This window comes from Dipteris shenzhenensis, chromosome 32 (genome assembly GCF_047967505.1).
Source record: "Dipteris shenzhenensis isolate YYH24624 ecotype China chromosome 32, Dip_SZ_1.0, whole genome shotgun sequence".
NCBI lineage: Eukaryota > Viridiplantae > Streptophyta > Polypodiopsida > Gleicheniales > Dipteridaceae > Dipteris > Dipteris shenzhenensis.
This window is the reverse complement of record NC_141627.1, coordinates 30,536,067-30,600,317: the sequence shown is the minus strand read 5'-3', so window position 1 is coordinate 30,600,317 and position 64,251 is coordinate 30,536,067. Positions and strand designations below refer to the sequence as shown.

Below are 64,251 nucleotides of genomic sequence, written 5' to 3'. Positions count from 1 at the left end.
CTAAGTAAATATGTGTGTGTTGACTTTTCAAAAACAGACACACTTGCATTCACTTCTTCAAACAAAGACTATACTCAAAAGTATATTACAAAATAAACATGACTCAGCATATATACACACAAAGGCAAGGATAACTCAATTTGATAAGCTTGTGACAAGTTGCAAGTGAAATTGAAGGAGCTCCACTCACCTACATCCATCCACACAAAGATATGTTAGAACAAGAAGCTTTTGATTGTGGGACTACAGGCTTCAATGCAGAGCTCCACTTGTTATCAATGTCATAATATAAAATGCATTTACAAATCAAGTCAAATCTAGAAGCCTTAGCATGAGGTATTTAATGAGGCAACTCAGTGTTTGAGCCACCAACATCTCAGTGTTCCATAAGTGTTTCCAAACAAAGACAGTATTCAAATATTTTAAAAAAGAAAAACAAAGTTGAATGACCATCTGCACATAGGTGGTTGTATTAATACCAAGGAGATACCATGTGTATGTGAATGAGCTAATATAAGGGAAGTCTACAACAACAAGAATAATATTTGAACCATCTCCAATTGTCGATGAGATTTATGTGCATAAATTGAAATTTTGGTAATTTTGTAAAAAGGAAAATAGATTTCTTCCATTCATTTATTAATCAATGACCACATGGAAAGTAAAAAGAAACCATAGTCCTCTATTAGGTCCATTTCCACTTACATGTTATCGCAATGAAACAACCATAGTCCTCTATTAGGTCCATTTCCACTTACATGCTTTTCACTCCATCTGGCTTCCTCAAGAGATAATCTAAAAGCAAAGGGGTTGAAGGAAATAGTAGGTAATCATGACTAAGTAGGCTATGAAAGTGCAATCCCTTCATGGAAGGAGCGTATCAAAATGGATTTGCAAGGGAGAAAGAAAAGATCTTAAAACATTAAAGCTTGAGGACTAAGTTATACATCACATACAAAGAGATGCAACTTATTTCAAAACAATGGGTAGAATCAACTGTATCAAAAGCTCCTCAAAAAAATTGGGTAGAATTAAATTGATGGGTAGAAAATATTTTAGAACATTAATGCTTGAGAACCAAGTTATACATCACATACAAAGAAATACAACATCATTTCAAACAATGGATAGAATCAATTTTATCAAAAAAATATTGTGTCAAAACTGTGGATAAAATGACTTTCTCTATCAAATCAATCAAGAGCTTTAACTACATGGTTGAAACTACGGTCCAACTTGAAGTAAGTTATTATGAACATACATAAAGAGATGAAACGTTTCTATGGAAATAACAGAATATCGTGTTAAAATATTGAAGGGAATTGAGTTTGGTCTTTCAAATCATTCAAGAGCTCTAAAAACATCGTTAAAAGGCACGCTCAAAATTGAAGTCGGCACACATGATGACTTGCAATACATCTACACATAGCAAGTGCAAAACGTTGGTAGAAGATAAACCAACTAAGATGATCACACAAGCTACATCCAATCGAGTTTTTTCATAAGTTTGTTGAAGCACCAAGTTTTAATTGCCACAAAAGTCTAGGTTCATGAAATTTATCATGGTTCAAAAAATGTTTGTTTGGAAATATATAAAGGATTAAAAAATATTGCTCCTTGATTCCTCTTCACACATAGATGAAGAAGAACCACATTACCTTCTTTTTTTGGGTCCTGTTTCCCATTTCTTCAATGTGGTAAGATATTGAAAGTTAGTGTGTTGACAATGCGTCCTTGTTTGTACATTGTGTCTGGATAACATGTACCATATAATGAATAGACAACTTCTTCCAATGCATTCGCAAATGTTTGTATCCTTGCATAACAATTTATGATTTGTATTAATGAACATTAATACAAGACAGTTTCATTTATATATATTGCTGTTATAAAAGGCTTATAATTGGTACATAATATTTTGAAGTGTAGGTAAGTCATTATAATTCATGTCGCTAATATCGATTTAAAGTACTTGTTCAACATAAGCTATTTTGTACTCATAATTATGGATAATGCTAGCTAAAAATACACTAAGTGGACTTGATTACAACTATCTAGGTTCACATCAAGATATAGGTTGAACAAGAATATATTATCAACTATTTGTACTTGTTAGACATTAGCTATTTTGTACTCATAATGCTAACTAAAAATACAATAATTGGACCTGATTACAACTACTCAGCGTTCATATCAAGATAGAGATTGAACAAGAATATAATATCTACAACAACATGGTAGGATTTTATGCTTGAATTAGAGTATAATAATAGTATGCATATATGCCAAAATAAACTATTGAGCAATGTTAATAGTGAACACCCTATCATGCAATATCTTATATTGATACTCATCATCTCTCTATTTATGTTGACATTGCTTCACAAGTTTTAAGAGGATTAGAGAAAAAGGCTAGCTTACTTCAAATTTCTCCGACATAATGGGAAAATGTTGAATGAATGCAATATAAGAACTTATGTTCATATGCTTTTTCTTATCATACATTTCTATATATGAGTTGTAGGTGTGGATTTGACACAACTATCATTTCCTTGAAAAATATTCATAATAAATTTAAACACAAAAAATGTGGTTCCCTGCACGCTTCTAAAGGCACATGCATGGCCGAAGTGCCACTTTTGTCTATGGCACTCATGGACTTAAAGAGTGTGCATCACATGATCCATATGAAGGTGCAAGTATTAGCACCCTAAAATTTGTATTATACTTGTTATTTAATGTACATGTTTATTATGTTGTAGTATCTTTCAATCGATCAACCCACACCCTTTATATGCACAGTAATACAAGGTAAAAGTGCATGAGTGTTTTGATCATAAAAAAGGGAAGCACATGCCTATCTCCATGGATAGTTGTTCCATTTATTTTTGTTACTCTGTCATTTTTTCTTTCGCTTTTTCACATATGAGTCACCCACATAACATTCACATTCTTCCATCAATTCATTCAAAAGAGTAGGCCTAGACTCAAGGTTTAATTATATAGCTTACCCCCACACACAAGTGCGTGTGCATGCACACGCACATGCATGCACACACATGCCATGCTTCCTCTATCTATTGACTCTTTACTCGCAAGCATGCTCATAGATATGCAAATGGTTGTGTGTGTGTGTGTGTGTGTGTGTGTGTGAGAGAGAGAGAGAGAGAGAGAGAGAGAGAGAGAGAGAGATTCAAGGGGCTCATGGGATTGATTATATTGTGAGACTAAGAGTTTACTACAAGAGCATTTACTACAATTGAGGGGGCCATGTGGTTAGCAAGACAAGAAACAAAGCCAAGTTCACATTTCCATGCAAGACACTTATCTCAAGAAGCAAAATAGTATTCTTGGGGAGGGTTCTTTGCAAACATCAACATGAACAAATCCACATGAACTTTGGGATTCTAGCTTTCTTACTCACTTTCAATAATTTCTTTAGCAGGGAATTATTTTAGTAACTTGGTGTACTTTTGGAAACTGCCATATATATATATTTAAAGCTTAGAACAAGGATGAAAGGAGATGATATGTAGGCACAAAGAAATTCCCTATGCTTTTCTATGACTATGATTTGTAGAAGCAGGAACTATGTGGATCATGGCCTATGCTTGTCTTTGCATGTGGAAAGAATCCAATGATTAAGATGTCTTGTCCTACATTGGAGTTGCTGTTATTTTGTTGGAGATTTGTGAAACTTGTATGATGGTGGAATCTTGAAGTAGAGTGGAGGGTATAGAGTGATTTGTTAAAGCTCCTAAGATGGGGGAGGCTTGAAGAGAGTTGAGTGCATGTTGTGATCAATGAACCTTACTATAGAGGAATCTTGAAGGAGAGCGAAAGGCATGTGATGATTATTAGGAAAGTGATGTACAAACTAAAAAAAATTGTGGGTTTTCAGTAGTAGGTCAGGAAGGGGTGGATAAATGGAAAAGGTGCAAGGTTTTTTCTCTGAAGGTTAGGTACATTCACCCGCCATTTTAGAATGCATGTGTATATGTACATACGAGAGATGCACACCTGAATAATTGGCCTACCACTTGATCATCACAATTGGGTAAGGTTTGGAGTGATAAGACAAGGCCGTGTCTCCATGAACTTTTTGGGAGAATCCAAAAAAAGTTAGGCAAGATAGACAAAGCACACAAGGGAGATGGCAATGCAAGTGGAAGGCCTATCATGCTTGCATATGCGATGGGGTAAGATAATCTTATGCCTTGTCCCCCCAACTGATGGTAGAGGATGATGATTGCGAGGCTCAAAATGCCTATATGTGGTGGGCCAGGATCTCGACGCTACGTTGGTCAAGCATGTCTTAGGTTAACTGAGGTCAACATCAGTGTTGGATTTGAGGGGCATATCCGTGGAAAGTTAGAGTCAAGTCATGGAGGGAGGGGCCAAGCAAAGTTAGTTGAGACACCCAAAAAATCTATGTAGACTAAAAGCGTAGGGGGAGAGGGGGCTAAGTTCTTTTAACGACAAATGGGAAAGGGTTAAAAGAGGTTCAAAAGGAAAAGGGCGGGGAACCGGTTGAGCCGGTGGAAGCTTCAGAGAGACGGGCTAGGGGCGGTAAAAGAGAGACAGGGGGCGGTGCACGTGGGATAATTTACTAGGCGGTGTGAAGAGACTTTTGTTTTTTGTTTTTTTTTTTTGGGGGGGGGTCCCGGGTTTTTGTACTTATGGGTTGTGCGACTTATGCCTTCTTCTTCAACAAATTTTAGGTAGAACAGCCACAAAACGAAGAAGAAGAAGAAAGAAGAAGAAGAAAATTATACACACGCAAAGGCAAAAGAAAACACAAAACACACAAAAATTCTCTCTCTCTCTCTCTCTCTCTGTCACACATACACAGCTTTCATCCTCTTAGAAAGCCTCTCTCTCTCTCACACACTCGCACACACAGAGCTTCACGTCTCCATAGTTACACACACACACAAACAAAGCTTCATCTCGCCATAGCTCTACCTCACCTCTCAGAAAAGCTTCTCTCTCTCTCTCTCACTCTGTCTCTCTCTCTCACACACACACAAACATACACACACAAACATACACCACACCCAAAGCTTCACCTCTCCATAGTTTACACACACACACACACACTCACAGACCAAGCTTCATCCCTGCATAGCTCTAGTTTACCTCAAAGCCTCTGTCTCTGTCACACACACAGACACATACACCCACACGTCTCTCCCTAACTTCATGCACAGGAAAGGAAAGAAGACACACACAAAAAGCCTCTTTCTCTCTCTCTCTCTCACACACACACACACACACACACACAGACACAAAACTTCATCTCTCTTTAGCTCTCTACATCTCTTAACTCCTTTCCCAGATTGCATCTCCTCATCTGCCCAAATCCTTTCCTAAAACCCCCCTCCCCTTTGCCACCTTTTCAACCACTTAGCTCCCTCCTCCTTGCCTTTCCCCCTTGCCAGATCCCTTGCGCTCATCATCTTCATCCTACATTCCTCTCTGCAGAGCTCTCTCTCTACTTCATCAACCATCAAGCAAGCACCCCCTCATTTTGGGTGCTTGCTCTCTTTTTTGGGTGTTTGCTCTTTTGGGTGTGGGTTTTTGGCCACACTCTACACCCAGCCCACACCCAGCTTCATCTCTCGCCATAGTCTGAGCTCCTCCTTTGCCAGATCGCTTGCACATTTCGATCCAACTAGATCCACACCTCAGACAACCATCCTTATGAATGTTCAGCTTGTGCTTGCCTTTGAGGAGTGTTTTGGCTGTTCTTCCCCTGTGAATGAACACTGTAACTTCCAAAACTGATCTGTGAGTGTTGGCCTTCTCCCCACTGATTTTCAAACCAGCCCCGAAGCCTGGCTTCCGCGCCCAATTTTTCTCAGCTCAGCCCCCTTCCCCTGACCTACACTCGGAGTTGATGCGCTTTCACAGTAGCCATGGGCAATTGCTGTGGCTCCGACGTGCCCAAATCCAAGAAGGAGTCCCCTGTGGTTGCTGGCTCTGAGAACCGCTCCCCCGGACGTTCCCAAAGAGTGATCCTGCTCACCAAGCTCTCTTCCCGTGGAGAACAGGGCCTCACGGACAAGTACCATCTTGGTAGAGAGCTCGGTCGAGGTGAATTCGGTATCACTTACCTTTGTACAGAGAAGGTGAGCGACGATTTGCTGGCCTGTAAGTCCATCTCCAAGCGGAAGCTCAGGACTCCTGTGGACGTTGAGGATGTACGTCGGGAGGTGGATATCATGCGCCATCTGCCCAAGCATCCAAACATTGTCACCCTCGAGGGTGTGTACGAAGATGACAACGCTGTCCATCTGGTCATGGAGCTCTGCGAAGGGGGCGAGCTGTTCGATCGCATTGTTGCCAGAGGGCACTACAGTGAGCGTGCAGCAGCTACAGTCACTCGCACTATTGTGGAAGTTGTCCAGGTGTTTCCACTCCCCCATCTTACTTTCCTTCAAACGAGGAGCTCTCACATTTCTTTGTCCACGCGCAGCTCCGTTCAGATGTTGGTGATTTGAGCTTCTTTAGATCCAAAAGATAGCTGCCAGTGTCATATTTTGCTAAATTAGATCGCTCAATTTCACCTGATGTGCGAGAATCTTACACCCATCTTCTCCGCCGCAGCTTTGCCACAAGCATGGCGTTATGCACAGGGACCTCAAACCAGAGAATTTTCTGTTCGCCAACAAAAAGGAGAACTCGCCGTTGAAAGCCATAGATTTTGGGTTGTCAGTTTTCTTTAAACCTGGTATGCATTTTGCTATTCTTTCACAGTGCAGCTAGTTTTTGTGTCAAGTACACCACTTTACTGGCCTGATAGATCCATCAGACGGACTCACATATAGTCTTGACTTTCTGGTCTAATAACAAAATGGCGGTATAAAATGGCAGCATCCATAATACTTCCTCTTGGTCTTTGTCAAATGTAGGGGAAAGGTTTTCTGAAATCGTAGGTAGTCCATACTACATGGCTCCTGAGGTGTTGAAGCGAAACTATGGTCCAGAAGTGGATGTATGGAGTGCAGGTGTTATTCTCTACATTCTCCTTTGCGGTGTGCCTCCTTTCTGGGCAGGTACCTTCACTTACACATCTGCCATCATATGATCATGGCCTGCCTTTGTGAATTCAGTCTTCTTTTTTGGGGAGCACATTAATTGTGCATCTGTTGTTTCCAAAATCTTGTACATTCTGACTAGCTTTCAGGAATGCGTAGCTTTTGAATCACGCTGTGTTCTACAGAAACTGGCCTTTTCAACCAGCTCTTTCAAGTGAAGGGTTGACTAGGTCTCTTGATTGGCAGTTTGCTCACGGTGTTCAGACTTGAAACTGTTTTGTAGAGACGGAACAATTAGTTGCCCAAGCTATCCTACGAGGTGTGGTAGATTTTAGAAGGGATCCTTGGCCAAAGGTTTCAGAAAATGCAAAAGCGCTAGTTCGTCAAATGTTAGAGCCCGATCCAAAGATAAGATTAACTGCTCAGCAGGTTCTTGGTATGCTACACAGTCTTGATGTTATCATTTCTTGCTACCACTCTGTTGAGCTTCTTTCCTTCTTATGTCACACACCTGTGTAAAATGTCTGCAGACCATCCATGGCTTCAAAACTCAAAAAAAGCTCCAGATATTCCACTTGGAGATGCAGTACGGTCCAGGTTGAAGCAGTTTTCAGCTATGAACAAGCTTAAGAAAAAGGCGTTGCGTGTAAGATAACTTGCAACTATTTATATTCACGAGAGAATTTCCTGACTTACAATTATGTGATTGCATTGGGGGTTTTAGTAGGTGGCTCCCAACCGAGGGATGACTTTCGAACTATCGTCTTTATATTTTCCTACTTCCTCTCCCTTGTTCATTGGCTTCAATTGATTACATGTTTAGGACTTTAGAACAACAAAAATCTGAATTGGTACGATTGGATATATTCTAGTCTTACAAAGGTATATCTATTGATTACATGTTTCCCTTACATTTTTTTCATCCTTCCTCTCCTAATTCCATTGGCTTGTAATACGTATTGCTAAATGCTATTAGAAGAACTTGTTTGTACGGTATCCAGCTTACTTTTTTTTCAGTGTACGAATCATCCAGACAGCTTATTTGTGTAGGCGTGATAGAATTAGAAAAATATTTATCATGATAGCCAACTTTCACGTCTATAACTATTTGAAGTTATTAAACTGTTGTGAAGTCTCTGGATTTTAGAAGGGCTTCATGGTCAGTCCCTATATTGACACATTATGGATTCTACATATTGTACCTTGGTTTGAATTAGATTTGGGAAGAGTCTTGGTTTTGAGTAAAGGTGATTAACAGGGACATACTGAAAGAATGTGAAGAGATCCGACGGGAAGGTTACCATGTTAGGAACTGATTTTTTAACTTCACCAACAGCGGACAGATCTAGAGAACTCTCTTAACTCACTCCAGATGTGCGCGTACACTCTTTTTTTGGTGAAAATTTTGATGCTTTATATTATACAGTGGCTCCCCCTAATGGGGAGCTCAAGAGTGTACATACACACACGCGCGTGCACACTTTTTTGGGGTTGAAAATCTTTTATTATTATATTACAAAGGACAGTCCCAAAGAAAGGGACAACTAGCTACCAACATCAGAAGATGTCATTATATGACAATTCGCACGCGCACACACAGACACATTGATCACCATGCAGAGAATAGTAAAGATGTAGAGAAAGAGATTAGATAGATATTCGTCCACAACTGTGGGAAAGACAGCTCTCAAGGGAGCATCAAACATCCAGTGGGTGCTGGGCTGAACAACAGCAAGATTCAGACCAAAACTGAGGCCTCACACTTGTCTTCTTCTGCACTGCCAAAATAGGCCTCTGTTCAGAAACAAAAGGGGCCCTCTATTTTTCGGAGGTAGCTAGTCTGCCCCCTCAACCTGCTGCTGGCCGACCCACCAGCCTGTGGGGCTGACCAGTCAGCCTACTGACCCGACGAGCCAACCAGACTGCTGACATGGGGCTGACCTTAAGTAGGCCATGCTGCTGCGCTGCATACAGCAGCCTCTACGCCTTGAAACTAAGCCACCCTGGTCTAGCACACTCTTAGTTCTCCTCATATAGGGGCACACAGGTGAGCAGTGACCTTTTCTAACAATGCCAGGACATGGAGAGATCGACAGGAAGGTGCTAAAATATGGCGTAGCCTCTCGTCTTCTTTAGATGTATTCTGAAAGTTATCCTGAACTGAAACAGAGTCAACTGACATTCTTCTTTTAAGGATAACTGCATGGAGGAACAATGTTCTGATTTCAATTTTTGCAGGCTCTCATGTATATGATGCCTTACTTGCAGTTCTTGGTTGTCAGATGCACAACGGCAGGCATGTGCCATGTTCTATTTGTGATGAATAAATCATAGGCTTTTGACTGCCAATTTTGTGATATGAGGGTAGGAAAGGGGAAGGAGGAGGATAAGTGCCCCTGCATCACACACTACCCTGCTTCCCCCATGGCTGTTGGGAGTAGTATTAGACTGATTGGGTACAGGATAGCCGATTGCGCTCATCTCGTTGGATTGCGTAAGTGCTGGTGCTATTAAGCTATCTAAAGTTGTTGCTGCACTTGCGACATCAATTTCCAGCAAAGTGACACATGCGCAATTGTTTGCTGGAGATCACAGAGACGATATGTCTATTTAGGGCAATGTTTATCATCCCCTTTGTCAGCGTTGGACGACAGCTGGTTAGCTTATTAGTCAATCTGGCCAGGCACTCAAATTGTTTGGCCATTACAACAAGGGGGTCGGTCAGCAAGTCAGTTGTTGATTTAGTGACATTTTGAGCACATATACATTATACATTTTGAGCAAAGTAGGTAGGACTTGTCTTTGAAAGATCCGAGTCTTACTAAGTTTACTCATACATAGACTCGTGCAACTTTGACTCTTTATGTGTCTGCTTGTGACTCATTACTATTGGTCCTGTAGTGTTTATACTTGAGCCAAATGCTCTTGCATCTGCATCAAACACGAAGCTGAAAGGCTACTCTCGTCTTGTCAAATTGTTTATATTGCCCATTCTTGAGGCCATGAACACAATACTATAGATATTGCACTCATGTCAGCAGCTTAGCTGCTCCATCCCTGCTGATTGTCTTTGAGAGTGAACATCAAATCAGCTACATTACACAAGTTCTTTTCTTCTTGTCTTCCAATAGTTTCTTTAGCAGACTACAGCTTTGCATTATGTCTGATAATAAGGGCATGCTCTTTTGCTTGGTACAGGTTATTGCTGAACATCTGTCTGGTGAAGAAGTTGAGGGTATCAGAGATATGTTTAATATGATGGACACTAACAAGACTGGATCAATCAATTTTGAACAACTACAAATGGGGCTTCACAAGATTGGTTCTCAGCTTGCTGAGTCTGAAATTCAACAGCTTATGGAAGCAGTAAGCACTTTGTTATGTCCTCTTGTGTTTTTGATGTTTTTCACGTTGTCTTCTTGATAGTTGGAGATCATTGATGCTTTATAGTAAGATCAGTCTGGTTCTTTTATTATAATCTCTCTTGCAGTATTTTATCGATCTCACATCTCAGCTTCCATCCCTTGCATTCTGTGAACCAGCTTGGAAGTTTCATAGAAACTTCAGTGTATTGAAGCTGCTTGTAAGCATTGCCTCTATGAGCTTGGAAGCAACTTACTCTAGTGCTAATATTCTAGTAAATTTAAGTCGGTAGTTCAAATGTACAACAGCAACAAATGCAAATTTGGAAAATTTAGCTGGTAAAGGTGCTATATACAGCTTTAAGAGTTGAAAGATTAGCTTTCGTTCAATGCACGACTGGACACAAGATTCCTAATGTAGAAGACTGGGTATAAAGTGAATCTATTGTACAATTCAACTAAATAGAGTTGTCTCCTAAAAGTCATGATAATAACTGACCCTAGCCACCTTGCTGCTGCCCTTCTCTGCTGTCCCAGGGCCAGCCCCATCCTACTGCTGTTCCGTCCCCCATCTGCCTTCCCTTGTGCTTCTGTCGCGGGCCTAGCCTCTATCTGGTTGTGCTACATCCCTTGCCTTCTCAACCCCCTACAAACTGGTCATACCACTCCGCAGTTCTATGCACTTCACTCTCCTACACTGCCATTTTCTTACTCTTGCACTCCCACACCTGTATCTTCACCCATTCTTTCTTTCTGCTGTAGCGTTGACTCTCATGTTCTTCCTTGTACTCATGCTCTCTCACTTGCTTTCTCTTTCATGCTCATACTTTTGCCTCACTATGCTCCCCCCCCCCCCCCCCCCCCCCCCCCTCTCTCTCTCTCTCTCTCTCTCTCTCTCTCTCTCTCTCTCTCTCTCTCATGCTCCTAAATGTGCCTCACCCATGCAGTTCTCCTCCCCCCCCTTGCCCCCTCCCTATTCTTGAAAAGGTATAAAATGATTTCTGCACTACGAAGGAGCGTTCACAGGTGATCACTTATTGCGATAATACTTTCTATCTTAAATGATGCGTTGCCTTATCAGCTAGATTTAGATTTAGATGCTCGTTTGGGAGAGACTAAAATGAAATCGTTTAGACTTCACAAGCAGATGTAGCTTGAATGAAGAGATTTGGACTACTTTTTGATTAGCCTTCTCCTTTAGTGCTAGCCTTCGTCATGGCTGAGTTTGCCCTTTACCTCTGGAGTGCCGATAGAAACTCAGTACGAAGACTTTGTATAAATGGATGCTCAAGTATGTGTGGGTGTGTGGATTTGTATGTGTGAGAGCATACTTTTATACTATGGTCTACACCCACTGTTGGGTGCTGATGACGTCAGTGAGGATGTCATAGTAGCTAGTCCTTGCTATGCTCCTTGCTATGCGTGATGGAGTTTATGGTTTTCAATCTTATGAATGACTCTTGTGAGATTGAAATTGCACTATGTTGTGTTTTTAGAGGATGAGTTTGGGAATGTTCCTAGATTCATCTAGGTATATGCTTCTGCCGTATTAGTGGACATGCAAATTTCACCTTGTGAAGTTTTCGTCCAAGTTGCGGCCTACTGATATTGTGATAGTTCTTTCTATCTTAAATGATGCGTTGCCCTATCAGCTAGATTTAGATTTAGATGCTCGTTTGGGAGAGACTAAAATGAAATCGTTTAGACTTCACAAGCAATTGTAGCTTGAATGAAGAGATTTGGACTACTTTTTGATTAGTCTTCTCCTTTAGTGCTAGCCTTCGTCATGGCTGAGTTTGCCCTTTACCTTCGGAGTGCCGACAGAAACTTAGTATGAAGACTTTGTATAAATGGATGCTCAAGTATGTGTGGGTGTGTGGATTTGTATGTGTGAGAGCATACTTTTATACTATGGTCTACACCCACTGTTGGGCGCTGATGACGTCAGTGGGGATGTCATAGTAGCTAGTCCCTGCTATGCATGATGGAGTTTATGGTTTTCAATCTTATGAGTGACTCTCGTGAGATTGAAATTGCACTATGTTGTGTTTTTAGAGGATGAGTTTGGGAATGTTCCTAGATTCATCTAGGTATATGCTTCTGCCGTATTAGCGGACATGCAAATTTCACCTTGTGAAGTTTTCGTCCAAGTTGCGGCATGCTGGTATTGCGATAATTCTTTCTATCTTAAATGGTGCGTTGCCCTATCAGCTAGATTTAGATTTAGATGCTTGTTTGGGAGAGAATAAAATGAAATCGTTTAGACTTCACAAGCAGTTGTAGCTTGAATGAAGAGATTTGGACTACTTTTTGATTAGCCTTCTCCTTTATTGGTAGCCTTCATCATGGCTGAGTTTGCCCTTTACCTGCGGAGTGTCGACAGAAACTCAGTACAAAGACTTTGTATAAATGGATGCTCAAATATGTGTGGGTGTGTGAATTTGTATGTGTGAGAGCATACTTTTATACTATGGTCTACACCCACTGTTGGGTGCTGATGACGTTAGTGGGGATGTCATAGTAGCTAGTCCCTGCTATGCGTGATGGAGTTTATGGTTTTCAATTTGGTGAGATTGAAACTGCACTATGTTGTTTTTAGAGGATGAGTTTGGGAATGTTTCTAGATTCATCTAGGTATATGTAATTTTCCGCCTAGCCACACTCTGAGCTCACGATTGATTTCGAACACATTTGTCCACGTTCACTCTACAGAGCCCCTTCGTTCCCTAGATGAGTCCAAAATGCTACATGTCCAAGAATTAGGGCTCCATTGAAGTGCCCCCTTTTACCCCCTTCTTGGGATACTTTAAAACCATTTTCCCATAGGTATAGTTTGTAAATAGGAACACCTAGGCCTTTGGCCTTTAGACTCACCTAGTCATGCAATCCCTCTTCAGGCATCAGCATCCTCGATGATGAAATCTAGGAATGCTCCGTGCATCTAGTACACAGATTCCTAGGTTGCCTTAGATAGAGGTAAACTATGCCATGCAACCAACACCATGGGTATCTTTCGATTGCGTACTTGCATTGTTTCTTGGTTTGAGATTTTTATTAGTTTGGGTCTTGCATTAAATAAAATGACACCCTCAATTAGTGAGTCACCTAGGTGTAAAAACTGTTTTAAAGTTGGGTGCACCTTATGACCATGTGGTAAGTCCAATCTATAGGCTACACCTATTCTTTTTAGGATTAACCACGGCCCACAATGTCACAGTGGTGATAACTTAGCACACTATCCTTGTAGTCAAAGACTTGAAGTGTGAAGGAACTCGTAGAAAGACTTTTTCTCCTTTCTTAAATTGTCTGAAAGATCTATTTTCATCTGTAGACGTCTTAGCTCTATACAAAGCTTGGCCGATGTTTGCTCTTGCAAGTGCCAACATCTCTTGCATTTGAAGAACATAGCTCGCGGCACTAAGCACTTTTCGAGGTATTTAAACAATAGTCACAGTAGGCAAAGTCCAACAAGGGTCAATCACTTGTTCCATGTATGCTGCCTCAATGATACATATACTCTCAGCACGTCTTTTAAAGTTTGATTGACTCTCTTCGTCTGGCTATCTAGTTCTAGATGATTCCCCCCAACTTAGTCCTTAATGCCTAAAACACTGCAGCTCAAAAATGGCTGGTAAATCTAATACTATAAATTTGGGTGACCCATGTAGACGAAATATATGATAAATAAAATAAATCTACTATTTGCAAGGCACTAACCGAATCCCTACTTGGAATAAAGTGAGCCATCTTGGTAAGACGGTCAACCACCACAAGGATAAAATCATATCCACCTTGTGTCATGGGCAAGTGTACTATAAAGTCCATGGAAATGCTCTCCCATTTGCTTAATGGTATCTCCAAGGGTTGTAAAAGGCTAGGTCATATGTTTTCTCAACATTTGAATGTTTTGCACATGGGCTATCATGGCACTGTCGAATGACCCTCTAGCTGAGATCATTCTAACTAAGGCTACCTTGCCATTACTTCTTAGCACACCATTTGCTTTGGTGTATCTTGCATAAGTTTGTCTTTTCTAGATGCCACGTCATCTATTTCCTTGGTTTAATGACATTAGCCTTAGGCCAAAGGCTTTAGACAAAGTCGTCAACTTTTTGAGTTTTCCTAATCTTGGTCATTGAGGCATCTCTAATACCATGAATTATGCATAATGCGTGATAAGCACCAACAACCTTATTCTCCTTCCCTCTTTGGTACCAAATCTTCATATTAAGCTCTTGCATGACCTATGGCTACCTAGCTTGGCAGCCACTCAATTCAGGATGTTTACAAAGACACATCAGAGTATCGTGATCCACATCCAGGTGAAACTCTGAACCATACAAGTAATGCCTCCATGCTTCAAAAACTCTTATTCATGAGTTGGTGAATTATATGTGAGAGTGCAGTGGAATCTAGATAGCAATAGAGAGCACACACTGCGTATTGAAATGTGAGGAAGAGAGAGAAAAGTCTGCACAAGAGATTTGAAAAAATGTCTCAACTGCTAGGCTAAAACCATTTACAAGTGATAGTACAAACAAGAGGGGAGAAGACCTATGTAGGATCCCCTCACTATCCAACTTAGCCTAGCTAGGGCTGACTCGACTTGCAGGTTGGGTCACCGACTTGGATGGGGCTCCCCAACCAAGGTGCCTGGGTGGTGCCTACGTGGTGCCCAATTGTCGGCGCTAAAGAGAGCTTGGCAGAAGGTATAAACAGCCATGCAACCCCTCTTTCGCAGCCAATGCGCTAAAGGAGCCCAAATTAACCCCTTCTTACCTCACATTGATGGGCAAACCCACAACAAAGGACCTCACTCTATGATACATGAGATGCTAACTCTAACATCCCCTCTTAGCTCCTGGATCATGAATCAGCCTTAGGGAGCTGGAATGAGCACCAAGTAGTTGCTGTGATAAGAGCTTGGTAAACAGGTCTGCCTTGTTATTGAAGATGAGCAGGATCACTTTGTCGAGCACCTTCTTCTTGACATAAAGGTACTGTATCTCAATATGTTTCATTCGCGTATGAAACTAGTGATTACGAGCAAGTGCTATAGAGCTTTGATTTCATCGTAGATGACGGGTAGGGACGTGTGTGGGAACCCAATCTCCCCAAGCAATCTGCGAAGCTACTGTGCCTCACGTAGCGGAACAATCGGCCTGGTATTCAGCCCTAGGTTGACAAGGCTAAGGTGGGTTGACTTTTACCGCTCCATGTGACTATTGCTAATCCTAGGGTGAAGCTATATCCCATGGTTGAGTGAGGAGTGTTTGGATCTCCTCCCTAGTAGTTGGATCTTGGATTGTTGCCCGGTATTCAGCCCTAGGTCGAAGACAAGACTATGGTGGGTTGTCTTTTATTGCTCCATGTGACTGATGTTGATCCTAGGGTGAAGCAATATCCCATGGTTGAGTGGCGAGTGTTTGGGATCTCCTCTCTAGACTGAGTCACTCTAGCCTAGTAGTTGGATCTTGGACTATTGCCCAAGGTACTTGAGGATCCTCATACTTGCATCCCAATGGGTCTTCTTTGGCGTCTACATCAATAGCCCCATGGTACTTGAGATCCAAGGGGGTGTTGAGTAGTTGGATCAGGGATTTGATCAGCCTACGATATTGACCTGACTAGCTCACTAAGATCATACTTGGACAGTTTGGTAGTGGAGTCCATAGGGGAAGAGATAGACTTACACTTCATTTGGAAAGTTGTAAGAAACAAAGTAGCCTTCTAGTCCGTGTCAGATCTCGAAGAAATGAAGTAACCCTAGATTTGTCATCTCGAAAGCTTGTGACAGAGCCGCCTTTGTATAGACTTGGACGTGATTGTGACATCCAAAAACCCTTCCATAGGAAAAACCCGTCAGTCTTTGGTTCCAAGCTCGGGGGGCTCGCTTGAGTCCATACAGAGCTTTCTTAAGCCTGTAGACCATCCTTGCTGATGTGGCAAAACTTGGAGGCTATTTCACATAAATCTACTCATGTTGAGCACCATTGAGGTAAGCTGAATAGACATCTATATGAAAGATCGGGCCAAATGGTGATGAGCAGCAACTGCCAAGACCTCCTCCGAGTAATGTCTTGGCAGTGGGGGCAAAGTTTTTCATAATCAATCCTTGGTCGTGGCGAGTATGCTTTGGATACAAGTTGGGCCTTGTGCTTGACCAAGCACCATCCGATGTGTACTTGGTCTTGTAGACTCACTCGACACCAATTACTGACCATCGCCTCGGTTTTGGAACCAGCTCCTAGGTCCCATTCTTCTCGGTGGATTCCAACTTGAGCTCCAATGCGTCTTCAAATGCTCCAGAGAAAGTGCTTCTTGCATAGAGGAGGGTTCTTTGTCTCTAAGGATCCGAGACATCAAAGAGTAATTTACTCGAAGAGGGGTAGCCTCCAAAACCTTCTCCCTGCCATGCTGGGACCTGCGTTGTCCTCCTCTCTTCCCTGAGCTACGAAGAGGAATATCCGTCACTCCAGAATCACGAAGAGTCTTAATCAGCCACTTAGGCACATTTTGAGAACTTGAACCTAAACTCCCTCTTGCGGTCTGAGGAGATGCAATCATCTGGTCAGCCACTTAGGCACACTTTGAGGACCTAAACTTGAACTCCCCCTTGAGGCCTGAGGAGATGCATCATCATCTGGTTCACTGTCTGGAACATTTGTTGGTATTTGCGGGGGCTTAGGCAGAGGAACTACAGCATTGTCATAATCATCAATTGGCTTGCCAAGAACGGGTGTGACTCATCAACCACTGCGGATGGAGTTTGTTTGTCAAAGATGGCATACTTGCTAAGTTCAATCTCTCACCTCGTGGGATCATACAGTTGATACCTGTCGATTGAGAGTTATACCTTGAAAAGATCATGTGGGTGGATTTGACATCCAGCTTCCCCCTCTGCTTCTTGATAGGCATCACATCCAAACGCTAAAAAATGATAAACATCCGGTTTCCTCCAAAAATATGGTGTTACCTTAGGAACGGCTGAGATTGGAGAACCATTGATGATGCAGACCGCCGTAGATGTAGCCTCTGCCCAGCGAAACTGAGGACCATCATGATGTGCCAACATGGTCCGGGACATCTCCACGATAATTCTGTTCTTCCTCTCCACTACATCGGCCTCAAAAGCAGTACCTGTGTTGGAAAATTCTGGTCAAATGCCCTTTTTCACACAAAACTCATCAAAGACCTGGGAATAGAACTCACCACCTTTGTCAGCCCTTTGGGCTTTCACAATCAACCCGGACTCATTCTCCACGAGAGCACACCACTCAACTCTAAAAAGATGTCGCCTGAATAAAGCAGCAAGCCAAAGATGCCACGGGTCACCCTGAGGGGTCCCAACGATCAAAGAGAGAGTTGCCAAGGTATAAATACCATGATCCACCGTGTCAGTGCATACTACCTGGCTGGTGCCTTTACTCTTGAAGCTTCGACCAAGTACTAGGAACTTGATTGCTATTGGAATTCCATCTACCATTTATAAGCCTTGCTACAAAGAGACACACTTGCCTCAGGGACTTGCAGCCTATGGAAATCTTGCCAATTTCAGAGAAGGTATAGAGGGTATTTGTGTTTCTGTATTTCTTGCCTCCATTAGTAATTGAAGTCTAATTGAATTGGCAGCATGGTGCCTTTAGTGAAATCTTTGACTCTTTTTTGTGCATTTTCCAATCTCAACCCACATTCTTGTCCTACGAGATAGTTTCCTTGATATAGACACATGCTTAAATCCCTTGTTCCGTTTCCTATGTTCCTTTCCTGCCATATAGATCTTAGGATTCTAGATTTAGCATCATGTTTGGTTCTACTGAATTTATTTGTATTTTCAAGTGAATGTTAATAAAGGTCCAATCTGCGTGTTTAACGAGTTCTCCCCTTCATAGAGTTATGCCTACCAATTTTGACTTCTGTTTTGCAATATATGTTTTCAGAACGTCAGTGGATGCTATGACTAGTATCAAGGAAGCTTTTGGGAGCTTGATGATGGTCATATTTTTATAGAAGATTGGTAAGCTTTGTTTTTTGTGACTTTGCAGGCAGATGGAAATGGGAATGGAACTCTTGATTATGGTGAATTTGTGGCAGTCACCGTCCACCTTCAGAGGATGGATAATGATGAGCACTTGCGCAAAGCTTTTTCTTATTTTGACTTGGATGGGGATGGGTTCATCGACCTGAGTGAACTCAAACAGACTTTAGATAGTGAAGTGGGTCTGGATGACATGGATGTTGCCAATGCTATAATTCAAGAAGTGGACACAGACAAGGTTAGTCCCTACTTTTCCTTTTCTGTATGCTATTGAGTAGATCAATGTGCTTCTTTCTCTAATCGTGAGCTTTTTGATTACGATTTGTTATGCATGAAGGTGCTTTATCCAACGTCCTACATTGAATACTAGTCTCTTAACATCCAAGATATGGCTGTTTCCTAGCATGGTTTGGTAATAGAGGAGTCTTGTTGGAGGGCCACACGCTTTACATATATGATACCTTGTGTGGTCCCTCAATTGAGCTTCTTTTGTAACTAAGATTCCAATTCAAAAGAGATGTTTGATTTTGACTTCGCCAACAACTTATAAATTTATTTAAGGAGGAAGGAAGATTGAATATTTTGGTAATTGAAAGTAAAAAATTGAAGGAATTAATATCTGGAGAAAAGGTTCGCAGGTTTACGTCTCTGTAGGCATGCAAAACACCTGCATATAATTTAGATCAAGACATACTCATTGGTCTTCTATGGAGATGATATTTTTGTTGATAATATCTGGATCCACAGTTTGCTGCTGCGTGCAAGTGCCCACAATGGATACCTATGCCCCCAACAATGTGGGCTATATATAGGAGCTGGTGTGCCCCATAAAATGGGGCTAGATATAAGAGCTGGTGTGCCCCAAAAAAATGGCTGACTGGCCCTGTCTCTTAGCCGACCAGGGCTACCTGCTCCTGCCAACTGGCTCTTATGGGCTGGTTTGCTGGCCGGCCAGTCTACCTTGGGGCCGATAAAAGTCTACAGAAGGCTGCCCCATTAGGTGGTACCCAGCCCATATGCCCATTTGAAGGGCTGTTTACTGAGCTTATACTCAGCCATTGCATCCTCCCTACAGGCCCAAGGCAGCGCCAATGAAGGGCAGCCCCATGGCAGTCTGTTTAGCTTTCTGAGGCCAGTAAAATACAAGAATGATTAACCCTAAGACAGATTCTGTCTGCCCACCTGGCAGCTTGTGTGCTGTCCCTGTGACAACCTATTCATCCCTCACTCTTCCGCCTATCTCTCTACAGATGCCAATTTCCCATGCTTTCCTCATTTGGGAGCTTACAAACAGGGCTTGATCCTTATTCTCTGACAATAATAAAATCTGTAAATAAGTCATAGGACTTCTTAATCTCATAGAATGGGATGTGCTTGTAACCGTGTCCTTTGATTAAAGAATCAGCTTACATTAAAAGTTTTAACTTGAAAAAGCTGGTTTAGACAGCAGCTAACTCTCTGTATAAATTTGTGGAAATCTGCCTACGGCTTGCAGCATCTGTAACCTAATAGAACAATGCTGCTGATGCATGTGTCAAAGACAGTTTCATGGGTGCCGTCCATTGTTTTAAGTCAGGGTACTTGCAACCAAGGGGACTTAATGGAAGACACTATTAGGATATATACGTGTGATGTAGCTGTTTGCTGTCATGACTGAGCTGGAAAGATAGCCATGGGCTTCTAGCATGTCTGTGGGCTTAGTCGTACAAGCAGCTGTCTGCTCTCCTGGTTGAGCTGGAAATGAGTCAGTCACCATGGGCTTGTAGTAGCATGCCTGTGAGATAGAGCATGAGCTTATTTGTGCTAGCAGACCTCCTTTTGGTGCCTTTGTGCTCGTCTCTCTAGAAAGATGATGTGTGTCGTATGCATGTTGACTATTGTGTTCTAAACAAGTTGTTAATTAAGAATGTCTTTCTGATCTAAGAACTCGCTATATCTTTTATAACTCGATGTAGTAATTTGATCACTTTACTAATACACAAGAGATATAATCCAAGAAAAATAACGAACAAAGTACGCACAATCTTAGATATGAAGTCTTTTATCTATGGTGTATCGGCCTTAGGGCTTTAGGCATTTAGAAGGATTGAACATAAGCTGAAAACTAAAAGCCGAGAGCTGAACAGCCCATTTTTCTTTTAGTTTCAACACAGAGTTTTGATGAGTATGCGTGTCCTTTCTAAATTAGGAATGTAATCTTTGTAGGAAGCGGTACATAAGAGTGTGAGGTTCATTTAGTTTTTTATGTTTTAAATAATTCATTCTTTCTGTAAATTCTTTCTTTCATTCCTCTGAGAGAGAGAGAGAGAGAGAGAGAGAGAGAGAGAGAGAGAGATTTTATTCCTGGTTTTTGGGTCGATATTTTTTTCTTGATGCATATATTTTCAGATGTATAAAGTGGATACCATCACATTTGTATATCACAAACAGGATATTCATAAGACAGGTTTCAAGAGCACATTGTGGGTGATATTAGTATTTGGTGATGCCTTTTTGACTAAGCAGTACACCGGCGATCTTCAACCAAATGATGGGTAGATTCTTTTCAGCAACTTCAGACTTGCCTAATGACACAATTGTGTTCAGTTGTTGGAAAAGTAGAGGCCACCTCGGATTGCATCGGGGGGGCGTACCTAGGGTTTGAGGGATTGCCACATGGGCAACATAGTGGCTGCCATGTGGGCAGCAGTCAGACAAAGGAAAACACAGGAGGAGTACTTGGTAGAGAGGGCACCTCCAGGAGGGTAGTGTGACAGAGAATTTAGGGGCTTGATTCTAGTCACTTCTTAGAGTCAAAAGAACAAGAGAGAAAGGAAAATAGACGAATCAAAGCAAGATAAAGATATAAACATCAAAGGTGAGATCATAGTTCAACATGGAAAAGAGGAAAGGTTGAGGGGAAGCATTCTGCCAAGTGTTCGGCGCCGAATGTAAGAGCAAGCCTCAGTTGGAAGAAAATTGAAGAAAATTTTCATACTAAGAATTACATGGATGAAAGTGAAGGGGCTGAATTGGTAGGGCTCATTCTGACGTATGGGGTTGTTGGGTTGCATCATTTTGATAAATTTCAACACAAGAGAACCCACAATTATTGGAAATAAAAATACAGCTACGATAGCATGGGAATAGCTCTTCCTTTGACCCTCAAAACCCAAAACAAAGAACACATGCTTGTAGGGTTTGAAAAGACAAGAATGTTGACATATAGTTCACGAAAAATGGAACAAGAGATGAGAAGTTAGGACCATTTTAGTAATAGACTCCAAAACTGTCCTAAATCCAAGTCTATCTTGTTCTGCATACTGTAGCATTTTCTCAGTAAATCATAACATGGAAGTAAAGGCATAAATAGATAGAGCTCAAAGAGACGAAGATTTTGATATAGGTTTCGATCAAAATGGAGTACGGAGAAAAAAGTTATGGGCGTTTTACGACAAGGTACCAAAACAGTTCAGGAGCGACTTGAGCAATAGGAAAAGGCAACGATTTCTCTTACTGAAGGGGTTGCTTCCGCAGTACATATTGGACTGAGGTCGCTCAAAGGGTAGAGAATCCCCTCATAACAGATTTCAAAACAAGCCATACATGAGCACCAACAGAGCTCCTGAGCGAAGAGGAAAAAAATATGAGAAAATGGAAAAAGAAGGGAAGATCTTGGTTTTGGAAGCCAGAAAGCTTCCCACTAAAAAGAAGAGAGGGGCTAAGGCTCAAGGGAAAGGAGAGGCATAGAAGGAGCTAGATATAAGGCAACGACAAGGCTACGAGGAGAAAATGAGATGCTTGAGAGAGAGGGGAGGGGCTTCTTTTATAGTCTAATCCTCACCTTCCTTCACCTCCGTTACATTTGCTGGCAATAGATTCTTTCATCTCTTCGTGACATAAGGGCATGGGTCACTATCAATTATCCTTTTAGGAGGATTTTGACAAGTGTCCCATCACAAGATGCTTCTTTATGCTTTTGAGTAGAAAAATCAATAGTCCTCCCATATGGAGCCCAAGAGGACCCTTCTCTTTTCCACATGTCAACATCCTCCACATTCCACATAAGAATTCTAGAAGGATTTCTTTTGACTTCACACTCCTCCACTTTTCCACATGCCCTCCACATGGTCTCCATGTGCATTCCCTATTATTTTAGTACATTATTGAGTCCGTGTAGGCTTTTGGTTCACTCTAAATATATGACTCATTTCTATTTCCCAATTACAAAGTAAATAATATATCTCCCAAACCATTCTATCGCTATACTAGGATATTTATAATTCATACTCGTGGTATTTACAATGATGCACTGCACTCATAATAACATTTGCAATCATTTTCACTAATTATTCTAATTAGTGTCAAACCCACATTAATGATTACATGAAATAAAGTAGTTGACATCAAAAGATTGTTAAGCCGCAACGAGAGTAGCCGCAAAGAGCTTTCTCTCGCCACTAACTTCTCCATCACGCTTCTTGGTTCTTTGTTTCCGTGGCTAGCTTTTGTTACCTTGCAGGTCCCACAAATCCTCCCACAGTTTCAAAACAAAATATCATTTTTTGTTGTTACATCTTTCCTCCCCCAGCAGATCCCCATGCTTGGCATGGGGGTCTGCTGGCTATGGTATCCGCGGATAAAATACTTTTAATCGGTACTCATTGATAGTCCAGGGACCTCTTGACCATTTGCATATTCCAAAAGATAAGTGTTATTTTTAAACTTTTTCTTCACCCTGAAGAGACCTTCTCAGCGTCGAAGGAGTTTCTTGTCTAGCCGCTTCTCTACAATGCACATGACCATCAAACTTCATGACCAAGCTTCCTTCTTTAAGTTTTGGCTTCTTCTTCTTCTTGGTAAGAGCATCATACCTTGCTTTGCTAGGTTGTTGTGCTGCCTCCAAATGTTAAAGTGCTTGAAGCGGCTTCTCATCCAAGGTCTCCAGCTGTACTAGACGTTGGGCATGTGTTTCTTCTTCGTTGCACAATCGAGAAAAAGTCGTGCGAAGGCTTGAGATTTCCAATTCTATTAGCAAGATGGCCCCCACTCCATAAACTAATTGAAAAGGTGTGAAATCAAGCGAGAGCTTATGAGTGGTTCTATAAGCCTACAAAACCTCTATATATATGCACATCCCACTTCCTTTTCATGGTGTCTACTAGCTTAGACAAGGATCCACAAAGCAAATCATTAGTTTTTTTCACAAGACCATTGCATTGGGGATAATATCAACTCCATATGATCCCCAATTTGTGCACCAAAGATTCAATCAAGTCATTCCTAAAAGACCTCCCTCCATCTATAAGGATTTCCAAAGGGTAACCAAAACGGGCACATATAAACTCCTTGAGAAATGATGCCACCGTTGTTGCTTTGCTGTTAACAGTAGCTTTTGCTTCTGCCCATCTAGTTGCATAATCAGTTGCAACTAATATATAATACTTCCCTTTTGAAGAACGAGGAAGGGAGCCAACAAAATCCAAACCCCATCTTTGAAATGGACCATATGCTAGAATGGGATTCAAGGGCCCAGGAACCAATTGCTTGCGTCCATATGCTTGGCATATCTCACAACTTCGGCACCACTCATGGATATCTTTGTTGAGTCGAGGCTAATAATACCCTGTGTTAAGGATCTTTCGAGTAGTGCTAGCTGAAACAAAGTGACTGAACATTCATGACATAGCTCCATAATCCTTTTATATTCTTTTAAGCTCACTACCCTCCTAAGAACCTTATCTTCACCTTGCTTGTATAGAACATGCCCAAGGATTGTATAAGGACGAGCCTTCCTTGTGAGCCTTTGCTTTTGTTGAGGTGTCAATCCATGAGGAAAATGTCCTTCATCTAAGTAATATTGAACATCTTGGAGCTCTGGCTAACCTGTATCTATCAATGCAAGAGTAGCTTCAGTGAAAGAAGCCATAGCTTTAGTAGCCATCTCATCAGCTTGATGATTATCTTTTCTTTGAATATGCATAAACTTGCAAAACTCAAAAGCTTCCTTTAACTCCATTGCTCTTTTATAAAGATATTATAGATTAGGACTCTGTGCCTTATAAACACCTTTCATTTGCCTAATGACCAGTTGAGAGTCCCCTTTAACCTCTACCTCTTTCACTCCTTCCTTTAGGCAATCTTCTAATCCACAGATCAATGCATTATACTTGGTCACATTATTTGATTAGGAAATTGCCTATCCTTGGTCCATACCTCTTTTCCTTCTGGATCAAATAGAATTATCTCCCTAGTCCCAGATTTTCTAGAAGGGCTAAAGGCTTCATCAAAATGCAGCTTGAAAGTTGTTGACGGGGTCTCCAACTCTTCATCTAAGTCTTCCTTTGCCTTTGTTACTTCTTCTTCCTTCTTACATGTAAGTAAATCTGCAAGAGAAGCTCTAGTGGTGCTTTTTGTAATAAAAGTAAAAGAGAACTCTTGAAGCTCACAAATCCACTTAGCAAACTTTCCAGTAGGATTGGGTTTGCGAACCAAAAATTGTAAAGCAGGTTGAGATGTAAGGAAGAAAAAAGGGCGAGGCAGCAAGTATGACCTAAACTTCTTCACTGCAAAGACCAAAGATAAACCTTCTTGCTCCATTTCACCGTACCTCTCCTCAGCCTCCGTGAGTCGCCGACTTGCATAATACAGTGGTTGCATGCATCCTTGCTCACACTTCTTAAGTAGTATAGCTCCCATTGAATGAGTTGACACACTTGGATTCACCTAGAAATCATTCTCCCACCTAGGAGGCTGCATAATTGGCCTTTGGCTCATGCATTCCTTAAGCAAACAAAATGCCTTATCTTGCTCTAGTCCCCCATTGGAAAGATACGTTTTTCTTTGTCAATAAATTTATAGGATACATCTTTTCAGAAAACATATTAACAAAGCGTTGGTAATACTTTGTTTTACCCAAAATGTCTCTCACCTCTTTGACATTACTAGGCGGTGGAAGGGCCATGATTGCTTGTACCTTCTCAAGATCCATTCCTATACCTTCCTCCGAGATAACATGTCCTAACAAAGCCACCTTCTTCTTGGCCAAACGGCATTTTGCAGGATTAAGGCAACCTTTTGCATATCAATACTTTTCAATGCAATTCTCAACTTTTCCAAGTGATCCACACGGCTTGAATAAATGCAAAAATCATCCAAAAACACTCTTATGAACTTTTCCAAGTAGGGTGCAAATACCTGGCTCATGAAACGTTGGAAAGTTGCTGGTGCATTAGTTAGACCAAATGGCATTACCCTATATGCATACACCTCCCATGGTGTAACAAATGAAGTCTTCCTTTGATCTTCCTCACAAATCCAAATTTGGAAGTATCCGGATACTTCATAAAATGGTAGAGGAAAATAGTCCCTCTTTGTGCATGCATTCAGAGGACGAAAGTCCACACAAACACGCCATTTCTTTCCTTTCTTCGGAGTAACCACCACTGGAGAAACCCACTCTGAATTCTCAATTGAAAAAATAAATCCAGCTTGGAGCAAGCTAGTTACCTCCTTCCTGAGCACTTCTGCTTGTACCACTTCCAACTGTCTAAGCCGTTGCACCAGTGGCTTGCTTTAAGGCTTTAAGATTTTGTGCTCCACTAAGGTAACTATTTGCAAACAGATTAGGAAACCCATCAAGCATTTTTAGGTATCCATCTCTTTCAATACCTGTTATAGTCTCATAAAGAAGAATCTCATTTTGTTGGCGAAGACTAGTGCGATCCAGCACTTCCTCATACATAGTTAAAGATGATTCTTCTTCTGAAGCTCCATTTTCTTGATTGTGCCCCCAATCAATACCAAGGCAAAGACCAAATACCACTCCTTCCACCTCTCCTTTTGAGATGGACTCCTTGGAGCTGCCACTTGTCTCGTGATCGGATGACTCGGACTTTGAGCTCTCGGAAGTCGAAGTTTCCTCCTTTACCACCTTCTTGTGGCGACTCTTGATGTTGTAGCAGACCTTCCTATTCCCTCCTTGGAGAATAAGATCACCTGTCTCCCACTTTTGTACTGCCTTCACTTGACGGAGCCAAGGCCTTCCCAAGATCAATGGGTAAGCCCTAGCATCTGGTTTTGTAGGAATAACCTGAAATGTTGTAGGTATAGAACTTCCATCTCTCTAAGGTCTGTCAATAGATGATAACTAAGAGTCCCTTGTCTAAGAGGAAAATTAGATTGTCTAATCTTTCTTCAGGATGACTTTTTCTTATGTTTCCGTTCTTTCTCTTCCTCCTCTTCCTCGTCACTCCTCGTTTTACAACTTCTTGTCATCAATGGCATCAAAGTTTCTTCCTCATCTTCCTCCTTTGAACATGTTTTTTCTAAGAGTACTACACTCGTCTTCTTTTTTTTTTTCAATTTTGGACATTCGGGACGATAGTGTCTCTTCTCTTGACATTCATAATAGGTAACATTGCTTTTATACCTAGGCTTATCCTCAGTTCGTGGAGCCCTAGGTGGCTTGGCATTCACTGTACAATATTATGCCATTCAATTGTGTAATATTATGATCCAGTGAGGGAGCAGACACTTGGGATGTTGAGGCTATCTCTACCTGATGTGTCGGAGTCATGACACTTATAGTTGGCTGAAATGTGGACTCAATTTGATGGGCCGCCTCCTTCTTCAAAGCAATGCGAAGAGCCTCTTTGAAATTACTAGGATTTTTGCTTAGAACCTTTCCATGCAAGGTAGAATCCAAACCATAAACAAATTTGCTCATCTTAAGATGTTCCATTGCCAATGAACCTTTAGAATCTCTCGTGATGAAGAAGACTCAACCACATGCAAAGCAGCTTGTTGGTACTTGATGAATAAATCCTCATACCTCATAGCGAAGGTCGAAACTGACTCTCCTTCCTTTTGGGAAATCTTCTCCAGTTGCAATAACAAGGAATTCGGTGACTCCAATGTCCCAAATCTCTCCTTCATTGCCTCGACTAAGCTTTCCCAATCATCCTTGGTATCTTTTGGCAAGGCCTCGTACCAAGTTAAGGCCACACCCTCTAAGAAATTTGGAAGTATCTCAGCACGTTCCTTCATAGACCAACTAGTCAAGCGGCATGCTCGATTGAATTTTCGAAGGTAACTCCGGGTCTTCTCCTTCTGATCCACGGAACATTGGAATGTTGTACATCTTGCACAAAAAATGAGCACAAAGAAGAAAGTCTTTGCTTATAAACAAGCTGAGATCGCGAGGTTATGATAGGAAAATCCTAGGGAAAACCTACCCGGCGTCTCCACCAAAAGATGTGACACAGAATATGGGGGCTTAATTCTAGTCACTTCTTAGAGTCAAAAGAACAAGAGGGAAAGAAAAATAGACGAATCAAAGCAAGATAAAGATATAAACATCAAAGGTGAGATCATAGTTCAATATGGGAAAGAGAAAAGGTTGAGGGGAAGCATTGGTTTCTGCCAAGCGTTCAGCGCCGAATGTAAGAGCAAGCCTCTGTTAGAAGAAAATTTTCATACTAAGAACTACATGGATGGAAGTAAAGGGGCTGAATTGGTAGGGCTCATTCTGACGTATGGGGTTGTTGGGTTGCATCATTTTGATAAAGCTCAACACAAGAAAACCCACAATTATTGGAAATAAAAATACAGCTACGATAGCATGGGAATAGCTCTTCCTTTGACCCTCAAAACCCAAAATAAAGAACACATGTTTGTAGGGTTTGAAAAGACAAGAATGTTGACATATAGTTCACGAAAAATGGAACAAGAGATGAGAAGTTAGGACCATTTTAGTAACAGACTCCAAAACTGTCCCAAATCCAAGTCTACCCTGTTCTGCAGACTGTAGCAGTTTCTCAGTAAGTCATAACATAGAAGTAAAGACATAAATGGATAGAGCTTAAAGAGACAAAGATTTTGATATAGTTTTCAAATAAAACGAAGTAGGGAGCAAAATGTTATGGCCATTTTACGATAGGATACAAAAACAGTTCAGGGGCAACTTGAGCAATAGGAAAAGGCAACGATTTCTCTTATTGAAGGGGTTGCTTCCACAGTACATATTGGACTGAGGGTTGCCCTAAAGGGTAGAGAATCCCCTCAGAACAGGTTCCAAAACAAGCCACACATGAGAACCAACGGAGCTTCCGAGCAAAGAGGAAAAAAATATGAGAAAATGGGAAAAGAAGGGAAGATCTTGTTTTGGAAGCCATGAAAGCTTCCCAATGGGAGAGAACTTTAAAGAAGAGAGGGGCTAAGGCTCAAGGGAAGGAGAGGCATAGAAAGAGCTAGATACAAGGCAACGGCAAGGCTACAAGGAGAAAATGAGATACTTGAGAGAGAGGGGAGGGGCTTCTTTTATAGTGCAATTCTCACCTCCGTTACATTTGCTGGCAGTAGATTCTTTCATCTCTTCGTGACATAAGGGCATGGGTCACCATCAATTGTCTTTTTAGGAGGATTTTGACAAGTGTCCCATCACAAGATGCTTCTTTATCCTTTTAAGTAGAAAAATCAATAGTTCTCCCCCATGGAGCCCAAGAGGACCCTCCTCTTTTTCACATGTCAACATCCTCCACATTCCACATAAGAATTCTAGAAGGATTCCTTTTGACTCCACACTCTTTTACACTTTTTCACATGCTCTCCATGTGCACTCTCTCTTATTTTAGTACATTATTGAGTCCATGTAGGCTTTTGGCCCACTATAAATATATGACTCATTTCTATTTTCCAATTACAAAGCAAATAATATATCTCCCAAACCATTCTATCCCTATACTAAGGTATTTATAATTCATACCCGTGGTATTTACAATGATGCACTCCACTCATAATCACATTTGCAATTATTCTCACTAATTATTCTAATTAGTGTCAAACCCACATTACTGATTACATGAAATAAAGCAGTCGACATTAAAACCATGCTCATGGCACAACCTTCAATGAGACTTAGTACCTCCTCCGGGCCACAATGAGTCCTTAGAAGATACGTGATGAAAAACTACCCGAGTTTTCTCACGGTTGCACTGCTTCCATGAACTCATAACACCTCAACTGATGAACCTGTAGCATGAGCAAAATTGCATCTCATGATCAGTTGCCTCCACAAAATCTTGGCGTAGCTTTTTCTTTTCTACTCTCCTTTTATCCTGTGATTGAACAAGGCTGGTAGTTCCGATTTATTTCTGGTACAACCTCTGAACCAAATAGAATGCTTTTCCCACAATACTGGTGGCCCATAAGATTGATTGCGCAACTAAATCGTATGGCGTAAGTTGCAACTGTATGCTATGAGAAATCGGAAATACCAAAACGGCCCAAGACCACAGCTCCCTGCACTTCTCTGATCACCACGACCCTCGTCATGAAGAATTATCTTATTACGTGCAGTTGATGCTGCAACCAAGAGCTCCCATAACCTTATTGAATTCTTAAGAACATTAGTACATTATCTATTTGAGCTGGAAGACAATCAAAGATGGGAAAAAACAGCTTCCTTGGCGCTTGTCGCACCATTGTTCCAAAGCCCACGATAAACTGTAGTGAAGAAAAACTTCCTTTTCTACCATAACCAGCAACTCCACAGATATGATCAAAAGTTTCCAACTCAAATTGCGACTTTCCTAAGCGTGAAACTCTCTCAGTAGCTCTCTATGATTGTACACGATCTCACTGAAGCAAGCAATATCCTCCTAAAGTGAGATGCTAAGCCCACAATCTGAGCAAAACTCTTGCATCCACTCACATGAACACTGGAATGAGCTGAACGGCTCATGAACAACTCTGAAGGAATGACTGCAACTTCATTAAACTAAGCCAAGACCCCACCGAAACGAGCATAAGCTCATGAAATTTTTGATCAATTGCTCTCTTCGACCTGAGATGAGCAAGAAGATGATTTGAACCAAGGCCATCCACCTTCCTTATAGAGATCCAACCAGTAGTTCCATTAACCGACGTCCTTCCTTTTTCATGCAAATCCTTGGGCATCGATTGGCTCCTTTTATCTCCACCATTGAGAGCCATCCCTTTAATTTTCTTTCCTTGTGGCCCACTCTTTCAAGTTGTGGTCGTGCAAAGCACTCCTTACCTGTAGTCTTTTAGGAAAGCACTAGTTCTTCTTCAGTGCCTTAGTGACCACTCCCTCCATCATCTATTTCATATGCCAATGCAAAATCCAAGGCCCTCATCCAAGCTTCGATGGCTATCGAATCGTCTCATTGGCGACAAGGTCTTCATCATCATCTCCTGCAATTAGGGTTCTCTATACAAGCGCGTAGTTATTTTCAAAATATATGTATTCAATACAAAAATCATCTCAAAAATAGAGGGCCAATGTCATGATATTCTCTAGCTACTATCTTCTATCCTATCCATACTAGTTACATGTGCGCCTATCAGTGCTACTGCGTCCTACACATGAGTGCTCTTATTCATGATTTACATAGCATTTTTTATCCGATACAAAAAGATACCAGTTGCACAAAAAAAGCCCATCAGCTTGTAATTCTTGGGGATGCTTTATCAATCTTCCACTGCGGAATACCCTTTGTAAAGATCCGTTTCTAACATGGTATCAGAGTCGTAAAGGAATTTTATGGGAAGTGGAGCTTGAAGGCAAGGACCTTGCTGAAGGATGACCTTGATTCATTGCTCAGGGGAATCTACTTCGACATCTAAAGGATTGTACTCAGGCGAGAGGCTCAGGTTTAGGTAGGTGTCTGAATGATTGTACCCAGGTGTATGACACTATAACTTTATCTTTTTAGTTCATTGTGGCAACCAACATATATTAGATTCCTAATTTTGGAGACATGGGCAAGCTTGATGGGACCAATTATCCATTGAGCAATATGAAGGTTCGTTTGAGGGAGTCGTGGGAAATCGCGAACGGGAGAGAGCTACTGCCTCTGAGGACCCATCGTGACTAGTCCAGCCACATCTACGACAGCAGCAGTGATGACACCAACGGACACTATGTTAGTGAGAGCATGGTAGATTTGTGATGTGGAGGCCTTGGCTATCATTGTGGGTACCACGGGGGATGTGGTGCTTCCTCACATATAGATTGCGAACAATTCCTTCGAGGCATGGACCACATTGAGGGATATGTATGAGCTCAACAAGGAAGCGAGGATCTTGGACCTTGAGACGGGGCTATATGGCATGAGCATGGATGAAGGGGAGTCATTTCAGGATCACATCACCAAGATGAAGGTGGTGTAGGATCAGCTGGCGGCAATTGGTCAAAGGACGAGCTCGACCAGGAGAGCAAGGCTATTGCTGGGAATGCTCTCCCAAAGCTATAATGGTTTTGTTACTACGATGATTGCAAGGCAAAGAGTGGCGCCAATGACGTTCGAGGAGCTGGTTCCATTGTTGTTGCAACAAGAAGCTCGGTTAAAGAAATATGATGGAACAGATGATAAAGCCCTAACAACTCAAGACAGGAGCAACGGAAAGGATAAGAGTAAGCCTAGCAAAGGCAGCCCAAGAAGGACAAATTTGATGATGGAGGGGACTCTTTAGGTGAAGAAAGCAAGAAGAGAGAAAGAAAGAAAAGAAATGCTTCTATTGAGATGGGCCTAGGCATTTTGCAAAGGATTGCAGCAAGAAGTAGTGGGCCAGCTTGGAGTCGGAGGAGTTAGCAGCTTATGTGGTGGTCAGAGAGAAACTTTTCTTAGTGACATCTCTCGGTGTTGCTGAGGTAAAGTATATGGACCTTGGTGTTACGTTCAGGATGTTCAACATTGGGAGATGGTCAGAAGAAGAGTCAGAAACTTTTATAATGGTGATGGACAATGATGAGTGCTTGGAGCCATCTGGATGGTTAGCTGATCTTGTGGGGGATTCTTCGATAGGATCAGAGGACTTAGAGTCAGATGGAGGCTGTGACTTAGAAGGAGCTAACACATGACTACACATGGAGACATACGGTCCAGGTAATTTGGATTTGCTTGGGATATAACTTCTCAAGTATGATATTTGGTTGCAGGTTTTGCGAGACCTAGGATGGGTTGGAATAGACCTTGAGATCATGGTGCCTGGAGAACTTCAGGCTGTTCACCCATCACGAGTGCTCGAGTTCAAAGGCAGGTATGTGATTGAAGGTGGTGCTATAAGGTGCTACCAAGGATGGACCTGTGTACCAGATTGGTGAGCTTATGCAGAACCAGGCCTAGTGGAGCAAGAGCCGTTGGATGAAAAGTTAGAAAGTGACAACGACACCAAATTGTTCGAGAGGGCTTCGCCACGGGAGCTATTGGAGCATCTTATCGATGGATTGGGATCGGGTCAAGATGTGTCAGTGAGAGGGGGTGTTGGAAAAGTAGAGGTCACGTCCCCATTTGTGAGTCCCCACATGAGGAGTGCATCGGGGGGTGTATCTAGGGTTTGAGGGATTGCAATTTGTCACATGGACATCATAGTGGCTGTCATGTGGGTAGGAGTTAGACAAAGGAAAACAAAAGAGGAGTACCTGGCAGAGAGGCGCCTCCAAGAGGGCAGAACAGAGGCGGATTTGCTACCTGGCTATCCAAGGGTGGAGAGGTCCAGGCTGCACAGGGATTCCAGCTGGAAAAGCCATCAATGAGGTGGTGCTGATGTCAGCTGCCTGTACGGCCCTGTTTGAAGGAATTCCGGGGCCTGGTAGAGGTCCAGACATGTGCGGATTTGTGGCAGCAGGAAGGCGCCTCAGTCGCAGCAGGATTTGGGGCCATATGGGCCTGTTTGGAAGTCAGGTTAGGGCTGGACAGGCCTGAGAGCCTGCCATTTGGCCAGGCTTGATCAGCCAGCCCTCTGTTTGTGTGCCTCCACAAGGGGGTTATGGGAGTGAGCGGGTTGGCTGGCGGGGGTCGGTGGGTTTTCCCCTACCAGGTCGGCCAAAACAAGGGGCAAACAGCCCTATTAAAGGGGGCCTTTGGGGAGCAGAAGGGAGCAAACAGTTGGGTTTGCCTCTACCAGGTCGGCCAAAACAAGGGGCAAAGAGCCCTATTAAAGGGGGCCATTGGCATTATCTGGAGCAGCCTTTCAGGGAGCAGAAAGGAGCAGCAGAGGACCTTCCTTGGGCCTACATCCAGGAGGTGGAGGCATAGAGAAGCTGCAGACTTAGCTCAGAAGGTTCTGCCCATCTAGGCTGACTACCCGGGCAGTAAGGTGAAGAGATCATTGGACAGAGAGTCTACATAAGCTCAAGAGGATCACGCGGGCTTAGGGACCTAGAGTTGCCAAGCAGATAGTAGGAGAGCTTTTGGTAAGATCAGAGGACCACGGTTTGGTGGGACTGCATCTCTTTTGTATTGTGACTGGTTTTGGACGGAAATATACCATTGTGGATTCTATATTTTTCTTGGAGCAGTCTATTTACTGGCTTGCACACCACTAATGGTTGTGAAGTATACATAAGTAAAGAAGTATTTGATTCCGTAGTGAAACACTTCCGCGTGTAATTCCTGGGGATGCTCTATCAATCTTCCACTGCGGTATACCCTCTGGGGGGATTCGTTTAACATTCGGTAAGAATGAAGAAGAGAATTAAGGAACATTTTATCCATACTTCCAGGGAAAATAACTGATGTATGAATGTGAAAAGAAGAGTTCGCCTTCGTTGTCCTTCAATTATTCTATCCCCTATCTCCTCTTCTGTCTGGGCCCTTGTGTGTTGTTGGCTGTTGACTCTAGGGTTTCCTTCGCTGGTGGCTCTGAATTTTTTGCCAGGTCTAGCACATCTGTACTGTGTGCTAGCACATGAAAAAATCCAGCCATCCTTCCCAGGATAGCAAAGTAAAGCTATTACTGGAATCGTTTGAGTGCAAGGTGCTGTGTGAGATGCAAGATTTTTTCTTTTAGTGTCCATGCAACTGCATTGTTCTACATCCAGTAGTTCTTGTATTGGAGGCCAATGTGGTCCACCCTTGTGTGATGATATGGACAATACGGGATCCACAAGGATCCCACCACAGGTGCATGTAGGCAGCCCACATGGGCCTGCCATAGGCTTGACCATGTGAATCATGTGATCAGCAAAGTGTTGATTAAGGACAGCCTCTAGTTTGGCCAGGAAAGGCACCTTCAGGTCGGTCAGGTCTACCGAGATGGTTGTGCTGCTGTGCTCTTGTCAACTGTGCAGAGCATTTTTTCAGGTTCTTAATTCAGAACACTGTCGTTTTTAATCAAATAATCATGTTGAAATAAATTTGTAAGTAAAGGCTGGCCTAGTATTACTAAAAGCAATTGTTTGCATGGAGCTCTTTCAATGTATATTGCCTATGTCTCTCCTTAATATGTCTGCTTGTAGCTTGTCCCTGAATTCTAAGTACCCTTATTGATATGGCGTGTACAGGATGGAAAAATAAGCTATGATGAGTTTGCAAGCATGATGCGAACTGGAACAGATTGGAGGAAGGCTTCTCGACATTATTCAAAGGAGAGGTTTACTAGTCTGAGCATAAAGTTAATGAAGGATGGTTCTCTGCAGAGGCATGAGAAGAGATGATTACTGAACACCCTTCCAAGCTTCAAGTTACCTCAGCCAAGGTGATTATATGTTCTGCAGGAGGGTACAGATCAGATAATGACCAATTTGTCAGGCATTTTTTCAGATTTCACATTGACTGGAATCTGGCTACACATATGGGCACCTGTAACTGACTGCGGATTTGTTAAAGTAGGTTTGCACATTTTGAGGTCCGCAGGCCAACCCGTGTTGTTTCCCCTATGGGGTGGTTGTACTTGTTATCCTTTGTAGGATACAAAAAATGCACCACGGGGATTCTGGAGGAGCCTTGTGAACACTACAATCACCTCTCTGGTTAGTTGTTTGGTGATCCTAGGATAGTTTTAAATGCACCAGGGAGTTTCTGGAAGAGTTTAGTGAACACTAAATTCAATCTGCCTCCGTTCAGTTGTGTAGTAATCCAGGAGATTCTGACCTGAGTGTCAATCTGAATCTTTTCTTCTTTTGAAACTCCTGCTTGGCAATCCCTTAGAACTTGTAAAAGGTCATGTGTACCAGGCACTGTTTCAATCAAGCGGCCTTCATGTAAGATTCAACATCTGTATGTTCTTTACAATATTGATGCTCTGATATTCCTCTTTCTTACTTTTTATGCGTATTAATATCTTATTAGCTATGTAATCTGATATACAGGTTCTACCAGTGCTTTTCAAAACAGAGTGCAAAACTTCAGGTTAACAGGTTACTTTTTGCTGGGCTAATGTAGAAATTTTCTATTTTTGTTCGCTGCTGAAGAATTGCAGCAAGTTTTGTGTGAGAGTGTGCGTGGGGACATTCTGCGTTGTTGCAACCTTGTCTTGTTTCTACGCTACTGGATGCTTGTTGCTAGTTTGGCATGTGTGGGTGATATGCACACATGCATGGGCAGATGTATAAAGGACTGTACTTCGAAGATGGCCAGCTTGCTGGAAGGGCTTTCTAGACTACATGGATGCTCTCCACAGTTGTGCCAACCACCAACTCCATTTTACAGCACCACACATTCCTTGAAATTCATGCTTTGAAACTCTTAATTGGAGGTTTTATGCCTGGCACTATTAAAGCAAACCAGAATACAGGTCAGACTGAAATATTCTTTCTTCTATACACACACCTTAGTTTAGGTGAAGGAAAAGCTATGTAAACAAGGTTGTCAATGCTGTTCACGTTGTATGAGAATCTGTGCGCTTGCTGAGTTTGTGGTAGGTGATTCATATATTTAGATTTTCCTCGAGTAAAAAAAACTGAGTTCATGTTACGTGATTATAATGTTTGCCTCTCGTATCTAGGGTTTGTATACATATATTTAGATGTTCCTCAAGTAAAAAATGGACAATCCTCCTCTCTCTTTTTCAAAGATGTACAATTTTTCTTTTATTTTAAGGAAATCTTCAAAAAGGTCCTCATTCCAAACTTCAAATAAACCTTTGATCTTACAAAAATCATTTACTTTTTGACCACTAATATTAGGATAGGATGCCTCTTTTTCATGTAGGCCTTGAAAATCAAATGAAGCAAACATTGAAAACTTTGGGAAAACTTTACCAAATCAAAGAATATAGTGATAACATAAAATGAACAAACTTGCATGCATGAACATAAAATGAACAAACTTGCATGCATGAATTGTAAGACACAAAACTAATACCTTTCCAAGCATGGCTGATGATATACGTAGAACTTAGCAAACACAGACCAGTGGGCACGCCACCACGAAGTAGTAGTATTATGGTGGGTTTTTGAATTGTTTACTTGACCACAAAGGGGTTAACATATTTGCCCAAGTTCTCTATGTCACCTCAAGAGGTAGATGGGGGTGGATGTTGTGCTTCACCTTAAAGCTATGCATTTCCTTTGGCTTGTTGTAGCATCATTTAAGCTAGTTATTTAGGAAAAAATATTCAAGCAAAGAAAAAATGCATAGTCAATGTAAGCTTGATTCTTGAGAGCTTTAAGAAGAATGGGATGGGCGAATAGGGTTTGGAGATCAGAGGGGTGGAGAAGAGATAGAGAAGTGGATTGAAGGTCAAGAGAGAAATATGACATGGCTAATATGGCTCGGTAGTGGTCGGGATTACGGCGGAGAATAGTTTGGAGGGTGTGAGGCGGAAGTAGAGTAGTGAGGTCTAGGTGGAAGATGAGGTTTTGTGCGCGGAGTGCATCAAAGTGCATTTGCAGGGTTTGGGCGATGGTATGTGGTACAATGTGTACGTGGCTAATTGTGCAGACACCTCCTTGTACATCTTGAACTCTTGTTGCTCGTGGTCTTCTGACCCTGACTCCTTAGATTGGCCAGTGATGCACTGTCTTTAGATTTCTTCTTGGAGGGAAACCGATTTGAAAAAGGCATTGAAGGAATTGGGCATTCGAGGGAAGCTAAGCATTAATGAGAAATGGTGTAATAAGTGTTCTAGGAATGGACACTTAGAAGAAGATTGCAAAACCAAGTATTGCAACACTTGTACTAAATTTGGGCATAATGACTCGGATTGTTGGTTCAATGGCAAAAATTAGACAAGTATCTGTCAACTAGGTGACCACTGATACTTAACTTGCTAGTGGCAAACCATCGAGTCTCAAGCAGAAAAAGGACAAAGGTAAAAATGGTAAGAAGAAGAATAGAGACCCTTTAAATATATGATGTTTTTGTTGTGGAGAGAATCATCTCCTTTCTGATTGTCCAACTTGGGATGAGCATTTGAAGTTTCTTAAAATTAATATGGAATGAAAGAAAGTGGATCCACAATGTTGAGCAGTGGTAGTTGATTTTCCAAACATAGTGGAATCCCAAGTCGTTACGAGGTCACTGCAACCTCTACAGACAATGGTGTATTTGACAAAGATGTTAATTGGAAAGCACAAAAGGAGATAGCTGCTGAAATTTCTAGGAAATTGAACGACAAGGCACCAATAGTTTAGATGCCTTTTGTGCAGTTTAAACCCCTTACCTCTAAACTAGGTGAGTCTTCGAAATCTAAAGCGCAAAGCGTGGAATAGGAGCCGGGTAGTCCATCAATTCTAGTGTAGAGCTAGCCGGAGCATGGGAAATATTTCAAGGATATGAAAATTAGCCTTACATTACTGAGTTAATGTGCATAGCCCTGTATTGCTATGAATTCTTTGCACAACAAATTACGAAAATTGAGCAACAATAGAATACAATCCTATCATTGACACACACACCTATAGTGGATGAAGAAGTACTAGTTATTATCACCATTAAAGTCAAGAAGCAGACTATATCAGGTGTGATTGTAGATGGTGGTTTAGAGTTAACATTATTTTTGAAAATATTGCAAAACGGCTTAAGCTTAAGACGTTCAAGCCGTCTCCATTCTGAGTACGAATGGTAGATCAACGCCCAGTTGACCCCAAAGGTGTGCTACAGGACATTGTTATCTCTGTAAGAGGAATTTATTTCGTTAGTTTTATTATGATTGCCATAGAGCCAAATGCCTATCCTATTCTGTTAGGTTGACCTTGGCTTAATAGTGCAAAGTTATTGTACGATTGGGGATTAGAAGAAATGATCATCAAGACTGATGCCAAAGATGTGTGCATTCCCACTAATCCTTGAGTAGTTATTGGCCTAAGGATTTGGAAGTCACCGATCCATTTCCTCAAGATGTGGAGTCACGCTTAATGGAATTGTAGATCACTCTGTGGGTGAAATTGATATTTTCCAAGTGGTTGCAGAGATAAAGCAAAAGTTGAAGATTGAGTAGATTGCAAAATAACAGGATTTATTCCCAAGCAACTTCACTAAAGATATTGAAGGAGAAAGAGAATTGGCTGAGACACCAGTCACTATTACATATCTCGAAACTGAGCAGCTAGTCCTGTAATCAAATCAAGAACTTAAATCTTGGCACAAAAGATAAGCCTACAATAGTAGTGGTAAGTGCCAAGCAACTACAGGTTGTCAAGGAGCTTTTTACCAAGTACAAAATTGTGTTTGTCTAGAATTACGGGGTGTTCCTCTTGAGTTATGTCAACATAGAATCCCATTGGTACCAGATGCTAAACCTATTCAACAACAAAGGTATAGAATGAATCCGAATCATGCTAAGTAAGTGAAAGTTGAATTAGATCAACTTCTTCGGGCAGGATTCATCTATGCTATTGACTGCAGTGATTGCTTGTTTCCCATTGTGGTAGTGCCAAAGGAAAATGGTAAACTTTGAGTATGCGTGGGTTACCAAAAATTGGTTGTTCAAACTGTCCCTGACCCATTTCCAATACCCTTTATAGATGGAATTTTAGAGGACATGAAATATATTCCTTCATGGATGGTTACAGTGGCTACAATCAAATCACTGCATTTATTATAGAATGGGGTGCTTATGCAACCCAGGTGATGCCTTTTGGCTTGAGAAATACACCATTCAAATTTGAAAAGCTCATGGTGGAGGCTTTCAAAGACTGTCTAACTGAATTCATAGCCATTTATTTAGATTTTTGTGTTTATTCTATAGATAAAGACCATCTCTGTTTTTTGAAGAAAGTATTTCAGAGATGTAGACAAGCATGATATATATTTTTTTTGGGAAAAAAAGAAACTTCTATTAAGTAAGAAAGAAACTCGCTAGAGCAAGCTCTGTGCAGAAATACAACATGCTAAGCATGTAATAAAAACACCTCAGAGGAATGAGGTAGAAAGAAACCAAAGTTGAGGCTGAAAATGCCAACTCAACCCTGTAGAAGTCTCATCAAAGAAGGGAGAGTCTCTCCAATCTCTGAGAAACCCACGAGTCCATAGCCCTTGTTCTCAAAGCTAATCCCCTGGCTTTGGGTTCGACGAGGATCTTTCTTTTACCCTACACCTTGGGCTTCGATCCCAGTCGAGGAGGACAGGCAGGTTACATCATTGTTCATTAGATTTCCTGGTCTTCCTCAGGTCTACTATCAACTGCTTGCCACTATTGGAGCCACATTCAGAGTGGTCACTGAGATCCCCACCCTTCCTGGCATGCCTTCTTCTTTGGCATAGGCAGTTAGTACAGACGGGGTGCCTCGTGTTAGGGTCATTGTCTTTGACCCTAACATCTCAGATGACCACATCATGCTTCAGCATCCAGATGGCTCTCTTTCGACAGAGAGTCGAGATTTCAAGTAGAAAGGACCAATGCAAGATTTGCAGGACCCTTGGGCACTTTGCTAGAGACTACCCAAGGAAGAGAAAAAAACCCAAGAGGTCTTCTGGTGTGGCTCCTTCACATACTACCCCGACTGCACCTCCCCAGGACCCTGTACCACGTACTCTAGGATCACCAGGAGCAGCAGGGCGCCTTGCTTTGTGCACCCCAGGACCACCAGGGATAGCAGAGCACCCAATGCATGCAGCACACCTAGTACCACAATGGAGAGCTATTAGATAGCTGCTCCCTTACCTCAGGAGGAGACCTTTGATCCTATTCAGATAGATGCCTTCCAGACTCCAGAGGTGGATGTTGCTGCAGCCCCAGACACTACAGTTCCACATTAAAAGGGGCCTTTAGATGCACCAACCCCAGTCACCTTGGTTGCTGACTACGAGGGGGCTACAAGCACTTCTTCCCCGCAGACTATTCCTGCCACAATTAGGACGACCGAGAAAGTGCAAGCACAGATGAGGACTCCAGATTTCTCTTTAGCCCAACCTCAGGCCTCGTCAGCACCCAGCTCCAGTTCTATTGATAGAGGCCTAGCAGGTCCTTCTCCTCCATCTTCCACTAGTGTAGATCTTCTTCACACTCCTTGGCCAAACTTGCTTATCAGGAACTCTTTTTCAGCACTAGCAGATTCGGCGACTTTCATGGATGAGGAGTTTGTGCCCTCCACCTTAGGGGCCCCGGTCATGGGGATCCCTTTTGATAGGGCCTCCCCTTCAGCAAGTGTGGGGATCCTCTCACCTGTTGAGTTTCCTGCCCTCAGTAGGAGTGTTTTGGCCAAGGGGAAGATGGTCTCCTCTACTAGGTCGGGTAAGCCTTTCCATCCAGCATCCTCCCATTGATGAGGATAGTCAGCTGGAACATATAGGGCCTAGGCGGAGTTCCACACCATTGCCGTAGGCAGCTGATCTAGAATTAGCTTTATCTAGGTGTCACTGGAGGTGCGATTGATATCCTTTTTATCGAGGAACACAAGTTGGATGCCAGTGATTGCTCTAAATCGGGCAAACTGCTTTCAGGACATACCTTTTGGTCGCCTGCTATGCGGTCTCTCCCTCTATTCTCCCTTGGTTGCTGGTCATGGTATTATTTCCCCCTCTAGAGCTCAATGGATCGTTATTTTTATTGGAGGGCATAAGATTGGCCTTCTCAATCTTTATGCTCCCAACAACAGAGGGGAGTGGATCTCCTTTCAGAAAGAGTGACTCTCTTGGGCCCCCATTGCAGATTCTTGGATCATTGGTGGCGATTTCAACATGGTTGAGTTGCCATCAAACAAAAAGGGAGGCAGATAGGTTGGAATTCATTCTTTGGAGAGGGCAGCCTAGGATGCCTTTCTTTTTCAGTACAGTGGCAGGGACACTTGGTTGGATGATGCCTTTCATGTTATGCCACAGTCACTCTTGTATTCTTGGTCGAACAGGAGAATACACATGCCCATCCATGCACATATTGGCAGATTTTATGTAGACGATTGGGCACTTGATAGAGGAGGATCTATATGCATTTCTACTAGGGTTTCCACCTCATATCATTTTCCAGTGGTGTTGCAGATCCTTGAGCCTCATCGAAGAGGGCGTTCTACTAGTGTCAGGATTCCAGATGCTTTTTATGCGGAGGAGAGCCTCACGGAGGATATTTACAGATTTGGGTTTCTCACATATAGGGTGGAGCTATCTGCCCATCTCAAGTAGCTACAGCCTTATCCGAAATTAGTGACTATTATCATACAGTCGCTAATTCTAGGAGACATGAGATTCTTCGACGTGAGATTGGTATACGCCAGTAGTTAGCGTCCCTTCAGAGGGAAGAGCAAAAGAGGCCCACAGATGCTTGGATTCAGAAGCGCCTTGCTACAACAAGGGATCATTTGCAGACATTATTGGATCACAGAGCAAAATATGCCTTTCATGCATGGGAATCCTTTTGGATTCAGATGGGTGGTAGGGTCAACAAACACTTTTTCTCTACTCATGGGCCCAGACATGGTAGAGGTAGTGTCTCGCAGCTTGTTAACTCAGACGGGGTGTTACAATCAAATCCTGATGCTGTCATGTGTGTAGCTTCAGATTATTTTACATCCCTTCTTACTACAGATCCAGGCACACAGGCTATAGATGATGCCAGAGAGGTTATTTGGCAGTGTATCCCTATACTGGTGAAGGATGAGATGTATGTTTCTCTGGATGCACCTTTCACCAATGCAGAATTCAAGACTGCATTACTTGCCCTTCACAAGGGCAAGTGCCCAGTTCGGATGGACTTAACCCTTCCTTTTTTATTACTTTTTGGGAGTAGATTGGTGATCACATTACATCAGCCTTGCAGGGCGTGTAAACTCTGGTGAGATCCCGGACTCACTTATAGATGGTCTGATTCAATAGGAATCTAGTGTCTCAATGGAGACCCATCACTCTATTGGGCACTTGTTACAAGATTCTGGTGAAAGCCATCAGTCTGTGGCTATAGGTTTTTCTTCTAGATTTGATTCATGACACGTAGACAAGGTTTGTGCATGGCAAAAGTATATTTGATAATATTTTCTCATTTTGGGAGGCCTCAGAATGGGCCATGCAGAGCTGCCAAAGATTGGCCATTCTACTCTTGGATTTTGAGAAAGCTTACGACAGAGTAGACTGGGATTTTTTAGAGGGTACTCTATCTCGCTTTGGTTTTTCAGATGCATGGATTAGAGAAGTATTCTCTCTCTACATATCAGCCCATAGCCAGGTGCTCATTGGGGGGGTAAGAGGGGACAGATTTCAAATTTCTAGATCAGTCCACCAGGGATGTCCTCTTGCCCCTTTTCCTTTTCTATTTGTGGCGGAAGCTATGAGTATCTACCTTAGATCTCAAGCTGATATTTATGGGCTGAGGCTTCCTATCCGCCGGGAAGAAGAGCTCCTAGATAGTGAGATGGCAGATGACACGGCTATTTTTTTGGATGCCACCCCCAGGACACTCACTTCCTTTCGGATAGCCTTGGATTTATCTTGCATAGCTATAGGTGCACAGATTAATTGGCATAAATCCAATGGTTCTTGGATTTGTGAAGATGACACCCCGGTTTGGGGTAATGATATTGCCTTGACTTGGCTATAGAGGGGCGTCTCTGTTAGGTATTTGGGCTACCAGGTTGGGGTGGGCATCTCTCCCTCACAACAGTTTGCTCCGGTGTTGGAGAGCATCAGAAGAAAGCTCCTTTTCTGGAGCTCAGCCAAACTTGACTTGGCTTCCAGGGTGGTGGTGGTTAACCAGGTTCTTCTAGCCACATCATGGTTTGTATGCTCTTGTTGGTGCCACTCTAGGGATTGTATCACGGGTGTATCACTCAGCTTAAGAGGCCTGTACGAAATTTTTAATGGAGTGGTCTAGTTGGCACAATTGATGTTACAGCCAGGGTGGCTTAAGAGACCTTGATTCTTCCTACAAGAGAAGGGGGTTTGAATATCATCGACCGAGATCTACAGTGCAGAGCCTTACTCTGCAAGGTCATTGTGAGAGGACTTATGCCAGGGCAAGAGCCTTGGAAGGATTTCTTTATCAGATGCATACAGTCTCACATGCCCACTTCAGGAGAGGATTGGGCACATAGTACCAGATGGGTTTTCACCACAGCCCAGCTCAGATCTCTCTCTTCCCCTCTTATGGTTGCTATCCTGAAAGCATGGGCCAGCTTCAAGAGTACACTTCGCAGGATTCCCCCATCCACCTGTGAAGAGATTGAAAGGCAGCCTATCATGTGAAATGATAGTATTTTGAGTGAGCATGGCAAACCACTTGGAGCTTCTCCTTACATGTAGTGGCCAAGATGGGAGAGGGACCCTGCAACTACCGTGGGAGCATGGAAAGCATTCAGGAAGCTTCTTGCAGACCGACAAGCCCAGATGGTTCTTATTCTTAGAGGAAGTGCAAGGTGTGGGGGTTAAAGGTCACTGTGCCTTTACCCCAGTTATGTACAATACTCAAACACATATATAAATGAATGAAAAAGAAGATTAGGGTGGTTCTGCACCCACCAAAACTTGTGTGGCTCTCTGTCTCTCTCTCTCCTTCTTCCGTTCTTGCTTCCGTTGAGAGCACTCTCAATTGGTATCACAGCCCGGGTGATCTAGCTGAGTGTGCGTGAATGCTTGGAAGCTCAGCAGCTCTGTGGGAGGAAGGAGAAGCTCTGTGGGAAGCTTTGTGGGTGACTTTACTTGCATCTGAGTGTGCAAAGACCTTAAAGAAACCTTTGGAAAAGTCACTTTGGCTTTGCGAAGTGGTTTTGAGAGCCTGTTAAGTGCTTTCAAAGAAAAAGTCGTTTTTTGAGCTTTTCCCTGTGCCGTTCGATGACAGAGACTCCATATTGACTTGTAGAGGTAACTATTGCTTGCTTTTGGTATCCACATTACTTCAGGAGCTTGGAAACACCTTCATTCTTGAATCTGGGATCAATTCCTGCGTTTTTTGCCCGGGTGTTGGAACTCAAGTTTGGAGTAACCATTTGCAGATCTGTCAGTTCCAGTGGACTCAGGAGGTCCTAAAACTTCTATGTTGCTCATCATTCGCACTCCGGTGGAGTTTACAAACAGCTCTGTTTCCAAAAACCTTTTTCAGTCCGTGTGTTGGACCCAGTGATTGAGACCACGGTTTCCAAAACCGTCTGTCCCATTGCGTTCTGGATGCCCAAAAACCCCTACCTATCAGTTCTTGCATGATTCGGTGAAGGATTTTCAGAGTTATAAATCTCTGTGTATTCGATTTTGTCTCTCTGTTATGCATTTTTCATTCTAAGGTTTTGAAACCTTAGATTTATGCCACATGGCAGTGGATAAGTGTTGACTCCCATTTCTCACTCATCGGTTGGGATTTTGGAGTTCTGGCAGAAGAGAGATATTTGCAGATTTTCTTGCTGATTCTGATTATGCAATGGCGCCCATGTTTTGAGGCATCTCAGGTTCTATTTTCAGTAGCGCTCATTACCGTGGGACTATGATTTCTTGAGCATACCTTATGCAGATCACTCTGGTTGCAGTTTGAGCAGTGTGCGCTCATTCGTGGTGTGCATTGGGTTGCAGTGGATGATTTATAGGCCATTTGGATGCATTGCGGTCCTTATTGGATGCGCTGATAGGCCCAAATTGCCTTGTGGGATGCTATTTTTATGGACGCTTTGCACATGGATGCTATTTTATGCTGAGGGATAGCTTTGACACATTGCAAGTGATGCACTGATAGTGCTATGCTCTCTTGGATGAGACATTATTGATGCATATGCCAGTGGACGGTGTTCATGCTTGAGTCATTTGGCACTTATTGGCATTTTCTTTTGGGCCAGATTTGCTCATATGGATGCATAGTATATGCACATGAGTCAGATGCATCTTTTGATGCTTTGAGCTTTGAGTTTTTTTGTGATATTTCAGTCTATTGTGGCATACACATTTGGGTGCACCTGGTATTTGGTGTGATTCTCTCTTGCAGGGACTAGCATTTGGGATTTTGTTTCATTTGCATCATGGCATCCTCTTCCATGCCTGAAAAGGAGTTTTTTAGCATTAAAAAGTTTGATGGGACAAACTTTTCTTTGTGGAAAGAACAAATAAGGGATGTGCTTATTCAAAAGAAGCATATTAAACCCTTGGCAGGGATTGAAGCTAAGCCTGCAAATATGTCTGAGGATGATTGGAATGAGTTGGATGCATTAGCAAAGTCTACTATTAGACTTCATCTTGCAGAGTCAGTTTATTTCACAGTAGTAAATGAGCAGACTACGGAAGATTTGTGGAAGAAACTGTGTGCCACTTATGAGAAGGAAACTGCCTCTAATAAAGTTTACCTCATGAAGAGGTTGTTTCAGCTGCAGATGAAGGAAGGGGTCTCCATTGCTTCTCACTTGAATGAATTCAATATTATTTTCAGCCAGCTTCAGGCTCAGAAGATGAATTTTGATGCGGAGACTAAGGCAATATTTCTCTTATGTTCATTGCCATCCTCATGGGATACCTTCGGTACAGCTGTTAGTAACTCTCCACCTGGTGGAGTACTGAAATTTGATGATGTTGTGGGTAGCTGGTTGGCCGAGGAGATTAGACGGAAGTCTATGGATGGCAACAAGCAAGATGCAGTCTTAAATGTGCAAAGGGGCAGATCACAGTTCAGGGGGAAGTCCCAAGAAAGAGGAAAGTCTCGTAGCAAATCCAAGGCACGGAACATTGAGTGTTACCATTGTGGCAAGAAGGGCCATATGAAAAAGAATTGCTACAAGCTGAAAAGAGAGCAAAAGGATAAGAAAAAGAATGCAAATTGGGTGCAAATCAAAAGGAAGAGAGTCCAAGGGAGGACAAAGGAAAAGTGAAGATCGAGGAGATCAATGCAGTCACACATGATAGTGACAATGACGTTCTCTTCATGTCTAGTTTATCTGCAGAGTTGCTTACCACTTCAGATGATGCATATTCCCAGGATTGGATTTTGGATTCTGGTGCTTCATTCCATGTTACTCCCCATAGGGAATGGTTCTCCACTTATGACAGTGGAAAGACAGGTTGTGTGCATCTTGGAAATGACTATGCATGTGACATAGTGGGAGCAGGTGACATAAAGTTTTCTTTTGCAAATGGGTCTGCATTTGTTTTGAAACATGTGAGACATGTGCCTAAGCTGACCAAGAGTCTTATTTTCAGTGGGTCAGCTAGATGATGCTGGTTTTCACACCACTTTTGGCTTTCAAAGTTGGAAAATTCAGAAGGGCTCTATGCTTTTGGCCAAGGGTGCCAAGTGTGGGACTTTGTATCCCTTACATGTATCAGGGGTATTTGATCATGTTGTTGCAATAACCGAGCAGCCAAGCACTTCTTTGTGGCATTGCAGGTTGGGGCACATGAGCCAGAATGGAATGAAACTCTTATGCCGTTTGGGTTATGTACCGCATTTGAGTTTCTCTGATTTTGAATTTTGTGAGCACTGTCTCTATGGGAAGTAGACTAAATCAGCCCATAAAAGAAGGGGAAAGAAAGAGTTTGAAAAGCTTGATTTGGTGCATTCAGATGTATGCGGTCCCATGCCTACACGGTCATTAGGCGGGGCTGAATACTATGTGACATTCATTGATGATGCAACTAGGAAAGTGTGGGCTTATGCTATAGCTCGGAAGAGTGATGTATTCCAGGTATTTCAGAAATGGCTGGCCTTGGTTGAGAATCAGTCAAGTAGAACGCTTAAATGCCTATGGACTGACAATGGTGGAGAGTATCTCTCTCATGTCTTTCAGCATTTCTGTGATACACGTGGGATTAAGAGGGAGCTCACATCCCCTCATACTCCAGAGCAAAATCTAGTTGCAAAAAAGATGAACCGTACCATTCAAGAAAGGTTGCAATGCATGCTTTCCAATGCAAGTCTTTCTGGTGGTTTTTGGGCTGAGGCAATGAAGACTGCAGTGCATGTGATCAATAGATCACCTAGTAAGAGTTTGGATGGTGGTATTCCTGAAGAGGCATGGAGTGGCAAGAAGCCCTCTTACTCTCATTTGCGTATATTTGGGTGTGAGGCATATGCACATGTGCCAAAAGAGCTTCGAAAGAAGCTAGATCCTAAGTCTAGGAAATGCATCTTTCTGGGTTATGGTGAAAGTGGAGAGATGGGCTATCGTCTCTGGGATCCAAAAGCAAAGAAGATCATACACAGCCATGATGTGGTCTTCAATGAGAAGAAGATGCATAAGGCACCCATGAGGGATGTGGAAATGAGGAGAATCACTTTCCAAGATGTGAATCCACCTGCATATGTTGATAGACAGCAAGCTGTTCATGCACCAAATGTGCAAGAAATGGTGCCACCAAGTACTCCCACAGGTATACAATCAAGGGTCCAAATGTGGCTGATATGCAAGTGGGACAGCAAGCTGAAATGCCCTTGAGAAGATCATCTAGAGTGTCTAGACCGCCTGATATGTTTGTTCCAGGGGTAGACTATGTGATGCTTACTGATTGCGGGGAGCCTTCTTGCTACAAAGAGAGGCTATGATGCGTGAGGATCAACGCAAGTGGGAGTATGCTATGCAATCAGAGATGAGTTCACTTATGAAGAATAAGACTTGGGACTTGGTTTCTTTGCCACATGGAAAGAAAGCATTGCCATGTAAATGGGTCTACAAAATGAAGGTCACAGGTGATGATGTGCCTAGGTACAAGGCCCGTTTGGTTGCTAAAGGGTTCAAGCAAGAGAAGGGTGTGGACTTTGATGAGATATTCTCTCCGGTTGTGAATATGACCACACTTAGATGCATGCTTAGACTAGTGGCAATAGAGGATATGGAGCTTATGCAGATGGATGTCAAGACAGCTTTCTTGCATGGGGATTTGCATGAGGAAATTTACATGGTGCAGCCAGAAGGCTTTGAAGAAAAGGGCAAAGAGCATTTAGTTTGCAAGCTGAAGAAGAGTCTCTAAGGTCTTAAGCAAGCACCTAGAGAATGGTATCAGAAGTTTGATGCTTTCATTCGGTCCCAGGGTTTTAGAAGGAGTGAAATTGATCACTGCCTCTACATTAAAAGGGCTAAGGATAATAGCCTCATAATCCTGGCACTATATGTGGATGATATGCTATTGGCTAGCAAGAATACTTATGAGCTAGATGCATTAAAGGCCAAGTTGCATGAGGCCTTTGATATGAAGGATTTGGGACTTGCAGGTCATATTCTTGGTATGCGCATCATGCGTGATCGGAGTAGGAAACTCCTTTGGCTTTCACAAAAAGAGTATGTTACAAAAGTATTGCAGCGTTTCAATATGGAGGGGGGGAAGGCAGTGAGTACTCCATTGCCTCCATATGTGAAACTGAGTCATACAGATAGTCCCAAATCAGATGAGGAGAGGGCCATGATGGCCAAGGTTCCTTATGCATCAGCGGTTGGGAGTCTTATGTATGCTATGATAGCTACTAGACCAAACATTGCATTTGCAGTGGGAGTTGTTACCAGGTATATGGCTAATCCAGGAAAGAGGCATTGGGAGGCAGTTAAGTGCATCATGAGGTACATGAAGGGTACGAAGGAGATGTGCATTTGCTTTAGTAAAGGAGACATGCGTGTACTTGGGTACATAGATTCAGACTATGCAGGGCATGTGGATAGTAGAAGATCCACTTCTGGTTATGTGTTCACCTTTGCAGGTGGTGCAGTGTCGTGGATGTCTCGCGCACAGAAGTGCATTGCTTTGTCTACCACATAGGCTGAGTATGTTGCAGCCATAGAGGGTTGCAAGGAGGCTATATGGCTTGATCGGCTAGTGGGAGATTTGGGGATTCATACAGGTGTACCGACATTGCATAGTGATTCCATGAGTGCTATTCAGCTAGCACTATTCAGCTAGCACGGAATCCGGTATTTCATGCAAAGACCAAACACATTGAGGTCAGGTACCATTTCATCAGGGAGGTACTTGAGGACAAGCGCATAGAGCTTGTCAAGGTTCATACAGATGATAACCCTGCAGATATGCTGACGAAGAGTCTACCTAGTCAGCGGTTTGAGTATTGTCGTGTATTGATGGGCATTGGATAGTATGCTCACTGGTTGTTCTTCCTTAAAGGCACATTGTCCTTTAAGTGGGAGGTTATGGGGGTTAAAGGTCACTGTGCCTTTACCCCAGTTATGTACAATACTCAAACACATATATAAATGAATGAAAAAGAAGATTAGGGTGGTTCTGCACCCACCAAAACTTGTGTGGCTCTCTATCTCTCTCTCTCCTTCTTCTGTTCTTGCTTCCGTTGAGAGCACTCTCACAAGGAGAGTCCAGCAAAGTGATGCAACCTTGCCCTTGGATTGGGTGGACACAGATGACATGCCTATTACTTGCTCCACATGGATGGGGGCTTTCTCCAGATTGGGAGTTCCTTTACAGGTGATTGCTTTTCATGATACACATGAGGATGCCTTAGTCTTTGATGTTTCTTCGGGGGGCAGGCTGTCCAGATCCACAAATGATATCTTGTTGGAGGTACCGTTTCAGCCAATTAGGATAGTGGGCTTCATGGAGCATGTCTGTCTTTCACAGTGGTACTTGGATCGTAACCCGCTTCTTATCGCCTCGGGCTCATGGAGGCTGTGGCTCTATGGAGGTGTCTCAGATTTCTGCTGACTTGTAGAAAATTTTTTAGTAGAGGCTCTGGAAATCCCATCAGAATAGAAAAATCACTCTCTTCTTTTGGCTTTTTATTCATGGTGCGATAGCAGTGAACCAATGGAGATCCAAGTTTGGAGCTGACCCTTCTTGCCCTCATTGCCTTTCTGCTTTGGAGATAATACAACACTGCCTTTGGGATTGCAGATAGGCAAGAATCATATGGAAGGGGATGGCAAGACTTCTCAGCACTTTTATTTGCCTTCCTTTCTACATGACCTGGGGATTAGTGTCTTGGCTCACTCTTTCAGGACCCCAGGACTTCTTTGATAGACTTGACTCCTCTTGGGCTCTTCACATCTGACGACACCTTGTGGAATCATGCTCTTTGGAGGATGTTTCGGCCACTCTCTTCAGGGCTACTCATTCCTCGGTTGACTCTCCTTAGGAGGTCTTAGCTAGCATTGCAACATGGCACATTTGGAGAGCCAGATGCACTGAGGCTTTGGAGGGTTCTCAGGTTTACCCTTCTCAGATCTTGGCTAGTACTTGGATAGATATGGTACATACTCTAATGGCCATTTGGGCGACCATGTAGGGATACACACAAACACAAGACTTATCTCAATTTGGAAACTCCAAGCTTTGAAAGTGGCTATTTGTTGAGTAGTATCTTTGTGGGCTCTCAAACTCACACAATTCCAACAAGTGAATCCACATTGCAAGGTACAAAGCAAAGCTCGTGTCCGATAGTGGTCATGGTCCACATTCAGTGTTCAACAACTGAATTTTGCTGAGGCATATGTGGTGTCATTTGTCGCTTGATCCCTTTGCTCTTGTGAAAATCTCCAAACTCTATAGAAACAAACTCACCATCACCATCTGATCTGATTTTCTTCACTTTTCTCCCTGTTTCATTTTCAACAAGCTGTAGCCATTCTTTAAATTTACCAAAAGCTTGAGCCTTTTCACAAAGAAAGTACACCCACATCTTCCTACTATAGTCGTCGACAATCAATAAAAAATAGGAAGATCACCCCAAGGCCTGTGTAGGCATCTTACTGCACAAGTCAACATGCACCAACTCTAGAGGAGCATTTGCTCTATTCTTGCTTTCTTGTGGGAATACCTTTCTTTGTTGCTTGCCCATCATGCAAGCTTCACATGGTTCTTTGATTTCTGTGACTGCTCAACACCTTCCCTCAAGATCAACTTCCCTAGTAGACCGTTTGAGCTACTGTGGCTCTACTTGGGGTGTTTCTAGCAATTCTTGCTCTTCCTTAATCAACTTTTTCTATAGATGACTATGAAATCGATGCGTCTATATCTTGTGTGTTTGAGGTTTTACATTTCGATTCCTCATCAAAGATTACATCTTTGGAGATAATGACTTTTCGGTTGATGGGATCATACAACTTGTATGCTTTGCTTTCTTCACTAAAGCCAACCATGATGCATTTGCATGACTTTGCATACAATTTCTTGTGATGATTATCATGTATGTGGGCATATGCTATGCAACCAAATATGCGGAGATGCCCAATGTGTGGCTTGTGTCCAGTGAATGCTTCATAAGGTGTCATACCCTGAATCGGTTTTGTAGGAAGCCGATTAAGCAAATAGTTTGCAGTGGCTATTGCTTTTGCACCCAATATTGATTCTGAAGATGTTCACTAAGAATTGCTCTAGCACTGTCTGCCAAAGTACCATTCTTCCTTTTAGCTCTTGCATTCTGCTGAGGAGTATTTGCACAAGTGAATTGTCTTTGAATGCCATGACTTTTGCAAAAGTTCATGAATGCTGAGGACATGTATTCACCTCCTCTATCTGATCTCATGACTTTGATTTTTCAGCCTGTTTGGTTTTCTACCATGGCTTTGAATTCTTAAAATCTGGAAAAGACTTTAGATTTCTCTTTCAGAAAGTAGACCCAACAATACCTGCTATAGTCATCGATGAAAGTCAAGTAGTAAAGTGAACCATTGATGTTGTGGGTCTGGGCATAACCCCATACATTTGTATGTATCAAATCAAGAATACCTCATGCTCGAGAGGTACTTCTACCAAAGTTGGTTCGCTTTCATTTTCTGAAACAACATGCTTCACAAACTTTTCCAAGAAATTATAGCTTTGGAATCCTGATTACCATATTATGATTCTTGAGATCTAGCAAGCTCTTGAAATTAACATGACCATATCTCTTGTGCCATTTTGCAGATAGTGGCATCTATTGCAGTTGAGCAGACATGGCATGCAAATCTGGTATTGTAGCTAGCATTCTGTACAAGTGTTCTTCCTTGACACCTTTTCCTACTAGCTGAAATCTTCTAGATTTGTTTTGGATTGCAATCAGTGTCTAGGTACACTATATCAGTTTGCTGCATTTCCTCGTTCGCAAGAAACATATTCCCATGTTCATTTGCAAAATGACTATGACTAGAATGTCCACTAGGATTATTTCCTCTGTCATGGAAATTCGCTCAATTATTGTTGGATAAACCGCCTTGTCGTACTGCTTCTTGCAGGGCAATCTCTTTCATAGTGTCCAAACTTATGACAGTTGTTGCACTGAATGTTTAACATGTTGGTGGATGCGTTCCCTCATCCTTGGAATCTTCCTCGATTGGAATGATGTCCTCTTTGCTGATTCTGATGTTGCTAAGGATGATGTTGATGCTGATACTAATTTTGTTGATTATGTTGATGATGATGACTTCTTTGGAATGATCTAACGACCCTTTCCTTAAGCACAAGTCTATTTTTAGTTCACCTACTAATACACACTTTGAATGTGAAATTTCAAGCATGAGAAGATTTTTTAAATGACCTATGTAGATTAATGGTGGCGTAGTCAACTACAATGTGTGTGAAACCTCCATTTGGGAGTTTCCTTGTAGACTCCAAGCCAACTTCCTCTTATTGTTGTGGGAAGGAAGACATGCCTGACAAAACATGCGTGCCTCAGGATCTATGGAGCGCTCTAAGGTGGGTGGAACCTATGTGGAAACATGATGAAGAGAGTGCTCATGACATGTATCTCAAGTCAATTAGGTTCCAAGATAGATTAGCTTGGACTCATAAAGAGAATCTTGAGATAGTGCAAAGTGCTTGATTGATATTACTTCAAATGAACCTCCCTTTTATAGGTGAGGGTACTTACATCCATTTGCTTGCTCACATGTGGGATATCTCCTCCATGCCATGTGGCAGCTTATCCTTTGCTCATACCTTTGCTCTACAAGTGCTCATGGCACCACAACTCTCAACACCTCCCCTTGGTGCCATGATCCTTTGGCTACTGCAAGGTGGTCAGATGTGAGTTACATTCCATCACCTCCCCTTAGTGCATGCATGCTACTTAAGATGGTCAAGTGTGGCTTCTACATGTCAATACCTCCCCTGGGTGCTTTCATAGCTACTCTCAGGTGGACAGGCTTGATTACAAAACATAATAGGCAAGGTTGGCAAGGTTTTTGCTTTTCTCAATACATTTCATTGATGTCACCTTTTGGCTCATGGCTTGATGACGACTCTTTTGCTTCTTTGCTTGACGTAGCTACCTGCATGATGCTTTGTTCTTCCATATGCCTTGATGCTTTGTGTGGATGCCATGTTTCGGGCTATGATCATCTCATGCACTGGTGCTTCCGGCTTGCTTTTTACATCGATGTTTGCATTCATGCTTTGCTTTTCCAATGGTTGCAAAGGTCTTACCAATTGAATTCTTTCAATATTGGCAGTGTCTAATTGCATACAATGATTTTTATCTGACAGGCGCGTAGAGCTTGAAAAGACGATCACTTTTCCTTTTTGGAGCATGTCCAAATTCTTCTTGGATTGGAAGTTATGGCTTGTTGAATTTTTGTGAAGAAAAGGGCCTTTGATGATGTGGCACAGGGATTCACATGCAGAATTCCATACTGTGCTTAGAAGGGGCTCAGTGCTTAGGTGGCACTGTGTTGACTAAACCATTGAGTTAACCCAGCACTTAAAAAAAACTTGACTAGTGAGTTAACATAACCAGACGTACTCAACCAAGGTTATAGACACTCAACCATGGTTACTTTCTATCTTGCCACGTGTCATTTTGTGGTGAGACCTTGGAGAAGAAAGAAAGAAGAGCATGGAGCCTTCTGCGACGACGGCGACGCGGTGGAGATTCGGAGAAGGCGACGCTGTTTCGTTGAGGGAGATGCAGTACAGGTTGTCTGTTCGTGTTGACCATCATGTTGGCGGGGAGTCACCTATGCTTGCTTTGATATAAGTTGTCGTCGTCCGTGTTCTTGTAGGTTATAGTTAGACCGTCGTTCGGAGTTGTGGCTGTCGTGGATAGAGGAGCCGTGCGTGGGCTGATTGTAGCTGTGTAGCATGCGGGCTCTATGTGATGTTGCTGGAGCTTGGAGGCCGTAGGCTGATGGAGAGGCTTTTGTAGTCAGCCGTGAGTGCCGTATGAAGGCTGAGGCAAAGATTGGACCGTGGCTGTAGGAAGCGGTCGTAGAAGATGCTGTTGGCTTGCTTCAGAGTAGTTGGAGATGAGCCGCGGAGGTCATTTGGAGTTGCTGTGTCGATGGCCACTGCTAGTTGCATGGGAGGCACATTCATCTAATGGTCACTTCTGTTGTAGATACAGGAGTCACCGGGATGCAAACGGGTTGGAGGTCGCTGCTCAGAAGTCCTGTGGGCTGTTGCTATTGTAGTGCTTGCTGCTGCTGCAAGATGCTTTGATCGTTGGGAATTGAAGCTACCGCGAGTAGAGGTGTGCCATTTGATAGTCAGACAGCTCACTGTTTGTACTTGCTAGCAGAGAACAAATCCATATCTCTCTTTCTTTCTTAGACTGAATACCTCTCTCTCAAAAAACACAGAACTACTTTGCACAATGGATCTCTCTCACTTTCTCAATGATGGAATTCCCTCAATGCAATGGAAGGAATCAATGGACGGAAATTTCAAAATCTAAAACTAAAACTAACCTAGGAGAAAAATATGAGTTCCTAAGGCATGCCTACAACTAATCTAGGAATGGGAGCAATCCTAGTGAACTACTACTGAGCTAAACTAGGAGAGCTAAACCTATGCTCTGATACCATGACAAAACATGCGTGCCTCAGGATCTATGGAGCACTCTAAGGTGGGTGGAACCTATGTGGAAACATGATGAAGAGAGTGCTCATGACATGTATCTCAAGTCAATTAGGTTCCAAGATAGATTAGCTTGGACTCATAAAGAGAATCTTGAGATAGTGCAAAGTGCTTGATTGATATTACTTCAAATGAACCTCCTTTTTATAGGTGAGGGTACTTACATCCATTTGCTTGCTCACATGTGGGATATCTCCTCCATGCCATGTGGCAGCTTATCCTTTGCTCATACCTTTGCTCTACAAGTGCTCATGGCACCACAACTCTCAACAATGCCCTTAAGCTTGTGCCCCATCATCCACTGCATGAAATGATTAACTTTCAAGAATACATTCATGTGTTTGACAATGCATCAACTTTAAAGAACTAAGCTTGCTTCATGCCATTGTTGACAGCTATCTTTACGTGTAGGGAAGCAAGAGAACTGGCTAGAGAGAGGTTGGAAACTCCTTGAAATGCAAGGTCTCCCTAGAGAAAACAAGGTGGGGATCCCATTAAGGCCCTGCCTCTTGGAGTGACATTATAAGTCTAAGTGTAAGCTCCATAAATATTTCCAATAACTTATAAAAGGGAAACGATGGGTGTAAATTGGAAGGAAAGGAAAAGAGAAAAAGCAAGTGAAGGTGAAGGAATATGGGGAAAGGTGGATGAGTGAAAAAGAGAGAGAAAACAGGTGAAAGAGGTGTGTGGTCAAAGGACCATTAAATAAAAGTGGGGACGTGCCTATTTTGGCAAGAGTAATATATAAAGGTGGTGTCATACAAGAGACAAAGAGAGCCTCTATCTTTAGAGAGAAATACCTAACAAAAGACAAAACCATTGAGGATTTCCACAACAAAAGACAAGAACATTTAGGACCTCCACAAGCAAAGGAAAACCTTAAACCATAAAGACGTAGAAATCTCTTGAACTACTACTCACACACACTTAAAGCTCATACTAACCACAATTTGGATGGTTAAATTGACCAAATGAACTAACTTCAAAAGTATGGACCTAAAAACCAAGCCATCCCTTAGGACCCTTTCCAAGGGCCCAAAACAGCAGGGCTTTTGGTCCTTGGCAGATTGGATAAGGTGAATCACATTTACCAATCCTAGTGCCATGCATACGTACAGTTTGATTTGCATGGAAAATGAGAGGTGCAAAATGAGAGGGTTGAATTGAGTCGAGAAGATAGTTCCTGTTAGCGCAAGAGAGCGTCGTTGATGACCAGAACAAGGAGATCGTGTTCCACTTCTAAGTTCTGCTTTGCCCAAATGCCGATAATGCCTTCTTGTCGAAGTTGTGGGCTCAGCCTAGTGTTGGTCTCGCATGTGATCCGTGCCAGCTGACCTCATTTCGCTCTCCCGTTCTCCTTCGTAGGCCATTCTTGATTACCCACAGCACCTTGATTGCTTTAGCTCTTGCTGCCATGTAGAAGCATTCAAACAACATCGATGGTTGGCTCGACCTTTTTCTCTTGCATGCATGTAGATATACGTCTCTACACACTTGGAAGAATCCACATCCCAAAAGTCAAATATCCCTGAGGTGTGGGGCAAGATCTCCTGGTAATGCCACCAGCATCCAGATTCTAGCCTGTGATTTGGAAGGGTGTGACGTGATGTGGAGCCCTCTAATTCCACATCTTTCTTGAGCTACTGCAACTCGTCTTCTAAAAGAATGACGGTGATCACAGCCGATGGAGGTGGATGGAGATTGGCTAAATGGGGATCCATTCGTCAATCAAAGTGAAAAGGCCAATTCCAACACTAAAAAAGTTTCATCCGTGAAAATACTGCCCAAGATGCCCTCGAACACAGGCACAGGAACAAGGAGAAAGGAGAGGGTAGGAGAGAGGGGAAGGGAAGGAGATATAGAGTGAGGGGGGTAGAGGAGGTAGGCTGAGGGGGGAGGCATAGGGAGCTGAGTTAGGAAGGGGGTGGGGGAGGGGGAGGTTGCAGGCAGAGAGGGAAAGGGTGGGTAGGGGAGAGGAAAAGAGGGTGGGGGTTAGGAGGGAGGGAGGGGGCGGGTTAGGAGGGAGGGAGGGGGCTAGCTGGGGAAAGGGAGGGTGGGGGAGAGGAAAGGAGGGGGTAGAGAGGAAGAGAAAGAGGGGGGGGAGAGCAGAGGAGGGGGTAGGGTAGAGCAGGGCAAGGGGGAAAGCGAGGGAGGGGGCAAGGTAGGGGCAGCGGGGGGAGAGGGAGGGCAGGGGAGGGGGTGGAGATGGCAGCGGGGGGGCTTGCAGGTGGGTGAGAGGGAGGGCGGGGAGGGAGAGGGAGGGAGGGGACGGGGGTGAGAGGGGGGGCTGTTGAGTGGGGGAGAGGGAGGGCGAGGAGGGCTGACAGGTGAGGGAGGAGGGAGGGAGCGGGGGTGGAGAAGGGGGTGGGTGGGTTGGCGGGGAGGGAGAGGGAGGGCAAGGATGAGGAAGGGGAGAGGTAGAGTGAGGGAGGAGGGAGGGGGGGTAGGTGAGAGGGGAGGGGGAGGAGCAGCGAGTGGAGGGAGAGGGGGGGCAGCGAGGGTGAGGGAGAGGGAGAGGGGGCTGGTTGAGAGAGGGAGAGGGGGGGGGGAGGTTCTCACGGGGAGAGGAGCAACTCAAGATCTCTACAGTGATTTGACAAGCACAAATTTCACTTAACCCACTTGGCATTTTGAACATCGCACTTGTTTTTGTAAATCCCAAACGATAAATCCCATGCTTTTTAGTATATCCCAAACAACCAACGTGCTAGTTTTATTAAATTGTCTTTGTAAATCCCATGCTTGTTTTTAGTATACCCCAACAACCACCGCACTAGTTTTATTAAATCCCATAACGAATCCACAGCCACAAATCCATTCATCTTGTAATAATACAAGCAAACCACCATGCTAGTGGCTGTTAATATCTTTGTGCAACCAAGTAGTGCACTGGCAATCACTTATCCTATACTACTATCATCTGTACTATCCTAAAATTTGTTGCACAATGCTATACTAAAATAGCCCCCTTTAGACTGGTTATCTTTAACCGTCAGATTTCAACCACCGGGCTACTAAAAATATTTAAGTACTAACATGCAAGTAGGTCGACACAAAATCAGGTATTATGAGCACCGTAGATCATGGATGATGGTAGGCTAAGAAAGTCCACAAGTCCAAGAAATGTCTGCAAGATTTTTACTTTTTCAAAATACGATGATATTTTGCAGCTCAAGGAAATTCCAAACTCCCAACTATCTTATTAACCTCCCTATAGCAAGCATATCCCAACTCTTTAGGCCAGTCTAATGTACTATCGTAGACCTCTTCACACATTGCTTGCTTCACTCTGTCGACTTGTATGCCCATAGCAACTCCTTCTTTTGCTTGGGGTCCTCTTCATGTTGGTCTTTGCTCTCTATACAACTTCGCACCTCCATCATGTCCTGCCAAAAGAAACCTACATCATGAGCTTGACAAGTACCCTAAAGGAGCAGGAAAAACAATAGCCAAGAAAATTAATATTCATCGTCTTTACCGACTCCAAGTAATACACCCACCACTGAAGCATGTCCTTGTAGTTATTTTCCTCCTCCTCTGGGTCTATTTCTGCCAAGGAGGTCAACCAACATCATTTTTAGATAGAACAAAAGCATACCAAAGTCTTTTGGGTATGCCATAGATTCGCAGTAGGTGGATCAGTGTACAGAGTTTTGGGGCTAGATTTCATAATGGGCTCTTAGTTGTGTCTGCACTGCATTTAAATATGGAGAGAGTTCATTGAGCTCGACCTTCTCATTCTTTAGTCTCATGTTAGTTGTCTAATCGAAATATTTCATCCCACATTAGTTGTCTAATTGAAATCTTTTGCCTCACATTAGTTGACTAATCAAAATCTTTCAATCTCACATTAGTTGTCTAATCGAAATCGTTCATCTCACATTATGGTCCTTGGCATGAAAGGACACTATCTAGTCAACATAGCTGAGAAAACATTGCCCAAGTCAACTCTGGAGACACAGATTACATCTCAAAGAATCCTTTCCTTCAAATTACATCTCAAGGACTTCTTTCCTTCAGGGGGCTGGTTCCACATTGCTTTGAGTAGGTCGCCTTTTTGAGCTCCCTAATTACAGGCTCGGCCCTCCTTGCTCCTTTTCATAATGGGTCTAGTTCCTTCCTTTAGGGGCCTGCCCCCTTCCTTCATGTCACTTTTTCTTTTCTTGATTTGAGCTTCCTGGTTGTAGGCTTGGCCCTTCTTGCTCCTTCCTTGAAGGGTATTGGTCCCTCCCTTCAGACTCCTTTTCCTCGTAGTCATTGGCCTTCTTCAATTTGAGCTTCTTGTCTTTTGCATTTTTTGCCCAATAGCAAATTGAGTGTAGCATCTACTTTCTCATCGTAGATAGTTGTAGCAGGCAGGCACATTTGATCTGTTCATGATGTGGGCAATGGCAAATGGCATTCTTTACATAGCGATCTTGCATGCACAAACATCCCAAAGCAAAAAACGTGCATAGGGTGGTAGCACACAGACCATCGGATCATGCAGTCATCTATTATGGGGATATGGTAGACCATGCATTTTAGACCCTACTGCATAGTAGGATAGGCATCTGATATAACTATTGCGGCCGTTAATACCACAGTCTTGCTCTGTACATGATGGAGTTGCTTCTTGATTCCTTCTTCCCTCATCCTTAGGCTATGGATGTTCTCATTCATCTCCTCCACTCTTTGCTCACTCTATATAGGGCTGACATGGCACTAGGGCAGTGTTGTTGATGTGGCAACTGTGTGACCAATCCTATCTAGAATGCTAACTAGAGGTAACTTCACCCTAAGTTATAGTGACCATGGTTATATTATGACTGAACCATAGTTAGGGTTGACCAACCCTGTCCAACCTTATCTGCCAGGTGGCATAAAGTACCTGTTGTGTGGGGATCCTTTGCCACATGTCACTACTTGGGCTAAGGTTAGGGAAATGGAATCAAAATCGCAGGCTGTCGAGCCTAATAGAACCGCCTGCTGGAGCTCATCTTCCATGTGCCAGTTTGTGGATGAGCGCTGTTGCTGTGGAGCGGTGTGTGGATAAAAATGTAAATATGTTTTCCACTTGTTGCATGCTGATGGCTAGGTGCATAGCTATGTACATAGCCAGTTGGTGGTGGCTTTAAGCTATGGACACTCTCACAAAAGGCTCTACACTGATGTATATATTTTCTAGGAAGTCTTAGAGTAGCAATTGACAAAAAAACTTTCCCCAGAAGACTCCATAAATACAAGATTGGAGAAGCTTTTACAATTGGATGAGGACAGATTGACAAGCTCTTACACAGTTGACATTATTCAAAGAAGAAGAGGAGCATGGATAAATAGAAACATAAAGTTTAAGATTTTCAAAAACTTGGGAGATTTAGTGTTGATGTTCAACACCAAATCGAGAAAAATGCCAGGAAAATTCAAGCTCAGATGCCATTCAGAGTACTTGAGGCATATGAACAAGGGACATTTCTTCTCTCATTTCTCCATGGTAATCCATTTGACAAACCATAAATGGCTTCAGGCTGAAACCATACATTGAAGACCCTACAATAGAGGCAAAAATAAATACAGTTTCTCTGCATGATTCTATAAATACAACATAATATTTTCACTCTATTTCAACATTTCAGGTTACCAAAGTACCAAGCATCTCCAAAGTACAAACGCTATGTATATCACCTAGCCAAGGACTAGCAGAAGAACGTCACTTACAAGGATTTAAGAGATTACAATTGTTTAGTCTATAGAAAATCAAAGCAGACTATCTCTAGTGTCGAATGAAGAAAATAATGCAATATCAAAATTATTTTACACACCGATAGATGGAAGAAATCAAGAGTAGCAACTAAAGAGAACTATACAAGGCAACAATAACAAAGATTACTACAAAAGTAGTGGCAACAATAGACATCTATCCGCCACCCTGACAAAACAACTCTGACATCAAGCGGTAGCCTACTCGGCAGGACACTCAAACCACTACAAAGCAGTAAAATATCTACTCATGTAATCTTTATTTATTTTTAAACTTAGCCTTCCATAGGGGAAGACTATTAAGCCTTCCATGTAGGAGGGATCTATCACATAAAAGCATGCAAAGTCCTAACCTTCCATAGAGGAGGCAGCATTAGCTCAGCAATAGCAAAAACAAGAAGACAAAAGAGGGGAAAAATATATAGAGTATGATCATTTGGCGTTCCATATAGGAGGCATGCAACCATTAACCATGTCATTAAGATCTCATTAAGGAATCAAATCTGCAGTAAATGCCTCCACAAGCAACCTATGCAACTAGACCTATACGAGGATGGAACCCGTTAACATAATCAATACAATAATTAGCATCATTAAAGCCTATGCATTTGCGACAATATGTCGATATTACATGAAGAAACTCATGATCACAATGTGTATAGGAGGTTCCAATGGAGAACATGACATCAGAGGTAGCATGATTGATAAGATTAAAGACCAATGTTGAGCATGTTTTTTCCAACAACTAAACATCACAAGATAAACTTCAACATTAAGAAGCAAATTAAGCCAACATAAGTCGATTCTAGTAGAGAGAAGCTCAGTCAAGAACGTGAAGAATGCTAGGTTTCTTAATAGGGAGTGCACAAAAGGAGCTATGCAGATGAGTGAGACCATATGTAAAAGAGTTGAAGAAACCTATGTCAAAGCCACCATGAGAATCATTTTGAACCAGAGTCAACAAGTTCAAACCCAAACATTTGGTTGACATTCAATACCTCTACATCCAACGAAGTTATGATACACAATCTAGCAATGCAATATCTATCTACTAAGAAGTAGGTCCAATGGTGGGTTCATTCCCATGTTTTGCATGGCATGTTTGTTGCTAGTATGTTGGGACGAGTGAATAAAGATAGTCATTCACACTTTTTTTTTGACCTAGCTTGAAAATGTTAGATTTTCAGATGAAAATCACAGCTTGCTGTGGATCCAATTTACGAGAGTTAGAGTTAGCTAAAGTGTATGTAATATGTAGCAAAACAAATAGAACAATACATACTTACCACGGTTGCCTCGAACGCCAACCGTACGCCTGCACCAAAGTGCAAAGTACATACAACGTCCAGCCGTCTCTTCGCAGCCCTCCTCTGACCCTCGAACAATTCGGGATGGTCCCTATTTTGCTTCTTGAAGAACTTCCAATCAGCTTTGTCTACCCAGCTGGGTTTAGCCAACCCCTTTGTGATGGAAGTACGCAAGGTTGATCTACGATGCTTCAAGACCAAACCCATGCACTCTCGCATATAATCCTCATTAAACTCCCAATTTGGTGGGGTAGGGTATCTTTGTTTTAACTTATCGATGACCGCTTCTTTTGGCCATCTTGATACCGCCAATCGGTAGCAATGCCGCTCTTGAAGTGATGACTCATCAACCTCCTCATGGTGGCCATTACTTCTTTGCCCTTTCTATCTTCTATTATCTCTTTGACAGCTGTGATTTGATAGGAGAGATCCCTTGATGAGTAAGGAGGACTAACGGTAGCAGAGTCAGAAGGAGTGGAAGCTACGTGAGCACTTTCGGAGCGAGGAGTAGCAGTAAAAGTAGGAGAGGGAAAGGGACCTGATTGATACTATGTCTTTGGACCAAGTGGAGACTGAAGAAGAGGAAGAAGAGGGAGAGAAGAGGAAGAAGAGAGAAAGAAGAGAGAAAGAAGAGGGAAAGGAGAGGGGAAGAGAGGAGAGGAAGAGGAGCATAAGAGAAGAGGAATCTCTTATGCTCATGCATAAGCATAAGCATTCTTATGCTCATGCTTATGTTTATGCATGAGCATAAGAGAAGGGGGAAAGAGAGAAGGAGAGGAAGAGAAGAAGAGAAAGAGAAGAGGAATCTGAAGAAGAGGGAAGAGGAGGGAAATGAGAGAAGAGCATAAGAGAAGAGGAATCTCTTATGCTCATGCATAAGCATAAACATTCTTATGCTCATGCTTATGCTTATGCTCATAAGAGAAGAGCATAAGAGGAAGAGAAGGGGAAAAAAAGAGCATAAGAGAAGAGGGAAATGAGAGAAGAGCATAAGAGAAGGGGGAAATAGAGAATAAGAGGGAAAGGAAAGAGGGAAAGGAAAGATAGGAGGGGGAAAGAGAGAATAAGAGAAGGGGGTAAAAAGAGACATATGCTCATGCTTATGCATGAGCATATGTCTACTTTGCTTATGCTCATGCATATGCATAAGCATGAGCATATGTCTCATTTTCTTATGCTCATGCTTATGCTTAAGCATAAGCATAAGCATAAGCTCATGCTTATGCTTATGCATGAGCATAAGAGAAGGGGGAAATAGAGAATAAGAGGGAAAGGAAAGGGGAAAGGAAAGCAAGAAAGGGGAAAGAGAGAATAAGAGAAGGGGGAAAAAAGAGACATATGCTCATGCTTATGCAGGAGCATATTGCATAAGCATAAGCATGAGCATATGTCTCATTTTCTTATGCTCATGCTTATGCTTATGCATGAGCATAAGAGAAGGGGGAAATAGAGAATAAGAGGGAAAGGAAAGGAGAAAGGAAAGCGAGAAGGGGGAAAGAGACAATAAGAGAAGGGGAAAAAAAGAGACATATGCTCATGCTTATGCATGAGCATATGTCTACTTCGCTTATGCTCATGCATAAGCATAAGCATGAGCATATGTCTCATTTTCTTATGCTCATGCTTATGCTTAAGCATAAGCATAAGCATAAGCTCATGCTTATGCTTATGCATGAGCATAAGAGGAGGGGGAAATAGAGAATAAGAGGGAAAGGAAAGGGGAAAGGAAAGAGAGAAGGGGGAAAGAGAGAATAAGAGAAGGGGGAAAAAAGAGACATATGCTCATGCTTATGCATGAGCATATGTCTACTTCACTTATGCTCATGCATAAGCATAAGCATGAGCATATGTCTCATTTTCTTATGCTCATGCTTATGCTTAAGCATAAGCATAAGTTAAAGCTCATGCTTATGCTTATGCATG

At 42.5% G+C, this 64,251-nt stretch overlaps 1 protein-coding gene across 2 annotated transcripts; it reads left to right on the top strand.

Moving 5' to 3' along the window:
• The first annotated feature begins 4,919 nt into the window (after positions 1-4,919).
• On the top strand, positions 4,920-35,817 carry LOC147880594 (calcium-dependent protein kinase 20-like). 2 transcript variants are annotated; one of them, XM_087371259.1, is made up of 9 exons: positions 4,920-6,410; positions 6,610-6,733; positions 6,915-7,058; positions 7,324-7,476; positions 7,571-7,686; positions 10,239-10,406; positions 18,448-18,678; positions 34,729-34,922; positions 35,536-35,817. In XM_087371259.1, exons 1-8 carry the CDS (start codon positions 5,919-5,921, stop codon positions 34,879-34,881), a joined length of 1,581 nt encoding a protein of 526 aa, XP_087227385.1. In that variant the 5' UTR covers positions 4,920-5,918; the 3' UTR covers positions 34,882-34,922; positions 35,536-35,817. The 2 variants fall into 2 exon arrangements, with proteins under 2 accessions (XP_087227385.1, XP_087227384.1); XM_087371258.1 differs by lacking the exon at positions 35,536-35,817 and having other exon boundaries at positions 34,729-35,472.
• The last annotated feature ends 28,434 nt before the right edge of the window (positions 35,818-64,251 follow it).

Excerpts from the sequence above, each read along its gene's own strand:
- LOC147880594 (XM_087371259.1), top strand. The coding sequence starts at position 5,919 with ATGGGCAATTGCTGTGGCTCCGACGTGCCCAAATCCAAGAAGGAGTCC. Across the intron at positions 6,734-6,914 it reads GTCAGTTTTCTTTAAACCTG|GGGAAAGGTTTTCTGAAATC; the intron begins GTATGCATTTTG and ends TGTCAAATGTAG. Across the intron at positions 7,477-7,570 it reads AACTGCTCAGCAGGTTCTTG|ACCATCCATGGCTTCAAAAC; the intron begins GTATGCTACACA and ends AAATGTCTGCAG.